Source organism: Manis pentadactyla, chromosome X (assembly GCF_030020395.1).
Source record: "Manis pentadactyla isolate mManPen7 chromosome X, mManPen7.hap1, whole genome shotgun sequence".
Lineage (NCBI taxonomy): Eukaryota > Metazoa > Chordata > Mammalia > Pholidota > Manidae > Manis > Manis pentadactyla.
Genome location: NC_080038.1, coordinates 96,086,336 through 96,153,091, shown reverse-complemented (window position 1 = coordinate 96,153,091; position 66,756 = coordinate 96,086,336). Strand labels below are relative to the sequence as shown.

At 38.9% G+C, this 66,756-nt stretch overlaps 2 protein-coding genes across 6 annotated transcripts; one reads left to right on the top strand and one right to left on the bottom strand.

Moving 5' to 3' along the window:
- The first annotated feature begins 7,983 nt into the window (after positions 1–7,983).
- NOX1 (NADPH oxidase 1) lies at positions 7,984–28,019 on the top strand. The gene is given in 13 exon segments (XM_057495580.1): positions 7,984–8,742; positions 11,928–12,035; positions 16,467–16,577; positions 16,818–16,896; positions 17,235–17,386; positions 17,490–17,671; positions 17,760–17,836; positions 17,839–17,891; positions 22,748–22,840; positions 23,414–23,649; positions 23,859–24,021; positions 24,801–24,922; positions 27,541–28,019. Coding segments are annotated over 13 exon segments (1,557 nt in total). The 5' UTR covers positions 7,984–8,688; the 3' UTR covers positions 27,668–28,019.
- Positions 28,020–30,690: 2,671 nt separating this feature from the next.
- On the bottom strand, positions 30,691–52,788 carry CSTF2 (cleavage stimulation factor subunit 2). Of its 5 annotated transcripts, none has more exons than XM_057495325.1 (16): positions 52,634–52,788; positions 51,484–51,562; positions 50,973–51,142; positions 50,160–50,296; positions 49,556–49,675; positions 49,314–49,451; positions 47,022–47,145; positions 42,466–42,528; positions 39,555–39,614; positions 39,274–39,375; positions 38,774–38,915; positions 37,970–38,145; positions 37,413–37,690; positions 34,056–34,166; positions 33,249–33,374; positions 30,691–30,902 (listed from the first exon to the last, which is right to left on the bottom strand). In XM_057495325.1, exons 1-15 carry the CDS (start codon positions 52,689–52,691, stop codon positions 33,252–33,254), a joined length of 1,881 nt encoding a protein of 626 aa, XP_057351308.1. In that variant the 5' UTR covers positions 52,692–52,788; the 3' UTR covers positions 30,691–30,902; positions 33,249–33,251. The 5 variants fall into 5 exon arrangements, with proteins under 5 accessions (XP_057351308.1, XP_036775537.2, XP_057351309.1 ...); XM_036919642.2 differs by having other exon boundaries at positions 39,289–39,375; XM_057495326.1 differs by lacking the exon at positions 52,634–52,788 and adding an exon at positions 52,420–52,612.
- Positions 52,789–66,756: the final 13,968 nt, after the last annotated feature.

The following is a 66,756-nucleotide window of genomic DNA, read 5'->3' as shown; positions in this document are numbered from 1 at the left end:
ACCTCAAATTTAATTACTGTCAATCTATAAACCTGGGAAATGCAAACATTAAGCCAGTCTATTGAAACAAAAAGGATGGGGAAGTATTATAATGTCTAAAGCCAAAGGAAAGAAAACAATTCTTGGAGAATTTACAAAAAAGGGAGGTTGATGATAAGAATTTTTTAGTGTGTCCAGTATTGCCTGAGGAAGAGGGGCTTCACATTTGGGGCATGAATATTTTGTTGGATTAGCTGGAGTATAGTCTTATTTTATTTTATTTTTTCCTTTGTATTTTCAGCACCCAATGCAGGGTAGGTCTCCCTCAAGGTTTATTTATTTACAGTTTTTACATTAAGGTATTATTGATATACACTCTTATGGAGGTTTCACATGAAAAAAAATGTGGTTACTACATTCACCCATATTATCGAGTCCTCCCCCCACCTCATTGCCATCACTGTCCATCAGGGTAGTAAGATGTCACAGAGTCACTACTTCTCTTCTCTGTGCTACACTGTTTTCCCCATGATCCCCCACACACACCATGTGGACTAATCGTAATATCTGTCAATCTCCTTCTCCCTCCCTCTCCACCCACCCTCCCCAACCGCTCCCCTTTGATAACTGCTAGTCCTGTCCTGGAGTTTGTGAGTCTGCTGCTATTTTGTTCCTTCACTTTTATTTCATTGTTATACTCCACAAATGAGGGAAATCATTTGGTACTTGTCTTTCTCTCCCTGGCTTATTTCACTGAGCATAATACCCTCCAGCTCCATCCATGTTGTTGCAAATGGTAGGATTTGCCCTTTTCTTATGGCTGAATAGTATTCCATTGTGTATATGTACCACCTCTTTTTTATTCATTCATCTACTGATGGACACCTCGGTTGCTTCCATATCATGGCTATTGTAAATAGTGCTGCAATAAACATAGGGGTGCATATGTCTTTTTGAATCTGAGAGGTTGTATTCTCTGGGTAAATTCCTAGGAGTGGAATTCCTGGGTCAAATGGTATTTCTATTTTTAGTTTTCTGAGGAACCTCCATATTGCTTTCCACAATGGTTGAACTAGTTTACATTCCCATCAGCAGTGTAGCAGAGTTCCCATTTCTCTGAATCCTCACCAGAATTTGTTGTTCTTAGTCTTTTCAATGCTGGCCATCCTAACTGGTGTGAGGTGATATCTCATTGTGGTTTTAATTTGAATTTCCCTGATAAGTAGCGATGTGGAGCATCTTTTCATGTGCCTGTTGGCCATCTGAATTTCTTCCTTGGAAAATTGTCTGTTCAGATCCTCTGCCGATTTTTTGATCAGATTATTTGCTTTTGGTTTTTGAGTTGTGTGTGTTTTTTATATATTTTGGGTGTTAACCCCTTATCAGATATGTTGTTTACAAATATATTCTCCCATACTGTAGTATGCCTTTTTGTTCTGCTGATGGTGTCCTTTGCTGTACAGAAGCTTTTTAGCATGATGTAGTCCCAATCGTTCATTTTTGCTTTTGTTTCCCTTGCCCGGGGAGGTATGTTCATGAAAAAGATGCTCATGTTTATGTTTAAGAGAGTTTTGCCTGTGTTTTCTTCTAAGAGTTTTATGGTTTCATGACTTACATTCAGGTCTTTGATCCATTTCGAGTTTACTTTTGTGTATAGGGCTAGACAATAATCCAGTTTCATTCTCTTGCATGTAGCTGTCCAGTTTTGCCAACACCAGTTGTTGAAGAGGCTGTCATTTCCCCACTGTGTGTCCATGGCTCCTTTATCATATATTAATTGACCATGCTTGGGTTTATATCTGGACTCTCTAGTCTGTTTCATTGGTCTATGGTTCTGTTCTTGTGCCAGTCCCAAATTGTCTTGATTACTGTGGCTTTGTAGTAGAGCTTGAAGTCAGGGAGCGTAATTCCGCCTGCTTTATTCTTCCTTCTCAGGATTGCTTTAGCTATTTGGGGTCTTTTGTGGTTCCATATGAATTTTAGAACTATTTGCTCTAGTTCATTGAAGAATCCTATTGGTATTTTGATAGGGATTGCACTGAATTTGTAGATTGCTTTAGGCAGGATGGCCATTTTGACAATATTAATTCTTCCTATCCATGAGCACAGGATGTATTTCCACTTATTGGTATCTTCTTTAATTTCTCTTATGAGTGTCTTGTAGTTTTCAGGGTGTAGGTCTTTCACCTCCTTGGTTAGGTTTATTCCTAGGTATTTTATTCTTTTTGATGCAATTGTGAATGGAATTGTTTTCCTGATTTCTCTTTCTGCTAGTTCATTGTTAGTGTATAGGAATGCCACAGATTTCTGTGTATTAATTTTGTATCCTGCAACTTTGCTGAATTCAGATACTATATCTAGTAGTTTTGGAGTGGATTCTTTAGGGTTTTTTATGTACAGTATCATGTCATCTGCAAAGAGTTACAGTTTAACCTCTTCTTTACCAATCTGGATGTCTTTTATTTCTTTGTGTTGTCTGATTGCCATGGCTAGGACCTCCAGTACTATGTTGAATAGAAGTGGGGAGAGTGGGCATCCTTGTCTTGTTCCCCATCTTAAAGGAAAATCTTTCAGCTTCTTGCTGTTAAGTATGATGTTGGCTTTGGGTTTGCCATATATGGCCTTTATTATGTTGTGGTACTTGCCTTCCATACCCATTTTGTTGAGAGTTTTTATCATGAATTGATGTTGAATTTTGTCGAATGCTTTTTTCAGCATCTATGGAGATGATCATGTGGTTTTTGTCCTTTTTGTTGATGTGGTGGATGATGTTGATGAAATTTTGCATGTTGTACCACTCTTGCATCCCTGGCATAAATCCTACTTGAACATGATGGATGATCTTTTTGATGTATTTTTGAATTCGGTTTGCTAATGTTATGTTGAGTATTTTTGCATCTATGTTCATCAGGGATATTGGTCTGTAATTTTCTTTTTTTGTGGGGTCTCTGCCTGGATTTGGTATTAGAGTGATGCTGGCCTCATAGAATGAGTTTGGAAGTATTCCTTTCTCTTTTACTTGTTGGAAAATTTTAAGGAGTATGGGTATTAGGTCTTCACTAAATGTTTGATAAAATTCAGTGGTAAAGCAGTCTGGTCCAGGAGTTTTGTTCTTAGGTAGTTTTTTGATTACCCATTCGATTTCATTGCTGGTAATTGGTCTGTTCAGATTTTCTGTTTCTTTCTGGGTCAGCCTTGAAAGGCTGTATTTTTCTAGAAAGTTGTCCATTTCTTCTAGTTTATCCAGTTTGTTAGCATATGATTTTTCATTGCATTCTCTAATAATTCTTTGTATTTCTGTGGTGTCTGTAGTGATTTTTCCTTTTTAAGTTCTGATTCTGTTTATGTGTGTAGACTCTCTTTTTTTCTTGATAAGTCTGGCTATGGGTTTATCTATTTTGTTTATTTTCTCAAAGAACCAGCTCTTGCTTTCATTGACTCTTTCTATTGTTTTATTATTCTCAATTTTATTTATTTGTACTCTAGTCTTTATTATGTCCCTCCTTCTACTGACTTTGGTTCTCATTTGTTCTTCTTTTTCTTGTTTCATTAATTGTGAGTTTAGACTGTTCATATGGGTTTGTTTTTCTTTCCTGGGGCAGGCCTGTATTGCAATATACTTCCCTCTTTTCACGGCTTTCACTGCATCCCACAGATTTTGCAGTGTTGAATCATTGTTGTCATTTGTCTCCATATATTGCTTGATCTCTGTTTTTATTTGGTCATTGATCCATTGGTTATTTAGGAGCACGTTGTGAAGACTCCATGTGTTTCTGGGCTTTTTCGTTTTCTTTGAGTAATTTATTTCTAGTTTCATACTTTTGTGGTCTTAGAAGCTGGTTGGTACAGTTTCAATCTTTTTTAATTTACTGAGGCTCTTTTTGTGGCCTAGTTTATGATCTCTTCTTGAAAATGTTCCATGTGCACTTGAGAAGAATGTGTATCCTGATGCTTTTGGGTAGAGTGTTCTGTAGATGTCTGTTAGGTCCATCTGTTCTAATGTGTTGTTCAGTGCCTCTCTGTCCTTACTTATTTTCTGTCTAGTTGATCTGTCCTTTGGAGTGAGTGGAGTGTTGAAGTCTCCTAAAATGAATGCATTGCATTCTATTTCCCCCTTTAGTTCTGTTAGTATGTGTTTCACATATTAGGTTCTCCTGTGTTGGCTGCATAGTTATTTATAATAGTTATCCTCTTGTTGGACTGATCCCTTTATTATGTAATGTCCTTCTTTGTCTCTTGTGACTTTCTTTGTTTTGAAGTCTATTTTGTCTGATACATGTACTGCAACCCTTGCTTTTTTCTCACTATTAGTTGCATTAAATATGTTTTTCCATCCCTTCACTTTCATTCTGTGTATGTTTTTGGGTTTGAAGTGAGTCTCTTGTAGGCAGTATATAGACATGTCTTGTGTTTTTATCCATTCAGTGACTCTGTGTCTTTTGATTGGTGCATTCAGACCATTTACATTTAGGGTGATTATTGATAGGTATGTACTTATTGCCATTGCAGGCTTTAGATTCGTGGTTACCAAAGGTTCAAGGGTAACTTACTAATTAATAGTCTAACTTAACTCAGTATGCTATTACAAACACAATATAAAGGTTCTTTTTTTTCTCTTCTTTTTCTTCCTCCTCCATTCTTTATATATTAGGTATCATATTCTGTACTCTGTCTATGCCTTGACAGACTTTGGGGGTAGTTATTTAATTTTGCATCTGCTTAACAATTAATTGTTCTACTTTCTTTACTGTGGTTTTATTTCCTCTGGTGTGATATAGTCTTATTTTAACAGGGCCCAACTAATCCTGAAGTTGCAGCTTAATAATAATATTCCATTAAGTTCATCTATCTTTGCTCAGCTTCTATGCTCACCAACTTATCAATTGACTTCCTAGTGCTCTGATATTGGGAATGTGGGCCCCTACCCACAGACACTAGGCTCCATTCAGTGGAGCATATACATAGACTTCCAGATAATACATAAATTGTCATCGAGATTATAAATCATTCTCTTACAAATCACAAGATCTCAAGGTTAGAGTATACTTCAAAGACACTCAATTAGCCATCCACCTGGTGCTGAAATTTCCCCTATAAAGCAGTTGGCAAGGCTCATTTTTCTCAAGTAACAGGAAACTCATTATCTGTTCACTTCTTTGAACACCTGTGTTAGATAATTCTGGTTTATATTGGACAAAAATGTGTTACTTTAGAGCCTCCAGTCCTAAATTGAATCCTTGGATCCAAATACAAAACAAACTAAACCGTCTTCAAGAAAAAATGAAACATATACAAGCTTATGTCCCTGACAAACTTCTTTTCCTGGCCAAATTCCCTACATTCTTTCACCTCCTAATACAGAATGGGCTGAACCATTACATCGTTCTGGCCACCGGTCCACGAGCAGGCTTTAGTTTCACTTTTAAGATGCGGTCTTAGGCATGGTCAATGTTTTTGTAAAAGGTGCAAAAGCAAGATATGTTCATCACAAATGTTTAAGACGACTGTCTCCACTCTTCCTTCTCTGTGTCACACTTTCCTTTGTGTCAAGTGATGCTTGAATGGCTGTGAGCATTTCTGGAATAGAGCTAAGGGGAAATTTTGTTGGTGGCATGTTTAGTTTGGGTTTAGGAGAATATTATTATTATGTGGTTCAATTCCATGTACAGTTAACTGATTGCTAGCTATCTTAGTGTGGGAATGGCTTCCAGGAACACTCCTATCACCCACTGTGCTAATTTCATTCGGCAGTGTGATACTAAGTTGCAGGTGTGTTAGGGAGCTAATGAAAGTGTTATGTTATTTTTATGAGTTGTGTGATGTTGAAGAGATTTTTCAGCTTCTTAAAATATAGAATGTGCTATGCATTGAGCTGGATTTTATAGTATGTACTTTATACCTCAGTAAAGCTGTTTAAAATGTGTTGTAATTTCTCATTTTAAATAAATATTCATTTTGTGCCTAAAGTTAAATAAGAATATATAGCCAAGTATCTACAAAAAGCTATACCAAGCATCATACTTAAGAGTGAAATGGTGAAAGAATCCCCTTTGAGACTGGGAATTAGACAAGGGGATTGCTTTATTGTCTTCATTCAACTTTGTATTAGAAATTCTAGTGGATGCAGTAAGCCAAGAAAAAGAAACAGCAGATATAAGAGTCAGAAAGTAAGAAATAAAATTGTCATTATGCCAAAGAATATAACTGCATTCATAGAAAATCTAAAAGTCTAATACAGAAATATCATTAGAACTAATAAGTGAGTTTAGCAACATTGCTGGATAAAAAAATCAATATGTAAAAACCAGTTGTACTTTTATATAATAGTCACAAAATTAAAAATTAAAATTAAAATGATATAATTTACAATCCTATAAAAATACACTTATCAGTAAATGTAACAAAGGAGGTGAAAGAGGAAATCAAATCTAAAATTTACATGACAGTGCAAAAGTCCAAGAACAGCCAAGGCACTCTTGAAGAACAAGGAGGGGAAACTTGCCTTATCAAATTTCAAGACTTTTAAAAACCATAGGAATTAAGGTTGTGGCATAGAGAAAACAGAATAGAATTCAAGAATAAACCCACCCATGAATAGACATTTGATGTGTAATAGAACTGACATTTTAAATCATTGAAGAAAGTGTACTTTAAAAAATAGTGCTGGCACAATTAGTTTTCCATATGGAAAAACAGTAAATTGGACCCCTACCTCACACCATATATAAAAAAATAAAAATCAACTCCAGATGAATTCCAAACATAAATATGAAGGGCAAAAATATAAAGCTTTCAGAAGAAAATATAAGATAATATCTTAGTGATCTCTAGGTAGGGAAGGATTTCTAAAAGACAGAAAATGTATAAAGCACAAAAAAAAAGACTGGTAAATCAGAGTACATTAAAATTAAGAATTTCTATTCATTAGAAAACACTATTAAGAGAGTGAAAAGACAAGCCATAAATAAAACCAATCAAAGATTATAGATTATAATTACAGATTATAAAGAGAACTCTAAGAATCTCTAAGCTATAGAAAAACAGACCAATAGAAATACAGCTCAAAAAGTAGAACAGGCACTTCTCAAAAGAGAACTCAAATGGCTACTAGTTGAATTTTTAAAACATGCTCAACCTGATTAGTAATCAGGGAAATGAAACCACAGTAAAGAAATGTTTCACACTCACTAAAATCATTAAAATAATAAAGTCTGGAAAATGCTAAGTGTTGGTAAGCATGTGGAGAAAGGGAATGCTCACCCATGGATCATTGGAGTACACATTTATGTGAGCACTTTGGAAAAGGGTTTGGCATTATGTAGTAAAGTTAAACATGTGCAAATACTCAGGCATTTCTCTCTGGGGTAGATATCTTAGAGAAACTGTAGCTTGTGTACAATGTACAGTCATTCCACTAACATTGCTGCATCATCATATCCAACAATAATTGAATAAATAAATAAGCTATGGTATGTTCATGCAGTGGAACATTTTATAGCAGTGTAAATGAACTGAAACTACATGTACCAAAATGCATGTATTTCAAAAATACCATGTTGAGTGAAAGAAGCCAATCACAGGAGTACATATACATACAAACAGCTGGGTTCCATCTACTGAAAAATTCAAAACCAGGAAAAACTAAAGAATATATTGTTTAGGGATCCACTTAGTAAAATTATGAAGAAAAATGAGGCAATGAGTACCCCAAACTTCAGGACAGTAGTTACATCTGATGGCAGAGAGAGAGGGAAGAAGGGAGTTGTGATCAGGGAAGGCCACAGAGGGCTTTAAGATACTGGAAAAAAATATTCTATTTTTTTAAACCTGGGTAATGAGTACATATATATTCATTCCTTAAAATTATTCTTTAAATCACTTTTATGTATGTTTTGTATATTGTTATGTGTATGATATATTTCACCACTTTAGAAAAGGAAAAAAATCAGTGTCCAGAACTGAACACACAATAAAGTGGTGTGTTCTAGCTAATACATAATACTAGAAGAAAGTCACCTCCCTCAGTTTGAGTACCTGCCTCTGCCTAGCTGAACTGAGGTGTACATTTATACCTGCTAAATTTTCTCTTGGTCTAGTTGCCCATTCTTTCCACTTGTCCTCCCAGCCAGTCAAGCTCTCCCTGCGGCGAGATCATCCTCTGGGAGAACAGTAATCCTGAAGTTTCTGAGCTAGCTAGGCTGTGGTCCAAATTGCAGTGGGCCGATGCCCATCTCTTCTGAAAGCCAACCCTAAATCAGCTCCCTTAACATGCTGCTTCTTGTCCTGATTCTCTTAAGGTCATCTGTTCTGTCATAGCCCCAGCCTTTCCTTCGAGAAGCCTTAACAAACATCTTATCAAGGTAAGCACTGCCTCACATCAGGTAATATTGATAAGATGATGAGAGAGAATATTCTCACACGAGATGATTGCTGTTTCCTGAAGGGATAAAGCCTCACGAGGGAAGACTCCTGTGGTTCTCATAGGTAAGGGCTGGTCTCCCAAAGCTGTTAACATAGTTCCTTTCAGAGGAGGAAGACAGAATACCCTTACTTATTTCTGGGCGCTTTGTGGGCTGGTGTGCATCTTTCACATCTTAAAGACTCCCAGACCCTGAGCTGGGCGAAGTCCCAACCCTGAAGAACCTCTCCAGGATCAAGGTTGCTGATTTTTCCCTGTTGCCTAGACAGGCTCCAAACCACCTCTTGACAATGGGAAACTGGGTGATTAACCACTGGTTCTCAGTTTTGTTTCTGATAAGTGATGTTTCACTTCCTATTAATTACTCTTAACAGAGTAAGGATTATGTTTGCTAATATTTGTCAAGTTCTTTGAAAGGGAAGGACTCCATGCCAATATTGGGCTCATCAAGGCCAGTTACCAGTTAAAAAGCCCAACTCTAGGATTACATATATATGTTTTATATACTCTTGTGTGTGATAAGTGATATATTTCACTATTTTAGAAAAGGAAAAAAAATCCAACTCCAGAAATTGATTGATAGAGACAGATGGTGTAAACTATAAGTGTTTGAAATTTTAATCCATTTTCATTTTCCATCTTCTCTTTTGCTTTTCCATCTCCCTTCTAACTATTGTTATGGAACATTTCTCTCCATTCTTCTTATACTGCTCACATCAAGATCTCATAAAATAATCAAATGCTTAAGATAGAAGTGTCCACTAGAAATATAACATGAACCACATATGTAATTTTAAAATTTGGTAATACCTACATGGAAAAATGTAGAAAGAAATAGGTGAAATTAATGTCTAGTAATATATTTTGTTTAACCCAATATATCAAAAATGTTAACTTTTCAACATGTAGTCAATATTGAAAATATTAATGAGATAACTTACATTCTTTTATTTTTCACTAAGTCTTTGAAATCCAAAGTGTATTTTACACTTACAGCACGTTTCAATTAGGCCTTGCTACATTTCCAGTGCTCAGCAGCCACATGTGGGTAGGGGCCACAGCACTGCATAGTACAGATATAAACCAACTCCTTGATTCTGCAAGGGAAAGCAAGACCTACATGTCGCACAGTGAGTTGAGTGCAGTGCTACAACTCAAATTCAGCTCCACCGTGCTCAGGCCTGAACTCCTTTACCACATCACATATGTGCAATCCTTCTCTCCTAACACATGTCTATCCTACGCTCTTTCTTCCATTTCTGAGGCACCCCTGAGCCTGAAACTCCATGTTCTTTCTTACTTTCCTAGATCTTTGTGTCATTGCTCCTTCTGGGGTCCCTCTTTCCTCCCATTTTTCCTTTGGGTCCCATAGGACTGCCCAGGTGCTCCAGGGAAAAGCATATGGAGAACAATCATATTCCCCTGGAGGGCTGTTCATTTTGCATTTAACAAAAGGCTAAGTGCTTATTTTGGCAGGTTATCCTATGACTTATGTTTTCTATATTCAATGCCCTATATTTAATTCCTTTTCCACTAAATTAGGAGAGAGGGAACTTGAGAGTTAGTTTTAGTTCTGCTATTAACTGAATGACCTTGATAAAATTATTTATCCTCTTCTAGAGTTTGGGTCACCTGTGTGTGTGGGGGGGTAGGCATTAATGAAATAACTAGATTAGATACAAATATAAGTGTGCTTCTAGCTCTAAAATCCTCTGTGTTTTTTAATCCCTATCTTAGTTTTTGCTCAGAGTTCATTGCCCATGGTGGTGACTCACATGTAGCTATTTAGCTTTGAATTTCTACCCCCGACTAATCCGGCTGGCTGACTCAGACTTCTTGCTATCTCTGACATATATTTCTGTGCACTATTTTTTAATGAAAAATAAATTACTCAAAAAATATTTTTACTCCTCCTTCCTTCCAGATCTTCTACTTCATTTTCTTTTCCATTCATAGTGGAAGAAGTGGCAGTCAAAGAAATGGAATTCCTTACTCCCAGATGTCACTCTGTTCCATCATTCAGCTTGCCTAAATCAATGATGTGCTGACACAGAGTTCTTTGCGTCTGTGTCCCTCTCAGATTCTGAAATGTTTCTGCTCCCTCTAAATAAGCCCCTGAACTCTTTTGAGGTATTTATGGCTTTCACCTGCCTTTTTCCATCAGAGTCAAGGAAACTCTAGAAGAGACTCAACACTGGAAAGGGTGTCAAAGCAAAGCATGCAGGAAGAAATTGATTAGTGAAGCCAGTCTAGTAATGACACAACTCTGTAGCCAGCATTTATTGACTCCCTACTATGCACCAAGCATTGTATGACTCACTTCACATGCATTATTTCATGGAAGCCTCACAGTATTACCATGAGGTAGATATTATCTGCAGTTTATAGGTGAAAAAATGGAGGTTCAAAGAAGATAAATCACATCCTTGTCTAAGGTTATAGAGCTAGCAAGTGGTGGAGCTAGAATTTGAACCCAGGTAGTTTGACTCCAGCATCACACTTTAAATTACTATGCTATGCTGTTAGAGGTATGTGTATGTGCAGATCCAGGGAGGCTTAATGGGCCATGGCCTAGGCTAAAGGTCCTCTATCCATGGGGCTGAGATGTTTCTGATCCACCATGGGGCCCAAGATATTTATTAGAGGCATCCCAGTGCACAAGAGCCCTGCTTAATTACAGACTAGCACCTCCAGGCTTGGGCTAGAACCCAGTTGGTTGGTCTCCAAAGCAATGGGTAGTGGGCCAAGTTTGGGATAGACAAAAGCAGTCTTAAGAGCTCAAATGAGTCCAAAGCAGTGATAGGTTAATTTGAAAAGAGACTCACAGTCTAAAAACAGGAAAATGTATGTCAGGCTGTAATTAAAGAGGCAGGCCCATCTAGAATGGGTTAGTCCTTTTCAGATGGGTATTGTTATAGCTGTTAAATTTATTCTTTGTTTCTGTAGAAATCCATCTATGCACTTATTGCCATCTTTTAGGTGCAATAGTTTGAACGTGCTAGTTCAGAAGTTAGCAAATGTTTTCTGTAAAGGGCTAGGTAGTATATATTTTGGGCTTTATAAGCCACATTGTCTCTGTTATAACTACTTAAGGCTTCCATTGAATCACAAAAGCACCCATGAACAATACAGAAATAAGTAGGTGCGGCTAAGTTCTAATACCTCTTTATTTATGGACCCTGAATTCAAATTCCAGGTCATTGCACATGTCATAAAGTATCATTCTTCTTTTGATTTTTTCCCAGCCATTTAAAAATGTGAAAACAAAAATATGTAATAACCATTCTTAGCTTGTAGGCTGTATAAAACAGATGGTGAGCTAGATTTAGCCCATGGGCCTTGATTTGCTGACCCTGGTCACTAACATGTAATGCATGTCACTCTGAAAGTAGGTTAGATACTAGAGGGATTGTACCCATGTAAAAGGAAAACAGATACAAAATAACCAAAACAATGACAGTATTTCTTATCGACTCCTTCGCATACCCAAATTTCCCTGTGTTTTTTGCTTGTTTTTTTCCTCCTCTAGGCTACTTGGTTGGGGCTGAATGTTTTCTTGTTTGTACATGCCTTTCTGTCCTATGAGAGGGCTGACCAGTACTACCACACAAGAGAAATCTTGGGAATGAGTATCACAGTTGTGATATGGGAATCCCTTCTTTATTCTTATCTCTGAGTCTTGCTCCTTTGAAACCCAATGCCCTCCAGGGATACTGTTGTCAGAAAAAAAACAGGATGCCACCCAATGCTCTCCAGGGATATGGTTGTCAGAAAAAAAACAGGATGCCCAGTTAAATTTGACTTCCAGAAAATGAACAAATCATTTTTTGGGTATAAGTATATTCCAGATATTGCATGGGACATTGGTATACTAAAAAAGTATTAATTTTTTAAAAATCTGAAGTTCAAATTGAGTTGGGTGTGCTGTGTTTTTGTTCACAAAATCTGACAGCCCTATCTCGGGCACACTCCCCAGGTGTAACAATGAAAATAGCCAGTAAACTATTAAGCAGTGGTTTTCAAACTGGCTCCACAGAAACTCAGATGCTCCTTCAGGGTGTGAGGGGAAGGCGGTGCTCCTGTCCTTCAACCGAAGCAGCCTTTATCTGCCTATGCATTCCTGCTTATGATTTTAAGAAAGAGTCTGGTTAAAAACAACCAACCAACTTGAAAACGATTGCTGTAGACCAATCTCATAGAAAAACACCTCCCTATCAAATGAGAGGGATACTTAGGGGGGTCTGGGCTGTAGGTGGTAAAGCAGAACACAAAGCCTGCAGAAAGGCAAGGTCAGGTCAGAGAATAGGATGGAGAAGGCTGGGCAAGTGGCAGATCAAGTATAGAATAGGAAGAATAGGGGGTAGATAGGGCACAATGGTGTGGAAGTGACCAGGAGGAAGCATGGAGGTGCGAATGATTCTCTCCCAGGCTCATCAATCCAGCCACTATCTGGTTAGAAAAGCAAATTTGACTGCTGATTCTGGTCAGTTATTCAGTAACAGGTAAGGTATTTGTTTAAATCACTTTCATCTTGACAGTGCCTTTTTATTGTTAGCTTTTCACAAAGGCGTATCCAATGTACAAGTTTAAAGACAGCTTGTCCTTTAAAAAAATCCTTTTCTCTCCATAATCAAAAGTTCCATGTTGACAGCGCAACTAATTTGAATGTTCTATTCATGTTCTAAATAGTCCTGATGTTTTACATCATAAATGTTGGTCCTTGATCCTTTTTTGGAAACTATAACTCCAGAGGAAGTGTTAATTTGTTTTAAAAATAGCTTATTATTAAGAGAATGTTGCAATAAATGTGAGTAGTTATTAGGAGCTGAAATGTTTTATGACCAAAAAGTCAGCAGCAGAAAAATGAGTCATGCTGATATCCTGTGGACAGTTTTTAAAAAAAAATCCTCTCCATTAAAAAAATTAACTATGAATAATGTTGGTTTCAATGAGATCAAAAGATATGAAAGTGTATAAGTAACATCTGAAAACTGCCCTCTTATCCCATTCCCCACATATAACCACTGTTAATAGTTTGCTTTGTGTGTTTAGACAGACATGCTGACATATGCTCACAATGTAGGAGATGTATAGATTCTGTTTTTGTTTCTGAGGTAGGTACGTACTATTCTTATTCACTTTTTAATTTCCTGTATATGGTAAGATTTGCACTCTCTCGGTAAACCATTCTATGAGCTTTCATAAACACATTCATTAAGACACAGGTTTTTGCTTGAATCAAAAAAGGAATCACACTGTAGATACTGGCTGGAAATTGCTTCTTACCCTTAATGGATCTCAGATATCTTTCTATGTGAGTATGTAAGCAGTGATGTGCTAGAGCCAGCATATACCAGCTTTCAATCAATAACCAGCTGCGTGTTATCTCTTCCCAACCCCACATTCAGTGGTGTTCAATGACATTAAATTGCTATCTTGAAATCTGTCATGTGGGAGTATTTGCATCATGTAAATTGGCAAATGCTGGAAATCAAGACTACCACATCTCCTGAAAGCTGGTTGTTAAACATTTACCACCCCTCCACCACTGCATATAGTTCTCATCCTTCTAAGATCATAACAGTCCATGGCTCTGATGTGCCATAACTTTTTAAATCATTCCGTAGGTTATTTATTAAGTTCCTGCTTCCTCTAGGAAAACATGGTTATTTGATTCACTTTGAATCAGAACAAATAAGTAGCAGAGAAAGAGGAAGGGGTTTAAATCTATGGTCCATGAAGCCTTAATGATAACAACAGCTGAATTAGAACATCCGTTAGCATTGATGTTGGAAAGTGAACATAAATTGGGGTATTTCAATGTGCTGCAAAGGGGAAAAAAGATTTGCTCTATAAAGAATTCATCCCATGCAGATAGCCCACACTGAATAGGGCATTGTGAAATTATAGTCCTATATTTTCAAACCTCTTGCTGATTTTAGCTTTAAGACATATCTGTGACTCAAAGAAACAAGCTGTGGGACCAATGTGGAAATGCACGATCTTAGAGTTAAGTAGAGAAAATTTACTCAGAAATGGAACAGGCTGTTTCTACAGAAAACAATCAGAGTGTGACTCAGCAGAGGGAGAAAACACAGGTCATGTAGAAAAGTCAGAAATGAAAAACAGTAGGGCAGCTCTTGTTCACTGCACCGCTTGACATTGTAAGCCATTATCGACACTAGGGAGATCTTCACCTGGCTGATTAAACTGAGGTCACATTGTCCTGGGCTTAGGTGTATGGAAAAATAGTGTTTGTGCCAAAACGATTATTAGAAAAAGACCAATAAATTGTTAATTCTGACCCATATTCTTCCTTTTAGCAAGTCACCGACAGGCACACATGTAAGGCTGGCCAGTCAGCTAAAGCGCAATAAAAATTGCCTGGCTGCCCCTACCACCTCCACTGCTTGCAGTCTCAAGTGCATGGAGCTGACTCAGACACCCATGGTACAGAGTGAGAAGCCAGACTTAGGTACCATGGAGTTGAGCAGAGTCTGTCTGGCCTATACCTAATTAGGCCTGTTTCTGGGCTCAATACTTCTTTGAATTACTAATTCAATATCTTGTCTCCTTTTCTAGCAGCTTCTGTTGCTGTATCAGATCGACATTGATGTACGCTGGCCACCCAAGGAAATCAGTTTGAAATTGTGTTCTCAGATGTTCTCCCTTCTCATATCTCTACCTAACTTTCAAATGTTTGGTCTGAGGGGTTCACTAAGTGTGTCTAGACTTTATTCAATAATCAAAGACATCTTAAATAAAATGGTTATTTTTTTATTGTTTTTATTATATGATTATTACACACTTCTAACTGTAACAGAAGATAGAAGGGAAAAAAGAGTCACCATCTATAATTATACTTCTAAATATATAAGCTTTATTTAAAATGCAAATAATGGGAATGCTAACTAGTTCAACCATTGTGGAAAGCAGTATGGAGGTTCCTCAAAAAACTACAACACCATTTGACCCAGGAATTCCACTCCTAGGAATTTACCCTAAGAATGTAGGATCCCAGTTTGAAAAAGACATATGCACCTCTATGTTTATCGCAGCACTATTTACAATAGCCAAGAAATGGAAGCAACCTAAGTGTCCATCAGTAGATGAATGGATAAAGAAGATGTGGTACACATACACAATGGAATATTATTCAGCCATAAGAAGAAAATAAATCCTACCATTTGCAGCAACATGGATGGAGCTAGAGGGTATTATGCTCAGTGAAATAAGCCAGGTGGAGAAAGACAAGTATTAAATGATTTCAGTTATCTGTGGAGTATAAGAACAAAGAAAACCTGAAGGACAAAACAGCAGCAGACTCACAGAACCCAAGAATGGACTAACAGTTACCAAAGGGAAAGGGACTGGGGAGGATGGGTGGGAAGGGAGGGATAAGGGGGATAAAGGGGCATTACAATTAGCATGTATAATGTAGTGAGAGGGACACAGAGAAGACAAGCAGTGATTCTATATAGCATCTTACTACACTGATGGACAGTGACTGTAATGGGGTATGTAGTGCAAACTTGATAATAGGGTGAGTCTAGTAACCATAATGTTGTTCATGTAATTGTACATTAATGATAGCAAAAAAGAAAATAAACTTATATAAATAAATAACTAAATAAATACACAGCAATGTTAAAATAAATAAATAAATGCAAATAAAAATATATATGATCCTCAAGATTGCTTAGAAATGACAAATAAAACATAATTGAGTGCATTAAGCAAAAATACTTGTTGCAAAGTATTATACCCATAGAATGTTATTTGTATTTGAAATCCAGACAGTCAAATCCTGTTCTCTTTCATATTCATAAATATATAGTCAAACATTTCCAAGCCACTGTCATGGGAATTTCTCAATTCAATATTAAGTTCAGCAAATTTTCTGTTATTTGCAAACAGAGCTTAGACTGACAGCTCTAGCTACTGAGAAAGAGGGGAGGCAGCTGCAGCCCTGTCCATACCTTCCTTTCAGATGAGAGGACTGAGCCTATGCTCACCTGTTGGATGGTGATACAAAGCACCTGAAGGACTCTTCTCTCCTTTGCTCCAGTTGGCACTGGCCTGGGTCTGAGCCTCTGCTCGCTGCCTGAATTTTAACAGCCTGCTGATCCTGCTTCCTGTGTGTTGAAATCTGTTGCCCTCCCTGAGGGGCACCTTCCCAGTGAGTTCCAACCACTCGTAGGTCAACTTGCACATTAAAGACAAGAGACCCTGGACTCCTCAGTAGGACACCCCAACACCAAGCCCCTGGGCATGGAAGCCAGAGGTCTCCTTTGGTAGCCAAGGGGGTGAGCAAGGGCGGGTGGTGTTGGCATACCCTGTGTGGCCATGTTGGTTATGGCCTAATGAATTTCCTAAAGCTCCCTGGAGACGCCTGACCTTGATCACTTTAAATTGGTAGTTTTTCAGGCACACCCTGAGGAAGCAACTGGATCAAAGCCTCACCTTCCACAAGCTTGTGGCATATATGTTACAAACAGGTAACAGAGGCAAACCACAAAACTGCAGGCTCCTGGGCGTTCACAGTCTAGTTTCATTCATCCATGCGTGTAGACATTCAAAAAATATTTATTGAACACCCAGCAGTATTTGCCAGGTACTGTTCTCGGCCTATTTTGATGGAACTTACATTCTCTTCCTTTGGGAACACAGTGAGTATAAAAAATCTCTTGGTTTCTCTGCAGTCAGGGTTTGTTGGGCCCCTTCTGTAGACTCAGCATTCTGCTAGACACTATATAGCATTCTCCTTTTCTAGTGGGATATGCCTGCCATTATGTTCCTGGGTACCTCTCACATTCCTTTCCATCTTTCCATTTAGCTATCCACATCAGTGCACACCTGTTCAACTTTGAATGATACAGCAGAAGCCGGCAGACCACTGATGGATCCCTTGCATCTATTCTCTCCAGCCTATCTTATCAAGAGAAAGAAGGGGATTCTTGGTTAAATCCTATCCAGTCCCTGCACATGGTAAGTTGACTCAATGGCAAAGCATCTGGGATCTGGTCATGAGCAGGAAGGGCATGACATCCTTGGTGGACATTGTGCCAGGCTGAACTTTCTCCTTTCATAGACAGTGGAATACGTGGCATTCACCGGCATTGCTGGTCTCACTGGAGTGATAATCATAATAGCTCTGGTTCTTATAGTGACTTCAGCTACGGAGTTTATCTAGAGGAGTTATTTTGAGGTCTTCTGGTATACACACCATATTTGTATCATCTATGTCATTGGTTTAGGGATTCATGGCATTGGGTAAGGTCCTGGAACCCCCATTCTCATGTACTAGTTCCAGTCCTTGCACAGTTCTTTGCCCCAAACTGTCTTTCTTTGTCTGTCTCAGTGGAATTGTCCGGGGTCAGATGGAAGACAGCGTGAATGAGAGTCACCCTTACAGGTGTGAGGAGTCTTTCATGAACTGGATGATCATGACTCCTGCTGCAAGCATCCCCAGTTTGAAGGGCTCCCTGCTGAGGTGAGAATCCTGTGAACAAGGAGAGACTCTCTTTAGGAGCTGTTATAGTTATTGCTGCTGCTAATGCTCTCATTGTTATTACCATTATTAGCTCAGCCCTGTGCTGGGTCCTGTAGAAGATATATTCACAATGTTGCTACCATCAGGGAACCCTAATATCACTGGTAATAGGCTAGGGAGCTGTCATCAGCAGGGCATCCTGAATAAGAAGGACAAATAGTTACTGCGTATTGTGAGACCCTCTCCAAAGGTCATGGTGATAGTGCATGTTATTAATAGTGTTTACCATGTGCCCAGTTTGCTGTGAAAAATGGGTCATGGCAGCTATACATAGCAATAACCTATGAGGTAGTACTTTTTGGTCTCAGTTTTTAGATAAAAGGACTAAGATTGAGAGAAATTAAGCAAACTGTCAGCTCTCACATTGAGTAACTAACGGAACTGGAGGTCTAGCCCAGGCCTCTTAGATTCCAAAGACTGCGCTCTTGACCATTGTACTGTCCCCAAACTTAGCTCTAAAATCCTGGCCAGTCAGAGGAAGGGAGCATTCTTTTGCTTCCAGCTTTATTGAAGGATAATAGACAAATGAAATTGTATATATTTAAAGTGTACAATGCAATGAATGATGGATATATACTTTGTAAATGATTACCACAATGAGGTTAATTAACACATCCATCCCCTTACATAGTTACTGTGTGTGTGCGTGTGTGTGTGTGTGTGTGTGTGTGTGTGTGTGGTGAGAATGCTTAAGATCTACTCACTTCGTGAATTTCAGTGTACTATACAGTATTATTGATTATAGTCACCATACTGTACATTAGGTCCCCAGAACTTAGTCATCTTATGACTGGAGGCTTGTACCCTTTGACCAGGTAATTAACATGCCCCCTGGTTAACCACCTTCCTACCCTCTGTTTCTGTGAGTTTAACTTTCAAAACAAAAATTCTTGAAGTCAGCTTTCTTTAGTGGTGTAAGAACATGCTTGGGAATGATTGTTAGCTGGTGGGCAACTAAGAAACTGGGTTTCAGGCAACTTAAGATGTGCCTCAGGGTAATTATCTTGGATATCATGGCGTATCCTTGCTTGCTCATAAAATGTGTTAGCTTGAGGAGTAAATGAAATGGAACGTTTGACTGTGGTGCCTCAAAGTGCTCAGAGGATGAGTAAAGTCTTTAAATCAGATGCAAAATTAAGAGCAATAGCTCAGTCCTCATCTCAAGAGGGAAAAATAGCTCTAAAAAAAGTCCCCTAAAGTTGGCATTTAAAATCAGTGGGAAAAAAATACAAAAATGAAAAAAATCAGTGGGAAAAAAAAGATTATTCAATATTTTTTTGTATAATTGGATAGCCATCTAGGAAAACAAGCTGTATATTTGTTTAATACTTTACATTAAAATATGGATCAAGGATGCATAGATTAAGGATTTAAATGTTTTAAAAAAAGAGAAAGAAGTCATAAAAGCACCCTAAGACCACATGGGAAATTTTTTTCTACTATTGGAGTGTTAGTATAAGTACTCTCAAATAAGATTAAAAGAACTTCATAGTTCCCTTTCCCCCAGAAAAGGAATATAAATATATTCCTATAAAAGTAAATAAATAGTTTCATGGCAAAAAAACCCACCATAAATAAAGACAGGTGACAAATGACTAAGTATGGTAAGTATTTACAGCTCACAGAACATGTACTCATTTACCAATATATAACTAACTCCTATAAATCAGTGAGATAAAGCCTAACAACCTGATAAAAAAAGATGCAGAAGATATGAACAGAATCATCACAGAACTTGAAATATGTTAATCTTAACAATACGAAATGATGCTTAATATTATTCATAATGGAAAAACTGCAAAATAAAATTACCTTAAGATTTTTTTTTAACCCAGCAGATTAGCAAAGATTAAAAAGTTTGCTCACAGGCTGTGTAGGCAGTGCTCTCATGCATTGCTGGTGAGAGTGGAAACCTGTACAATTGCTTGTAAAGGTGATTCGGCAGTATTTACCAAACTTTAAAATTCTACATCCAGGAGTTTATTCTAAAAGTATACTTGCTTATGTGTTAAGTTACATGTGTTAGGTTATTCATTATAGCATTGCTTGATAGAACAAAAGATTGGAAATAAGTGCCATCAGTAAGGGACTAGTTAAATTATAGGACTTGCAATGGAATTCTCAGCAGCCATTAAAAAGAAAGAGGCAGATCTGTAGGTACTAGTATGGACTGGTCACTGAGACGCTGAATGAAGACAAAGGAAGATCAGTGTGTATAGCCTGCTACCATTTGCACTTAATGCAATGTTATCACTTGAATGCATATTCTCCTGAAGGATTCACAAAATAGTAACATTGATTGCCTCTGGGGAGCTGGGGGACAGGGATGGAAGGGAGATTTAGTTTTGATTGTATACCTTTTCGTACTTCTGAATTTTGTGCCATGTGCATGTATTACCTATTTTAAAAATAATTTTAAAAGGACATACCTGGCATATGTTAACAGCACATTTCATTTCTAAAGTCAGAGGGACTTATAAACTATAACCAGAGACTTTCTGTATTATTCGACCAGTAGACAAGAGGCCCTTAAATACAGGAAGATATAAAGTTTGATGAGCCCCTTACTAGCTAAGGCAGTTAATCCCATCTTACCTTTTATATCAGCTCCATCTTTTCCCCAACAATTATTTGAGATAAAGTGTATTTGGCTTCTTTGGAGGTATACTTGAAACTCAGGCATTACTTTGATTGGTCACATAATATCCCAAGGGAGAGAATACTAGTTTTTGCCATCTGTTTGAATTTATTGGTGTGTTTCTTTCATAAACATTAAAAAAAATTCTCTCAACATTCTCCCTAAAAATAAAATTACATGTATTTTTTGTAGAAAGTTTGGAAAACACAGAAAAACATTTAGAAGAAAATTAAAATCTCACAGTTCTATCACCTAGAGGTAATAATTTTTTTTCTCATAATCTGTATCATGGATGCTTTCCTCTGTTGTCAAACATTTTTCTGAAACATTTGTTTTTAAAAGGCTGTATGCTATACTGTTTTGTCATTTTTTTTCTACATGGTCATTTTTAATGACTTTAAAGGCATTATGCTAAGTGAAATAAGTCAGATAGAGGAAGATAAATACTGCATGATTTCACTTATGTATGGAATCTAGTAAAAAATCCCAATAAGTTCATAGATGCAAACATATGAAAAAGTTCATAGATTGGTGGTTACCAGAGGTGGGGTGTGGGTGGGTGAAATGAGTGAAGGGGGTCAAAAGGTACAAACTTCCGGTTATAAAATAAATAAGTCATGGGGATGTGATGTTTAGTATGGCAACTATAGTTAATACTGTATTGCATATTTGAAAGTTGCTAAGAGAATAGATCTTAAAAGTTCTCATCAGAAGAAAAAATTGTTACTATGTATGGTGACAGATGTTAACTAGACATTGTGGTGTTCATTTTGCAGCATATACAAATTTCAAATCCTTATGTTGTACACCTGAAACTGATATAATGTTTTATGCCAATTATATCTCAATGCAAAAAAAATTAAAAATTTAAGAAGACAGTTTGGTATTGGTTAAAAAAAGTTTGTGTGGCTTACCATTCGTGCCAATTTTTTCTTAGTCAATAATGTGGCCATTACTGTACTCATATGCCTTGTGTGCACCTTAATTGTTTCTTTATGCTCCATTTCCTAGAAGTGAAATTTCTGGGTCAAAGAGAAGGAATGCTTTCAAGGCTGTTGAGAAATTGCTCTCTGGGAAGATGCTAATTTGCACTTCCACCAACTGCACACATAATGTGCCCATTTCCCTGCATCCCAGTTAATGGTGTGCATTAATGTTTAAACTTGTTTTCCAACTTGAGAGGCTAAAATTCTATTTTATTTTAATATTCATTTCTCTGATTACTTCTGAGGTCAAAACTGTTTTCCACGTTGTTATTAGCTATTTCTAAAATACGTATTTTTTCATGTCTGCTAAATTCAGCTTGGGATTTTCACAAAAAGGAGCAGCATCAAATTGTAAAATGCACACTCTCAGGTTCCCTAGCCCCATCTCTGCCTCTTTCCTCCCGAGAGATACCCAAGGAAATTAATTACCTGCCTTAATCAGCATATGAAACCTCATTCCACACAGTTTTGATGTATCACGCTTGAGCAATCATGCGACAGAAGACAGGACTCAGCACTGCTGGAAAATACATTTTTAGTAGCTCCTGCGCATATGGGAGCAACCTGCTACCTTTGAGAACATCTCAGGGAGGGAAAGGGTGCTTTAAAAAAATATAGACAAGACAAAAAGTATATTACTATGTAAGGTGTTTCTAATACCTGAGAAAAGAAGTGATGCATAAATACCAAGTTTTATATATCGTTGCTATCAATAATGCCAGCCAAATTCTTTCCCTGTTTTGTTAGTTTTTTAATCATCTGCTTCTATTTCACATCTACCTTCTCTTTTGGTTTTCACATTGGACAAGTGATCCTGGAAGACAGTCTTAAAATCTTAAAATCCAGTTTTACCTTTACATATAATTTAAGAATATACATATATTACATATAATTACCACTTATTTTATTTTTGTGCTTTTCTTTTGCTTCCTGATAAGACCTGTAAAACTTCAGGAAATTATCTGCTTTATGAGAAACAGGTCAGCAAATAAAACCATTGTAATTTATTCCTTTCCATCTCTGTCCTCAAGAACTGGTGAAATTAGAGGCTTAATAATGATACACATCAGATAGCTCAATAAATTTTTATTGAATGAAGGAATGAACTGCTACACAAATAAATCCTAAATGAGAGATTAATGTGTAACCTCCATTATTCTGTCCCTGCACAGTCTTGGAAGTGGATCCTTACACCAGGCATTCTTTGTATCTTTGAAAGGATCCTCTGATTTTATCACTTCCAACAGAAGTTTGTGATTACCAAGGTAAAGGATGTGCACTTTCCTATTGCTGTGACAACAGTTCTGGTCTTCCTCATTATAGAAATGAACTGCCATGGTGTCACCCAGAAGGAAATAAAAAAAGAACATGCGGACAACATACTCCAGTTTCTCCAGTGCTACACAGAACTATGGGAAAGAGGGACTTGGCCCATCTCATCAGCATGTTTGATTGCTGCAAGCAGGTGGCCTGCACCAGGACTAGCCCACAGACATATTTTGTTTGGCCTACATGATGATTGTTTTGAAAGTCAAATTGGTTGCTAATATTTAAAAATCTGAACAGAGGGTTTCACATTTAAAAATGGCGTTTCTACCTTCTCTGGAGGAATCAGGCCCCCTGATAACACTGAGTCAGAGTTCTGTAGTACAACCACTGTCTAAGTAACTGGACTAAGCAACTAACTAAGGGGACTAGGTAACTGCTGCCTCCTTCAGAAAGGACTTGTGCTCAAGGCTCACCACCATCACTAGACTCCAGCTTCACTCCGTTATTTCATCTGCCAGCCCCTGTCACCATTTTAATTTACCTCCTTTGGCCTCTGTGCTCATTTGTAGGTTGTCATACACCTATCCAAAGTTTTGGAATTGCAGATGAAGAAGCATGGCTTCAGCATGAAAGTGGGACAGAATATTTTTGTTAATTGCTGCTCAATCTCTTCCCTGGAGTGGCATCCCTTTACTCTGACCTCTGCTCCAGTGGAAAACTTCTTCTCCATTCATATCTGAGCAGTGGGAGACTGGACAGAAAATCTCATAAGGGCTTTTGAACAACAGCAGTCACCAATTCCCAGGTAAGTTCTTGAGAGCAGCAGAGCCCCCGAGCAGGCAGAAAAGAAAAACAATGAGAAAAGCAATTCCTTGTTGAACCTTAAGTCTGGTACTATGAGTAAAATAAACAGGCAGAAATCAGCCGTGGGAACGGCTATGGCTCTGGGAGAATGTTTGAGGTTTGGGGTGGATGTGAGACTTCACATGCCCATTGTCTTCTGTCTTCTGCCAGGATTGAGGTGGATGGCCCCTTTGGCCCTGTTAGTGAAGATGTTTTCCAGGATGAAGTGGCTGTGTTGATCAGAGCAGGAATTGGGGTCACCCCCTTTGCCTCCATCTTAAAGTCCATCTGGTACAAATTTCAGCATGGAGATTGCAACCTCAAAACACAAATGGTACACTCCTACATACTGCTTTTCATCTGGTCTCGGTCTGACAGGCCCACTGTTTTCATGGGCTAAGCTCTGTAACATTGATAAGAAAGTAACCTTTCCTGCAGTTAGGAGAGTGAGTGATCACTTCTCAGCCAAGGCAGCCACTTCTACAGATTCACCATAAGAACAGGGTCTTCATTTTCAATTTGGAGTTTAAAATCACCTTGAACCAAAGATGACGTTGGACGTCTCTGTCCATAAGGGAAGTTGTCCGAACTCTGGACATTCATGCTGCCTAAGGTCTGCTGTTCTGTAGAGGTGATTTTTCAGGTCAACCTCAGACTTGATCAACAAATAGGGAGATTGTATACATAATCATGTCACCACAATGCACATCCTAAAGGCACTTAATCAGGCTGTGTTCTCTCTTGCTGATTCCAGATCTATTTCTACTGGATCTGCCTTTTCTACTGGATCTACTGGAGAGGTGCCTTTTCCTGGTTCAATGACCTAATGGCTTCTCTGGAATGGGAGATGGAAAAATTAGGCAAAGTGGGTTTTCTAAACTACCATCTCTTCCTCACTGGATGGAACAGCAGCATTGTGAGTTTAAATAGCATACTAATTCCCACTGAGATGTAAGATGAATGTCAGACAAGAGTAGTGCATGCTGATTGGAAATAATTATTCTTTTTGATTTCTTTCCTGCCCTCACCCTCACACCAAAGTTTTAAAGTGGCTGAAGGAAAAGGTAGCTATCAGGACATGCTTTTTCCATCTTGTTATCTCTCTGACTCCAGGCCAGTCATGCAGCATTAAACTTTGGCAAGGCTGCTGACATCCTGATAGGTCTGAAACAGAAAACCTCCTTTGGGAGATGTATGTGGGACAAGTTTTCTACAATAGATACCATCCACCCCAAGTAAGTGTATTCTCCTCCAGTTAGTTGAATTTGCAGACTCAGGGTTTAAGAAAAGTATTACAGCATGTTGAACACTTTTGGGAAAAGATCTCTGGGGCAGAAACTATTTGAACCATTCTTAGATTCTTGCTTAAAACTGAGGAAATTTCATCTGAGGTTTTAGCCAAGTAAGAGTCATGTTCTTGTAGTTATGAGAAGATGTTTGTTACCTCCACAAGCCCCCATTGAACAGGGAGGCAAGGAGACTCAGTTCTGGTCTGTATTACCAAACAAAATAGAGAACTGGAACCATTCAAATGCCTTGTTCTGGGCCTTAATGATCTGGACTTAAGTAACAAGGGTCTGGAGTGTATTACCTAGTTAACTGATGTACTGACCCAGCTCTTTCTGAGGGGAGGGCGTGTTGAGACATACTAGAGTCTATAGGAAAACCTGATGTCATGAAGTCAGCCTTTCCTTAGGCTGATCATGTTACAGAAATTTCCAGAACAAGTTGGCAGGTGAAGATCAGTTCAATCCCATTAACACTGTTACATTCTATAAGCTCAGCACTCGCTATTCTAGAATCTTTGGATATTGAAGGAGAAACAGGATATGGTTCTTGACCTCAAGGAGAATACATTTTAATAAAAGATGCATACAACCAACTGAAAGCAGAATGATGCACTCCATGAAACAGGTACATGCACAAAGAGGGAAGGAAAGTCTGTGCCCACACAGGGTAATCAGGAAAGGCTTCAAGAAAGCAGTGGAGAGAACATTTGGTGACTGGGACGCAGATGATTCTGATCCTAATGGTAGTTCTGACACTTTCCGCTTCTGGGACCTTGAGCTTCAAAATGCTCTGATCTTCAGATTCCTCATCTGTAAAATGGGTGTTATATTAGTAAGTGTTTGCTCTTCTCCCTTGCAGGATGGTCGTGGATATTAAGTGAGACAATATATGAAAAAATGCTCTGTAAACTGTAAAGCAACATATAAGCAAAAGAGATTATGTTAATTATTGTGTTGAGTGCAGTTGAAGTTGTGAGAATAGATGAAATAGCTGGGTGAGAGAGAGTGGCAGAGTGCAGAGTATGAAGGAATGCTTATGTTATGTGGGGAGGGGGGGAAATGATGAGAGTGTGGAGACACGGTGTCAGAGAACCCAAGAGAGGAAATAGTAGTGGGCTCTGTCAGCAGTGCTTGGGGAGTGGCAGGTCCCAGGAAATGCTTGTTTAGTTTAGGGATGAGCTAAGCATATTTGTAGACAGAACAGGAGTCAGTAGACAGGAATAAAATAAATGTACAAAAGCGGGGAGAGGACTAGGATGGCCATAATAAAAGAGGGGCGATAACAAAAGCTGGTGAGGAAGTGGCGAAGTTGTCAGAGGGTCCCTCCTACAGTGCTTGTGGGAATGTGAAACAGTACAGTGCTTGGCGAACACTGGCATTTCCTCAAAAGGTTCAATGTAGAGTTACCTACCACATGACCCAGCAATATCACTCCTAAGTATATACCCAAGAGAAATGAAAACATACGTCCACACAAAAACTTGTACATGAATGTAAGCAGAATAGCCCAAAACTGGAAACAACCCACACGTCCATCCACAGATGATGGGATAAACAAAATGTGGTAAACTCACACAATGGAGTATTATTCAGAAATAAGAAGGAATAAAAATGCTCATACATGCTGCAACAACATGGGTGAAACTTGAAAAAATAGTATGTCAAGTGGAGGAAACCGGACACAAAAGGCCAGATATTGTATGATTCTATTTACATGAAATGGGCAGAAGGGGCAAATCTAGACAGAAAGTAGATTTGATTGCTAGGGCTGGGGGCAGAGGAGGTTGGGGAAATGGGAAGTGATTGCTAATGTGTATTGGGTTTCTTTTGGGGATGATGAAAATGTTCTCGGGTAGTGGTGACAGTTGCACAACTTTGTGGTTATGCTAAAAAGCACTTTTAAAAGGGTGAATGTTGTGACATGTGAATTATATCTCAAATAAAAGAGAGGAGAGGAAGGTATGAGAGAAGGGAGAGGGTGAGACCCAGAGCAAAGTTTGAAAGATTATCCTTGGTAAGAAGGGCCACCATCCCTTCAGTATCAGAAATTTCAAAATGGGAATAGGCACACCCTGGATGGCTTTAATGGCAGCTAACAGATAAGCACTTGCTATGTGGCAGGCATTTTTCTAATCACTTTACATATGATTTTCATTTAAACCTCAAAACAACCTTATGAGATGGGTACTATTTTTATCCTCATTTTATATGGGGGGAAACTGAGAGGTTAAAGGAACTTGCATGGAGTCATACAGCTGGGACAAGTGTCAGAGCTGGGGCTTGAACCCAGACAGCCTAGCTGCAAAGCCCAGCTCCCAACCACTATGGTGCATCCTGTCTCCTGGGGGTGTGTTCCCCAGGTGAACAGGCCCAGCTGAGGGCTGAGAGCACAGCTGGGGTGTGCAAGCAGAAAAGACAAAGAACCATGAAGGTGAGAGGGAGTCAACACCTGGCTTTTTATGCAGGGTTGCTGGGAGTAGCGGAGACCTTGCAGAGGCAGTTTCTCCATTCCCACCGTCAGCAGCCTTTGCTGCATCCCAGCCCATACTGTTCTCTTCCTGCAGGTCTAGGGTAGGAGGCTTCTTCTATGGGCTGCACACTTTGGCAAGGAGCCTGTGCAAATGCTCTCACCAGTACTCCAGTCTGGATCCTAGGAAGGTGCAATTCTACTTCAACAAAGAAAATTTCTGAATTAGAAGAATAAGGATGGTAATCTGTATTAGTCTCCCCCTAATTTCATCTTCAAAAACATGCTTGGTCTGATCAAGTGTGGGCAGCCACCTGAGAACAATCCCGTGCCTTGGCTCCTTGGAATTCTTTCTTGAGTGGATTCCACGTCATCATCACCAAGCTTCATGAACCTAAGAACTTCAGAAGTCACAATAATTGCAAAGCCCATGGATTCTGTCTTGGGAAAATAGCTGTAGATCCTTTCGGAATGCCCATGACCACCGCAAAGCCTGATAGTAAAGGTGGTGGACAGTTACACCATTTAACCCAGGATGATTCCAAGTGTTACCATCTCCTGGACTCGGGGTCATATTAACCCAGGATGATTCCAAGTGTTACCATCTCCTGGATTCTGAGTCATATTAACCCAGGATGATTCCAAGTGTTACCATCTCCTGGACTCAGGGTCATATTCTCCCCTCCCTCACACCCTCAAAGATGATTTCTAAGTAGGGTGATTTTTTTTAAATAAAAATTTATTGAAGAATAAATGACAAAACATAATAATAAACTTAAATAATAAAACAACATAAAATTACCAAGACCCCATCCCTATATAACACTATATACATTCTTATTGTTACTTTATAACATGGTCTTATCCAGTGTGAACAGCAATTTATGCTTTACTTATTTTTGTTTGCCAAAAAATGAAGGATTTTCTTCTTTGCTTAATGCTTAATGAATGAATCTTTTATTACTGTATCTAGGCTTTCTATTTGGGAAAGAAAACCTTGAAAGTATGCTATTGTAATTGAAATTGTATTACAACTGAAAGTCAACTATATTGGCATCAGTTTGCATTGTTGCAAGTAATTGCAAAAACCTTGAACTCCATCTTAGGATGACTGATTTAGTTAACAGGGGCTCCTTATCACCATTTTTATTAAGGGGGTTATTAATTAATGTCTGGTTGTAAAAAAGATAACAGAATTTTAACATCTCTTGGGCTCATATCTATTTATTCACTAAGGAATCATTCACCTAATGACATAAACAAAATGCTTTTTCTATCAAAACTCTTTTTAATTCTCCCACCCACCTGGCTCTGGGACGTTAATAGTCATAGTGAATCAGAAGATTAGAAGGAAATACCTTTTAACGGAAGGAAAAAGCCCACACACATCATTGTGCCCAAAGACAATTCATCAGACCTGAAGTGTTGCTACAGAATTAGCATTATAGCAACTATTTCTCTACCACTAAAGGACCAAAAATTAATAAAAGGTTGTTTCTTATTATCCAGAAACCTCTATGACTTGAAGGATTAATAAGAGCAATTTTTTGTCACTTGTCTGAACAAGATAAAGGTAGATCATGAAGTCATGGTAGCTAATTGTGTTCCACTTATTAATTGGACATCAGAAGAAAATACTAATGGATGTTTCCAAAGGAATTGATTGGGATACCCCTGGCTGTTGCTTATTTCCCAATTTCAGCTATCTAAGTTAAATTGAGTAAGGCTCTAGGAAAATGCACAATGGAACCTTGATGATAGGGTTCCTATTAGACAACTGCTGACCAAATGATAATTTGACTTTCAATGACTTTGGTTTGGGATCTTAGGGTTCCTTGAAACTTTGAGTCCCTAATGAGAAAGAGGCTTCACCCTTGGTCTCAATGTCTTAAACATACTGACACTTCAACATGCTGCTAAAATCAAACTAGATACAAGGCCTAGAATATTCAAGTTAGTAGGCAGAAAATGTAGTAATATATCCTCTGCATAATCAACATCCAAGCCTGAATTGGGATGAGCAGGATACCAAATAAATCTTCTCAGCTGTTTTGAGCAAGTTTTTCATCCTAGGTTGTAATATGAAGTATCTTATTTAGCAAATTTCTGTTATAGTGAATATTTATATATCAGAGTGGAAAATCCCTCAATTTCAATTTCTCTCATAAAGTTGATTATCTTTGCATTCTTTTGCTTGACATGTAAGCAATATGCTATTACATTCTCTAAGCCCATGGTGGGCTTTTAATTCACTTGACCATAATCCTAACCCAGAGAGTAGGATTCTGAGAATATAGATAGGTTCAAGTGTAGTTCCAGGGAAACTTTACTCATCAATTAAGGCACCTCTTAACCTCTTGAGGTTGGCCTGATGGAGGGAAATCATATTCCTCCATAAAGCTACTATGAGAGAGAATTCTAGGCAAGAGAGCCATAGAGAGGATAGAGCTAGTGGCACTAATTGTGATCATACTTAGCTGCAGTGGGCAACTTGACTGCTTGTGCTCTGTACTTGGTCCTCTTAAAATAAATGAGAATAATGTAAAAGTTTTATAGTTTCCTATGTTTGAATTTCCCAGAATAAATTTGGGTTAGGTTGCAGGTTAGTGATTATCCAGAAGGCAGGCTGAATGTATTCTGTTCGCTTGACTTCTGTTGTTTTTATTTCATCTTGAGCATGTGAAAATTAGTGATTTTAAAACTTTTAAGGTTGACTACCTGAATTGAAGAGTTTTACAACAGAGAAGTAAATGTCAACAGTCTCTTGTGTTGCTGACACACACGAATCAGTGCTAATACAGAATCTTTGTCTTAACTCTGAACTCTACATGTAAATAGATCTGCTATTGACAAAAAAGTGCATTTTGATATTTGGATTTTTCTAAACTAAATATACTGCTCTGCTAGACTCTTTGTTTTGCTGGCTGTCTGACCATTTCCCATCTCTAAGTATGTGCTGTTTTCTCCCAGAAGACTCAAAAGTTCTAACAAGTTCTCAAAGGACAAATCTTACTATTCTTGCTAGAAGCAAACTGAACAAAAACTAACTTCCAGAAAACATTACTTCTGAGAAATTTTCAAACATCACCAAGAATAAACGGTTAAAAGGAGAAATAGAACTAAGGCAATAAAACATCAAAGTATTAATACTGCGATAAGGGTAGAAAACACATCTAAGGTTTCACCCTTGGTATTCAGCTTTTTAAAAGCAAATAGGTAGTGTATATTAATTTGCAGTATACTATAATTGTGTTCAAAATTTATTTCAAGTCACAGAAAATATACAAACTAAGACAACAGAATGAATTGACTTTGTTCTGAGAGAAGGTGATGGGAGTCCTCCACCTGGCACCACTTTGAGTCATTCAAGAGTTAGGATGCAGAAGTCATCTTTTTTTGCAACATTTCAACAAAGTTATGGGATTAGTTTCCAGATTGTTGCCAGGTATTTTTGAAAACCTGTAAGGAAAAGTTGGGAGAAAGCCATTAGAAGTGAAGATGAAGTTCTCTTCCCTAAAAACCAGGAAAAAACTTTAAAAGGTAGGGGAAGGGAGGCTACGCCTAAGAGCAAATAATCAGGGATGGATCCTAATGTGTCTGTCTCCTGCCTCCCCAAGATAATCATCCTTTATTTACAGCAAGGTTTCTCAACAGCACTACTGACATCTGAGGCCAGATAACTATGTTAAGGGGGGGCTGTCCTGTGCCTTATAGGTGTTTAGCAGCATCTCTTGTCTCCAACCACTGAATGCCAGTAGAACACCATACCCCCTAAAGTTGTGACAATTAAAAATGTCTCCAAACATTTCTATATGTCCTGTAGGGGGCATTGCCTCTGGTTGAGAACCACTGATCTAATGGTAATGGTAATGGTATATGAACAAGTCAGTGACAGCAGAGATGGATCACAACTAGCAAGGTATAGGATGGAGAGAGAGCCAACATTTCAGCTACAGTATGAACAAATGTCAGGAAACACACATGAAAACTTTGCCTGCATAAAATCATATGCAACTACATGCACACCACACACACACACACACACACACACACACACTAATGTAGGTTTTAAAAAATGGGGAAAACTGAGTAAGGCCTATAGTCTAGTTAACAGTAGTGTTCCAATGTCAATTTCTTGGTTTTGCACTATAAACCAAAAAGATATTTTTGTACAACAGCTTCTCAAGATGTTATCATTGGGGGAAGCTGGTGGTAGGGTACATGAGGCTCTTTGTATTATTTTTCCAACTTCCTGTGAATTTATATTTCAAAGTAAAAGGTAAAATAAAAAAAAACTTGCCCTGTGGTATATGTGCAAGGCTTTGAAATGAGACATCTTACAAGCAAGAATACAAAATGAAAGAACTTTCAGAAGCATTTCTACCTCGACTATCCAAAAATGATACTCTTGAATGACACAGATTCGAGCTGTGTAGGTCCACTTACATGGATTTTTTTCAATAAATATATTGAAAGGTATTTTGGAGATCTGTGACAATTTGAAAAAACACTTTCTTTTCTCTAGCTTACTTTGTTGTAAGAATATACGTTATATAATACATACAAAGTATGTGTTAATCGACTATGTTATCAGTAAGGCTTTTGGTCAATAGTAGGCTACTAGTAGGTAAGTTTTTGGAGAATCAAAATTATATGCAGACTTTAAGTTTTGTACAGTCAAAATAAATAAATTAGAAAAAGTAAAAGAGAGGAATAGTTTTTTACCTACTCCTCTAAATACGCAATTTATACCTTACTGAAGAAAACACAATGCTTCAAGTATCTGCTGTAAGAAGTTCAAGTACTGGTCATACCAAAAGCCTAGCCACCCATCCTTCTATGACAGCTTCCCATTATAGTTCAGTCATTTAAATTCTAACGTCTAAACACAGATATGATTCATATTCCATTTTGGTTGTTTTAATGACATTAAAAATATGGACTAAAATACAATACTGCTAATTAGTATAAATGAGTTCACTATTATAAGATAGTATATGAATGGGAATTATAATACAGATGGAGCAAAAACAGAAATTCAAAATGTGATATTCCAGCTGATGTGATAATGTGGATTTTAAACTGTTTTCAGAAAACTGTATTGTTTATGAAATACAAAATGTTGGGGAAAACAATTTTAAAAAGAAACACCAATACATATAATCAAGATACATCACATGATTATGATCTTTTTTACCTGACTGATGAGAAACAAAAATAAGGGCAGCAGTATACAGCAACCTCTGAAATGTATAGGGACTGATGGTGATGGCAGACATTCACTACCTTAAATTACATGCTATAATAGTTAACCTAAAAAATTTAGTATGAAATGAATACTGAAAACTAAAATATTTATATATTTTCTTGAAATGCTTTGTGTTTTCTCCATTTTGATTGGTGAGCTTGGAATTAAATGGCACAACTGACTCTGGAAGGATACACAGCAAACTATATTTTGAGGGATTATGTCTGGGAAATGAGACTGAGAAGCAGAGCTTTTGACCCTGAACCTTTTACATTTCTGTATTTGAGTAGTTTTGTTAAATTGATCATAGGTTACTTTTGCCATTAGGAAAGAAAGGTTAAAAAAAGAATACAACCAATAATTCAGAAACTGAACAAATGCCTAGCCTTCCCCTATCCCAATAGGGGCTGACCTACTGAAGGATGAAAAGTCTAGCCACGAGGAGTGCAGAGCTCAGAGCATCTTGAGATCAGGAAAGTCTTGTTGGTTAAAGTTGAAAGCATATACCCCAAATGCACAGGGAGCTTGTCTGGCCAAGGCATGGTAAATCTGCTCACCTTTCAAGGCGCTCCAGTGGATTTCTGTATTTGTTCCTTTAAGATCAGGATACTCTGCCTCTGCTCAGGAGGCAGCATGGCAATCTGGTCTGCAGTCAGCTGAAGAACCTGCATGATCAAAGCAGCCTGTGCAGAGAGAAAAAAGGTAGTGAGTTTTAAGGGTGGCAGCTAAAAAAAAAAACCAGCTTCTGCCCAAAAGGAAGGATATCTCAAACACAGAAAACAGCAGGCCAAAAATATCCCCAAACCAAACCAAACCAAAAACCAAAACCAGCTGGTGAGAAAAGGCACAATGAAAAGCACAAGTACAATGACACCTAAGACTAGAAGACTTGAAACAGACACCTTCATGAACCCAAAATTCTTGCAAACTAAGATGGTATCTGGGAGCCCTGGGATGTCTTTAATTTTTACTCTTTTGAAAGTCTTTCCTTATCACAAGGTTTTAGCCTTTCTGTCAGACATGATCTCCCCATTATTGGTCAAATACAGAAAGATTTACTCAGGGAAATCTGCCATTGTTTTTACAAATAATGTAGAAAAGGATTTTCACATCAATATGGCCTACACAAAAAAACTGCTATTGGCGAATCAGTTGGAAATGTGAAATAAGATGCCATTTACAGACATCCACTGGAGAATTTTAGGACTAGGCCCACAAGTTTTCAGGTAACAAGATCATAAAGAGTTCTAAGAATAAGTATCACTTCCAAAGGGACTCTGAAGACCCAGGACCTCCACACGGTAACTGAAAAGAGAAATCCAAATGACTTGTGCACACGGGAGCAGTCAGCCAGCACTGCTTACCTTCTCGTGGTCCTGTGGAGTGACTTGGCTCTGGCCAGGACTAAAGCCACCAGCCTGTCCTCCACCCTGAATGCTTGCTCCTTGCATGCCTGCTCCCTGCATGACTGAGACCTGTGTGTACAAGGAGAAATGAGGAGAGATTTTTGGAACTTCTCATACAGGCAAACAGAATCCAGTCATAGCTATGTGAAAAAACGTGATTCAATTATGATATGAGTGAAAAGAGCAAATTAGTGACTCTGGAGGTCATTTTCTACTGTTAGAAATGGCAGAAGGCAGGGTTTAGTCAGAGATCAATTAGCAAGTTAGACACATTTGCTTACAACAGCTCTAGCATCATCAATGAATATCACACAGCACAATGGGATACCATCAAATCAAGCAAAATTCATCCATGTAAGCAAAGAGAAAACTGAGAGTATCCTGGAAACTAGTGCTCAGTGGAAACAGCAATGAAAGCTGACAGTTTCTAGAGATAATATATGCTGGTCCACCGGGGAAGCTACATTCACAGGAATACTGCCTATCTCTAGTTCAATCAGATATAGGTAGTTTGTCCCAAAGGGCCCTGTCCCATGGGTAAGGCAGAGACAATCATCATGGCAGACGCAGAAAGGTGATGGGAGGGCCTCTGGGGAAAAGCCTGCTATTAGCCCAACATTTGCTTTTTACAACTTACTAGAGAAAACACACAGCAGATGGCTTTCTGCTTAATACAGACCAAGAAATATGACTGATCAGAGTTAAAAGAACAAAGTGCAATTATATCATACTTTTTGGTATTTAAGATCTTTGCTGAGTTCAGTCTTTGAAAAGACTAACAAAAGCCAAGGAAAAGGCCTCAGAGCACCCAGTCTGTTAGAAGGTCCCTATGCTGGAGTTATGTTCACATTCAGGCATTCACCCAGAGCTTTAAGGTATTCTTATTAAACATAAATTGTTAACAAACTTGTTACCTGCTTCCCCAGCAGATTAGAAGCAGCAAAGCATGAAAAGACCATTAGGAGTAGATACCATGACAGCAATGTGAAGAGCCAGGTGACAGCCTGACGGTGAAGGAGACCAGAAACCGAAACAGGAGATAACTATGCTTTCTATTATAACATATACAAAGTGGGTACATTTAATGATGACCTTGAGTAATCAAAAACAATTAAAATAATTTTTTGTACCCTATTTAAGTAGGAAAGGAAGCATAATACACTTTATTATCACTTTCTGTTCTTTATCAATACTGAATCCAGAGACCTGTCTGAACCTCAGTGTTCTATTATGGATCTGGAATTTCTATGAGAGCAAGTTTTCTAAAGCTTCAGTCAGTACTCATTTGAGGTACTATAATGTGATCTAACTATTCAACAGTGGCCATTTAAAGCTTCCAGCAGTACTTGTTCTAGGCAGACAAGTAATCATACAGGTGACCACACATCCAGATTTGCCTAAGACTGTCCTGCTTTATGCTTTTGCCCCAAAGTAATTACTGGCAGCACTCTCTCTTCAACGTACTGTTTGGGTGATGAGTCATTTAACCACCCTAGGAATAATAAGCCTCTTACCAACAAGTTTCCAACTAGGTGGACTGGAGTTCATTTTAAAATCTGACTTAAAATTATGAATTAAGGATAAGTTCGAAAAACACGGCACAGAACAGTGAAAGGAGGGAAGACAATGTATGTATATTCATATTTGAAAAAGTATATTTATTTGCTAGAAAAATACATTTAAAAATCTAATACATGTGATTATCCATAGGGGAGTTATAAGGGAGATGGGTATAGGGGAGGGAGTGAGGTTCTCAGTGTATATATCTTCTCTATATGAGTGAATATATTTTATATATTTACTTATAAGTGAACATATTAATTTAAACAATTTATAAAAGGTTTGAAGATTCATTTTTTATTTTCTCCACCTCAGATCTAATTGGCTTTATAGAATGTACAAATGAAAACTATATAAACCTAGTATTAGAATAATGAGTTCAAGACCTAGCAGAGATAAAGCAAGACATTATCCAAAATGGTCTTCCAACCATTATTTTTGACCTCCTCCACAGCGTTATTGACAGAATTACATGAGCATATAATGTGGTTATTGCCACCTGTCTCCCCAACTAGAATGCAAGCCCTATGGAGGGCACAGACTTTGGTTCCCACTGCTGTATCCCCAATATTTAGAGCTCTGTCTGATACACAGTAGGTGCTCAATAAGTATTTGTTGAATGACTGAATGAATGCATAAAAATCATTTTTATTATAAGGCTATTGACCATAGAGGACACAAAAAACATCAAGTCCCATGAACACATTTTTTCAAAAGTACAACTTGAAAAACAACAGAACAGTTTTCTTCTACACATACCAGAAAACAACATACTCATGTTTTATATTAAAGAGGGGGGAGGCAGACACATATACACAACGTGCAGAAAACAGGACAGAGTGGTACAGTGGGAAAAAACAGGGGGCTCTATCCCTTGTCCTGCCACTTTTTAATTGTGTGAATTTGGACAAGTCACTTAATTCTTGGGTCTCAGTTTACAAACCTATAAAATGAGAGAATTGGATGACTGACATGTTCCATTCTAGCTGACAATCTCTCTCTCTTTCTCTCTCTCTCTCTCTCTCACACACACACACACACACAGGGAAGGAAGAAACATAGACATATGGAAGAAACACAGAGGATGGAGGAAGACACATACAGGAGAAAGGAAGGTGGAGGGGCTGCAGGGAGATGAAAGGACCAGTGTATAAAAACTCAGGATACACACACACTACCTCACCACAATCAACTGGGGCAGAAGAGGGAGAAGATGACAACAATCACAGATCACCATATAAATATAGCTGGAGAGAGCCAAATAAAGAGAAAGAAGAGATAAGAACTCAGTTCCAAAGGTTTAAGGTGAGCACTGCCAATTATCTTTCATACTCCACTGTTCACTTAGGCTATGTGATGAAAGTAAATTAAAATAGGCTTCTGTAAACCAAAGATTGTCTAAATGGCCATTAACAGCTTTCATATGCTCTAATGCAGTGGTACGTAGGGTTCTTTTAAAAATTATCCATGCTTAGATTCTACTGATATACTATCTCCTAAATTTTTAGGGGCTCTGCTCTGAATGGAAGAGCTCCTGAAATTGTGGGACAAGGTTGCTCTTTTGGACTATAATTCTGACGGCCAAAAAAATCACCACTTTAAAGGACAGAGAAACTAAAGGAAGGGAGATTCTAACCTTCCTTTTCTAACAAGCTGAGAAATGGCTCCAATCAGAACAGTAAATAATCGGGCTCAATAATCAATTCCTGGGTAGATCAAGATTTCACACAGAAGCTAGAAGTGAATTACACATACCTGTCTGGATCCCTGGGGGCCAACTGTCCCCATGTTAATTGGACTGGGACCCTGGATTCCACTAGGTATAGGGCCTCTAGGGCCAGGGACTGGGCCTCTTGTGTCCATGCTTCTGGCCTCCATCCCCCTGACTTCCATCGCACGGGCCTCCATCACACGGGCCTCCATTGCTCGGGCTTCCATTGCACGTGCTTCCAATCCTCTGGCATCTAATCCTCTTGCCTCCATGGCTCGTGCCTCCATCCCTCGTGAATCCATGCCTCGGGGATCTCTTCCGCCTATAAAGGAAGTTGCAAGAAAATCACTGTGTAGCGGCTCACCTTTACTGCAGTAAGAACCAACTAAGAAAGAAAGATGGAAATCTATTCCTCCAGTCGCATCTCCTCCCAAGTACATAAAATGGCTTTTTCCTCCCCAATTTTTGAGTTGCAGAAACACCTTAAAAATGCTTGCCAACCCTATTGCCCAGCCTTCTTTATTCCAGACTAGAGCCCAAGAACCTGGCTTATCATCAGCCCACAGCTACCAGGCAGCCTTGTGAGGTAGTCTCCCCTTACCTCTGCCATCCAAGGGTGGACCCCTCTGATCTAGCATGGGTCCTCTTGGCTCAGCCATGAGAGGCCTGGGCTCAGCTAATGGCCCTCCCCTCATATCATGTGGGGGTGGGCCACGGCTGTCATGGCCAGGGACGTGGTGCATGGGTGGACCCTGGTGAGGGGGTCCTAGGTAACCTCTAGAGATAGAGAAAAATGTTACATTTTAAAACAGAACAAAACAATAACCAAAAAGTGTCAACTAGAATATCATTAAGTAAAAATCAGACAAAGAACTGAAAGAAAGAAACATCAGCCTATGAATGCTAAGACAGTAACACCAAACAGGTCAAAGGAAAGCTATGGAGATAAAAATTATGTATTCCAGAATTTCAGACATAGGCACTCAAAATTATAGGAGTGAATGGATATCCATTATATGAGTATGCAATATAGTGCTTGAGGACATGGGTTATTGTATGATTTAAATCTAGGCTCTATTACTTATCAGCTGTATGATCCTGGGCACATTTACTTAACTTCTCTATGCCTCGGTTTCTTCATCTATAAAATGTGACTGATATTAGTATCAATTCCACAGGGTTGTGTGGATTTAAAGAGATGACCCAATTATAGTACTCAGAGCAAAGCCAGAGGCATAATCTCTATTAATATCAATTATTATTATTTAATTATCATTGCTATTAATATTGCTACTACCAATAAATAATTTAAGCTTTTCCTGTTCAGGTATGTGTGCTAGAATTTCCAATTTCTGAAGATGAAGCAGCCATGGCTAGTTTCTTTCCCTTCTATGTTAGTGCTTACCTTGGCTCTACCTCTCCAGTTACAGAAAGTAAAGTGCCTCCACGGGGGTCATTTGGAGCATCTCCTAATAGGCCTCGAGGAGTTGGGACGTTGGCAGGCAAGGGCCCACGCTGCATAGCTGCTCTGGGGTCTTGCATCGGCACTGACAGGGAAACAGACAGGGAGTTACTGCTGGGAAGGTCTCATAAGGAAACAAGAAATGACTCTATATACCACTGACAACATAATTCAGACACCTTAGAGTGGGTGAAACCTCACCACAGCAGACTCCTCTTGCAGCTCAAGAACAGAAGCAGGGTGTAGGCAGAATCTGTACCATGTCAGAGGTATGGATGGAATTATATAAAGAGCAAACTGGGGAGCAACCTGCCAAGGACTAGCACTGCAACCTGAAGAGACTTATGCTCCTGGGTTTCTCACAATTTTAGTTCAAGGACCAGAGTCACAAAAGAGAGGTAGGGTCTTGGCATATGTGAATACTGCCATGGCTCTGCAAGAACCTGCTGTCTCCTTACAGACTGCTATTCCATCCAAGCCTCCTGACACCAGTAGGGAGGGAGTACAGCCTCGGACAGATGCCCATATCATCCATGTTCTCTGCCCTGTGTGAAGAGGTCAATCTTAGGCTTGTGGCCCCAACAGGAAAAAGTAAAAAAAAAAAACCCAAAACACTACCCTTTTGGGTTCCGAACGTGAGGATGAGTGCCAAGCAGCCCTTGTCCTCTCAACGTCCCACCCTCAACACCACAAGCAAAAGGAAACCCACAGATACAATGGGTACCTTGAACTCGCTCAATTGATGCAGGCCCGGCAGGTCCCACGGGTGAGTGCTGTAGAGCTCCTAGGTAAGCAGTGAGTTCAAAAGGAGAAAGAGCAGACACTTAAAACAGCTTGCACATACAGGCAGGAACACACAGACAGACATTGGAGATTTACACATATAAGCTAAAAAGCCAAGATTTTGTCGTCCCAGGCTATAAAATCTTCCCAAACCATATTAGCTTCTTTGCAATTCAAAACTGTTCTACTTTGATGCAATTGCTTCCTAAGGTGAAAAGTGTGGGCCACTGATTTTATCTGGACAGGAATAATCAGCCACTTGCAATTTCCACCTTTATTCCTATGATTTCCCCTTAAATCTCCCTATGATACCCCTAAAAAAGAAACAAAATATAAAAAGGATGGTTCTGAGTCTCTAGTTAGGAAAAGAACATAAACATATTTTCATAAGCAAAAAAACAGAAGAAACTATGTTGAATTTGGAAGGCGAGGTTTACTCTGGAGAGGCCTGTGACAGACGTGGGGCAAAACTATTTTTGCCATATTTTAAAGCACAGAAATTTCTGCTATCAAAAAGTTATCCAATGGGGAAATGCAGTGAATGAGCTTTAGCCAAGGAAAGAGAATACCACTGCTCAAGAAATGCTCTGCCACTACAAGCCTTCGAAAATAAGCAAGCATAATGACAAGTACAAACAAAGACTTATGAGGATGACAAGGGCACCAATAGTAAACAAAGGTGACAGAAAGCAAGAGGAAGTATTTTCTCCAGCATCTCATGATCTCCTTTCACCATTACAAAAGTGCAGAAGAAACATGGATTCTGAGAAGAGAGAGACAAACTGGGAAGAAAGGGAAAGATTCTTGCTTCCTCTGCTGGGTACTGAAGGAAAACTACAAAACAAAACTCATCTCACTTTGTCTTTTCATGAACACATCCTTGATATACCTTCAAGGCTTGAGTCATTTCCCTTTGTTAACTTTTGATTACAAAGATAAATCTAACTGCAGCAGGAAGGGGGATGTCTTGTGGAAGTATGGATTAAACAGCTAAAGCTTGCTTGGTTGGTGGGCTTGGGGAGAGGTAAAAGTATGACTAAATCCCCAATTCCTTCCCACTATCGCAAAAACACTTTGGGGTACATATACCTTCTTCTGATAGTGGCTCAGGGGGATGGGGGGCACAGCAGCACAGATGCATGGGCGTCTTAGATGAGGCATTTGGCTAAGAGCTTGTCTCCCTGTCAACTGTCTGACACATTAGTTTTGTCACATCAGCAACCAAACTCCAGTGTACACGTACACCTTGTTTTATTGCGCTTTGCTTTACTGTGCTTCAGAGATACTGTTTTTTTTTCTCATAAATTGAAGGTTTGTGGCAACCCTGTGTCAAGAAAGTCTATCACTGATATTTTTCCAAGAGCATTTGCTCATTTGGTGTCTCTGTGTCACATGTTAGTAATTCTCACAATATTTTAAACTTCTTCATTATTATATTTATGGTGATCTCTGATGGTTGACTACAATTCACTGAGCACTCAGATGATGGCTGGCATTTTAAAATTAAGGTATGCATCATTTTTTGAGCCATAATGCTATTACACACTTAAAGGGTAAAGTGTAATGTAACTTTCATATGCACTAGGAAACCAAAAATTCATCTGACTTGCTTTACTGAGCCATTTGCTTTATTGCAGTTATCTGGAATCAAACCCACAATATCTCTGAGGTGTGCCTGTACAAACTATAGAGAAGGCATATAGAACATAGGCCTCTATCTTAATACTTGCTTTGAAAAAAACGGGTTTCACTTACAGGCCATATGCTAAGAAAAAGTAATGTAAGCTTCTCTATGCTTGTCCAATGCAGCAGTTCTTTCTCATCACAAGGACACAGTGAATAAGATGACACTGAAGAGTATTTTGGGAAGTTAATGGAGGCAGTGTAGGTTCACAGGAAGAAGATAGGTTTTGAAGCCAGAGACTTCAGAATCTTAGCTGTGCCATTTAGCAGCTGGAAGGGAAAATGTGTGCACCAAGTCCAGTCTATGTTACTCAGATATCAGTATTTACTTACCATGTCCCCATGAGTAAATAACTTAGAACTCTGAGCTTCCATCTCAACACAAAAACTGAGGTTGCTGCCACATAACTCACAAGGCTGTTATGAAAACTAAAGTGCGCGGCCTGTAATATGCACTCAGTTTTATGGTTAGTTCCTTCTATTTTCTCACTCTCTCTTCCTAATGTTTTTAGCTGAACCACTGCATTTTCTTTTTCTTCAAAGTCCAGTAACAGAGAAATAATGTGGAGACTTTGGCCCAGCTTCTGTGACATCCAGTGTTACTGCCACAGTACAACATACACTTATCAAGTAGGCTTTACAGAGCTTTGATCCCCTCCTGGTTTTCTCTGGGGTTTATTCTTCTATATAGCCAGCCACACAGTACATGCTCATCATTAAAATTCCTTACTCAGTCAACAGACATCAATGTAGTGAGAAAGAACATCTCATTAGAATCACTAGACTGTCAGGAAAAGGAGCTATTTATCAAATAGAAACAAAGGATCCATTTGCTTCACCATCAATTCTTACAGAGTTGGGCTCTGAATCACTAGATGGAAGCTCTAGATTAGTGCTGTCCAATATAACTTTCTGCAATGATGGAAATGTTCTATATCTGAAATATCCAGGATGGTAACCACTAGCCATATGTGGCTATTCTGCATTTGGAATGTAACTAGTGTGACAAAGGCACTAATTTTAGATTTTATCTAATTTCAAAGTAATTTAATTTTAGTTAATTTAATATTCAAATAGCTACATATGGTTAGTGGCTGCCATATTCTTAGTGCAGATATAGAACACTTCCAAGTCTGTTCCATGTTAATCAATCATTAGTATTTATTTACCTTGTCCCCGCTCCATGGACACTGGTCCACTTCCTGGCATCCCAACCTGGGCCTGAATTCCTCCTGGAAGATAACAGGCAGGGAAGAAAAACACAAATTAGACCTTGTGAAAATGTTAACTCAGTGGCTGAGTTAACAAATTTTTCCTTTCTGTCCCACAAGCAGAAACCTATAAAGGAAGACTGTAACTGCCACTGAACAATGCAGTTATATAGAAGATGGAGTTTGTTAGTATACTTGAGGCTTCAGTGACAGAAAAGTGAGTTCAATAAAAATGCTTAGTCTCATTGGTAACCCAAACCTTGGCAGGACATTCTTCTGTAATATAGGAGAACAAGGGCACATACCCACAGAACTCCACTCACAGGAGGCAGTACTATGCCCAGAGTATTTTGTAAATGTGTGGGGATGTTTTTTGGTTGAGATAAAGATTTGTGGGGACACAGCTGGCATTTAATGAGAAGCCAACAGGGATACTAGATGTCCTGCAATGGATGGCAGAGTCCCTCAAAATCAAGAATTACCCTGTCTTGCTAAACTTTCAAATGTCTTGTTGAACATTCACACAAATGAAAACCTATTTATAGTTATCCGAACTCAGAATATAACTTTTATTTGTAAACAAGTTTTGCCCTATTTACACACACACACACACACATACACATATGTAAGGATACATATACTAAATCTTCCAGAAATGTAATTACTGAGTAAATCACAGGGACCATACTTTGTTAAGAACTTTACTGAGAGTTTTCACCACAACAAAAAATCACATCACCATGAATGGATAAAGAAGATGTGGTACATATACACAATGGAATACTATTCAGCCATAAGAAGAAAAAAAACCCTACCATTTGCAACAACATGGATGGAGCTAGAGGGTATTACGCTCAGTGAAATAAGCCAGGCGGAGAAAGACAAGTATCAAATGATTTCACTCATCTGTGGAGTATAAGAACAAAGAAAAAACTGAAGGAACAAAACAGCAGCAGACTCACAGAACTCAAGAATGGACTAACAGTTACCAAAGGGAAAGGGACTGGGGAGGATGAGTGGGAAGGGAGGGATAAGGGGGAAAAAGGAACATCAGGATTAGCATGTATAATGTAGTGGGGGAGACACGGGGAAAGCAGTATAACACAGAGAAGACAAGCAGTGATTCTTTAGCATCTTATTACACTGATGGACAGTGACTGTAATGGGGTATGTGGTGGGGACTTGATAATAAGGGGAGTCTAGTAACCATAATGTTGTTTATGTAATTGTACATTAATGATAGCAAAATAAAAAAAAATCACATCACCAATGTCAACAGTCTTTGTGGTATTTGAGTTGCCAAAACAACATACATGTACCTGTCTACATTTGTAGCTTTTACATTCATGGTATAGTGCAAACATCTGATTGGTAACTTTTGTTTTCTAGTGTAGTTGTGCCGGGATACTTGCATAATAAAAATATTTACATATTATAAATTAATTTCCTCTTACTTCTCTTTTATATTTTAGTTAGGGCATTATACTGATGTTTTTGGAAATCATGTTAAGTAGATTATATCATCTATGCATTTCAATTCAGGATACTAACCAGTTACTGCAAAATACCTGTTATGAAAAGGGGCCACTGGGTCTAACGGTTGAGAATCACTGGTCTACTCTAACCAGGTGAAGTATGATGAATGCTTTACAAAGAATGTTCATGTACCACAAGTCCTTGACTGGTCCTTTCCACGTAGCAATGATTCTCTTTTCTTCAAAGGAACAATATATGTTGTGAGAGGAGAGAAAAGACAAGCTAAACTGTTCGCAATGCATCAATATTCACCTAAAATACCAAGCACACCGTCACGTTCTCTTATTCCATTTTACATACCAGGACCAAAGAGCCATGGATTGAGAACCTGAACCCATGTTAGCCCTCTCCCTGCTACTAAATAATTGTGATTCTTAACAAATGATTTGTTATAATTAACATATTCCTTGGCTTCTAAATCGCAAATGAGTTGGTCTAAACAAGTGGTTCTTAGAATGTGGTCCCCAGACCTGTAGCACCAGCATCAGCAGGGACTTACTAGAACCGCAAATTCTCAGGACCCTACCTCAGACCTGCTGAATGAAAGTCTGGGGGTGGGGATAAGCAACCTGTGTCTTAATAAGCTAGTAAAATGATCCTAATGAACACTAAAGTTTGAGAACCACAGGTCTAAATAATTTCAAAGCTCTCTTCCAGCCATAACATTCCACGATTTATTCAGACCATTTTCCAAAACAACAGTACAAAGATTTAGGAATTATGGGCATAGTCTCTTATGTCATCCACTATCACATAATGGTACTTTTATTTGTATGGGTTAGCTTCCAGAAGTGGAATTGGTGGGTCAAAAGGTATGTGAATTTTCACAAACAGACTACTTTCTCTCTATGAAACTTTTGTTAGTCTGATGGGCTTAAGTAAAGTGCAGTCTCATTATCTGCAATCCCAACAATAAATCAATGTGCTTCTGTTGCCATTTGGATTTGCTCTCCTGTGAAGTGTCTACTCATTTTCTTTCTCTGCATTTCTACCAGGTTGTTCACCTTTCTCATCAGCTGTTAAAAGAGCTTTGTACAGGTATCTCAAAAATCTTTATAAGTTTTAAGTTTTAACAACTTCAGAAGTATAAATTCTATAAACTAAGAAAAAAAGTCACTTGAAAATTCAATTATCTAAGTTCCTTCTATACTTACTTTTAACTTTTATATTAATTCCCTCTTGGTATCTTTTCAGAAAAATTATTTTTCTAATTCTTTAAAATTAGTACTTAAGAGTTCCTTTATTCTTTAACAATATAGAAATTTATGACTATTCATTTTTCCTTTAAGTACTGCTTTCACTCTTTCCCATACTTTTTTGTATGAGATGCACTACTTTTTGTTGTCTTTTAGGTAATTTATAAATTTCTTTTTATTTCCTCTCTAATTCAAGGATTACCTAGAGCATGTTCCCTAATTTTCCTATAAAGGTTTTTTTTACCAGTCATCTTTTAATTATTTCTAATTTTATTGGCTTATAATCAGAAAATGGGGCCTATAAAATCTCTACATTCTTAAATTATTTTATGGCTAAATACATGGTCCTTTTTTTTTTTTTTACTGTTCCATGGTCATTTGGGGGAAAAAAGTACATTCTCTGGTCAAAAGATATAAAGCTCCCTCTATATATTAAATCAAACTGATTATTTTATTTTTCAGTGCCCTTGTTTTTTGTCTAAAAGCACAAAGCTACTCAAAGTGTGATCCAAAGATGATGCTGAACCACACACTGTAAGATAAAAGTTTGTGACAATGTTAAGTACAAAAATGGAGAACAGACACTTCCAAACTTATAGAACAACTTGACGCTGTTAGGACATCCAAGTGCACAGTCAGTACACTTGTCTCACGGAACAGGGTACAGACCAGTTTGGGTGTTTTTCAACTCATACAATGAGCTGCACATGTCAGTCATATGCATGTCATGTGCAGTAGGACCACATTACAACTTGTGATTATTTTAAGGTAAGGTAGACACCTATAACTCAAAAATGTATAAAATACAGAATCCATTTCTTTCATTGAAGGAAAACTTACTGTAGGTCTATAAGATAAATGAAAATCATAAGTCTGCTGAAATCTCTTTAAAAATCCCATCTTACAATCCTAATCAACTTAGATTTTTAGACTGGTTTCTCTATAAAATAGAATAATTTAGATTCAAATTATCCTCTATGAGTAGTGCTGTAGTCAATCTAACCCAGATTAGATAAATTAACAAGCAGATTTTTTGTATAAAAAACTTCAAATGTTGATGCATACATTGTTCTCTTATAGATGTTTCATATGGGGACTCACTATTTCATAACTTTTTTAGTTACAACTATTGAATGACAAAAAGCTGTTAAGTGTAATTGCAATACTCTGTTAATTCACACATATATATATTTTATATGTATGCTTCCAATGAACATATACAGCTTTAAAAATTTTTTCCTTTTGTTGTTTGCTCTGATTATATTTAATGAAATGCAATTTCATGTCCCTTAAACACAATAATAATGAATGTGACCATGTATTTTGTTCTGTTTTTATGTGCATTTTAACCTAACCTTACAGTCTCTGGCTTTTAATGAGAAAATTCGGTCCATTCACACTTAGTGGAATAATGACTATGTGAGATTTTATTCCTTCCTCCTTACTTCATGCTTATTATTACTTAATTCACACTGTTGTCCTTTTCTCTGTATTTGCTGTCTTGGTCTACTTTCCATTCATTCCATTTCCTGCCTTGTTAATTTGGAAGTTTTACTGTACTTTCCCACTTTACCATCTTTTTCCCTGCTCTCCAAATGAGACATACAGAATTTGTATGTATGAAACAACTGTTTCCTCTACTAGGATATATACTACCTAGCTGTATTATTAATTTTATACCAAGATCTCATTACTCCATAATAATATGGCTACACTATGCCATTTGGTGTAACAAAACTTAAGCAAAATACCAAAATAGTGAACACTCTAAATGAAACATACCTCCAGGAGCTAAGGAACCAGGGCCAGGTCCTGTTACAGAAGCTGGTAATTGCCCTGGTGCTGGAATTCCAGCCTGCATAGAAGCTTGCATCAGATGAGGGGTGCCATTGACGTGCATTCCACTCTGACCAAGAGAAAAATCAGAGTATGTACATGTCTCTGTGAAGACTCAACACACAAAGTCTATGACCTTAAAGAACTCTTCAAATTGACACACCCGAATAGTCTACCAAATATCCTTTTGTATACCATCAGATTTATAACAAGCTTTAAATAGAAGTTGCAATACATGCAATGAGCCTGGTTATATAGAACACAGTTAAGATCGACCATCTCTAAAAGTAGAGACTTACAAGTCTTATCTGTGTGACAAGGCCACACAGAACACCTATTATTGACTTCATGACTAGGGCCTAGAAAAAAGGGAGAAAAAAAAAAACTGCCTTCAACCCAGGAAGAAAAAGAGGAGATTGGGACTTTTTTTAAAGGACCTGACAGCAGTATGCATTTTTAAGATGAAATCTTTCTTTTTATTTAGCCAATCTTTTCTCATCCCTGTCTGGAATAGGAAGAGCTCAATAAAGAATAAAAGCTCAGTCATTAAATAAAAAATCACTTATACTTTCAGAGAACACAAGCAGAAGTAAAAGAGAAAAGAAGAAACTGTACAGTAAGGTGGTTAAGGGAAAACGGGCTAAGGTCAGAACCAGGTTCAGATCCTGGATTTACCACTCAAAATTATGTTAGTTTTGGACCAGCTAACCTCTCTGGGCCTTAGCTTTTTTTCCTTCTATTTCTGAGAAAATATTTACTGAATTAGAGCAGGGCTTGACAAACTATGGCTCATGGGCCAAATCTGGCTCACTGCCTGGTTTCACAAATAAAGTTTTACTAGAACATAATCAGGCATATTTGTTTATCAACTGTCTGTGGCTGGTATCACATGGCAAAGCCAGAGATCCCATATCCTGAAAAGGCAAAAATATTTACTATTAGGCAGCTTACAGATGTTTGCTGACCCCCACCCTGACCCTTTGTATGATCTATTCAAGCTGTGTATCTCTGCCAATCTGAAAGATGAAAAATGGTAGCTTACTATATGTTTATCTTATTTTGAGGTTGAGCACTTTTTCTTACATTAAATATATATATTTATATTCCCACTTTTGTGAGGTATATCCATTGCATTTTTCTCCTGGGTTACTTGTAATTTTCTTACTAATTTGTAGATTTATTTATTATGAAAAATTCCAGATACATAAATTGTATAGAGAATTAAATAACCACACAGCTTAGGAAATAAGTTATATACACAATTGAAATTTTCCTGTATGATCTTCCCCAACTGCATCCTGTGTCCCCTTCTTAGACAGTCAAAAAATAATTCTTACAGAAGTTTTGTTATTTTATGTAAATCATTAAATGCTGCACATATATTTCACAACTCACTCTCAACATGTTTTTGGGATATATGCAGACTCATATATCCCATATGTTGGGAATGCTTCTAGATTCAGTTATTTCACTTTTGTATGGTATTATATTTATGAGTTGTGTTGACATCCTGTATCCTAGTTCATATCAACTGTGGTATGGAATTATGTTTTGGGAAGTCATTTGTAGTGACATATGTAGTTTATTTAACTGTTGTAGGGTATTTCATTAGATAAATACACCACATTTTCTCCATTTTTCCATTGATACACACTTGGGATGCGTCCAATTTTTCACTATTATAATGTGGCAATAAACAATCTTGAACATGACTAAAGGCTCTTAAGTAATTAGCCTGTTGCCTATCGTGTGTGTGGTAAATACTCCTTCCCAATTTGTTATTTGGAGTTTATTTCCTTTTCTCCATATAGAATTTCCATTTTCAAATGTATCAATTTTTTATGGCTTCAGTGTTGTGTGTCATGTTCGCAAAATGAGCATACGTTTTTCATCTAAGTATTGAGATTTAAATAAGAGTGCCAACCTCATACAATTGCTTTAAGTACTAAATAAGACAATGTATATGGAATAAGAAAGTGCTAACCAGTGCCACACATGCACATACATATAAAAATTAGCTTATAATAAAGAGTATATAGGAAGAATCTCTTTGTTTTACCAACTTGGCACCAAATCTAGAGTCATTCAGATGTCTGTCATGTACTCTGCAACCTGAAAATTGTTTTATGCCTGGCAATTGAAATATCTCTGGCTCCTGACAATTCTTCTCTCAATATATCCTCCTAAAATGAAAATGATATTCTAAGACATAATAAAAAATAAGACATAAAGCCCTACCAAAGACTGGGCTTGAGGGGCCTGAGGATTCTGCTGGTTCACTGACACATTAGATCCTGAGCCAGGCCCAGCACCGTGCACTTGCTGAGGGTTGCCTGCAATCAGCGTTGGGATATTTGTCTGTCGATGCAGAATTTTCTATAAAGTGAAAAGAGCTATTTTAACAATGCAATCAGGTAGATAGTTCCTATCCCACTCAAGGCTTATCCTAGCATTTCCATGAAAGAACCAGAAGCACTCACCAAGGCAATCTCTGGATCCACAATTCTCATCACTACCTGTGCTTGCAGCAAAGCATAAGCCAGCTGAGGGTTCTGAAGTAACATGTTCCGTGCTTCCTGGGGACTATTCTGGACACAGAGCTGAGAAGATATACAAATTCATCATCAGGTTCAATACTTCTTAAAAACTAATAATGATTTAGAGCTATTCCTATCTGAGAAATTTAATATTCAAGAGACTTTTTAAGCTATTATCAGTTTCTGCATAACACACAACAAGATCTTGGTCATGGCAGTAAAGAGAAGGAAGAGACATTTTAAAAACCGTAACACCACCATTTAGGGGAAAAAACCACATTTTAATATCTACATCTGATATCTAAGGGTCATAAAATTCCAGCCAGATTGTGTAGGTGTGTTTCCATGTGTGTACAAACATGGAAAGCTGTTTGCATGAAATGTAAAATACACTGCACACATGTGGAACACTGAAGGTGTAAGAAATGGTGGTCAACAGGTACACCTTCTACTTGAGCTCAGGGAATCTTTTCTATTAACTTTATTAATTAACTCCTTGAAAATATGATGTGATTTGGTTTATTCATAACCTAATGCCTCCTCCCACCTTCATTTGTTTCATCAGCTCAAACATCTGCTCTGGTGGAAGACTAGCAACTGCTTTGCTAATGGACTCAGGGGCATCCTCAGGACTGATGGTCTCTCCATAAGGTGACTCAATGACAGGGGCACCAGTGCCAAGGCCTAATCAGGAAGAGAGTACAAGAAAGTTAAGGAGGCAAAATAAAAAGCTAAAATCATTTCAAGTATCTACTTTCCAGGGCTGCTGCAAGGACCCACTGATAATTTTAAATTCTCTGGAGCTGAGAAATAAGTGATTTGCAAGTCGCTTATTTCAGTGGAGGAAAGTGAGAGTGTATTTTCTGTTCTCAGAGGAAAGCTGGGACTGAGATCATGTAGGTGGACAATGTTAACCTAAATTAGGGACTAAGTACACCAATTTCCTTTGACAAGTTATTTCAGAAGCAAAAGGTTTAAATAGACAAAGATGCTAATTATAAAATGGAATTCCCAGATCTATTACCTCATGAAAAAAGCCATAAGAATGCCTTTGTACCCTATGAATTACAGACCTGGCAACAGAGTGGCAGACACTAATGACATAGCACAACTAATGACCTGGTGACCCTGAATTCATGTTCAATAGGCAATCAACTCCTTAGCATCTGAAGGACTTCTCAAGTCAACTTCACCTTGTTTCTCAAAGATACACACTTCCCTAATGTAGGCACCTCAGGTGGCTCAAGTAAAGAAGCTGTGTGACTAATCATGTCATCAGATGCTAAAACATATAAATGGAAAATCTTCATTGTTACAGCTTTACTAACTCATGCTGCACACAAACTGTGTTTATACTCACTTTTCAGCTCTTCTTTGTTCTTTTCACTGGCAGCATTGTCCACCCGAAGTGCTCTCCCACTGAATTCACGTCCATTCAAGTTTCGCATGGCACTAAGTGCTGTCTCTTGGTCTTGGTATTCACAGAAGCCATAACCCTTTGGCTTTCCTGTCTCCCTATCATATACCAACCTGGAGAGCAGAACCAAGTATCAGACACAAATGTTACATACATACAGGGTTCCTGCTAATATGGCTGTGTTCTAATTTGGTCTGCTGTTAAGACAAGTAACGTTATGACTGACTGCCTCCCTGAAGTATTTTTTAAACATTTTTTAAATGAAAAAAAAATGTATCTTTTAAGCAGAAATGAAGGGGAATTGTATGGTATATAAACTCTCAATAAGGCTGTCATAAGCAAATGAAAAGAAGAGTGCATATGAAAAATCATCAGTAAATACCTTGTCATTATTATGAAGGACCAGATTTGTAATTTTAAGAAACTCCCACCAAGTAGTAAAAGGGGATCTCACCTGAAACTAACAACAGGTCCAACCTCAGAAAAGATGTCTTTTAATTGCTCTTCAGTAGCCTCATATGGAATGTTCCCCACTAAGGAAGGAAACATAATATTAACACTCTGAGTTTGTAACCTAGATCTTCATTGAGAAAGTAAATAGTATTTACTTATATTACTGAAAATGCAACTGGCTCAAAATATAGTGTCCCTACAATCCCAGTTCCACAGCACTCCCTTAGACAAGATTTTAATCTTGTCTGCTGACTTTAAATAGTAGAGAAATAAATCACTGAGACTAAATACAAAAGGTGTAAACACTCATAAATAGCAGTTCTCAGATTGATCTGACAAATGTTAGACTTTAATTTGGTGAAAATAAAGACGTAGGTATTGGTATTTACCTGAAGGTCTGTTACGTCTTATCAATAACTACCAAACATATCAATAATTTTTAAAACTGACTCATTTCTATTTCCACACATGCACACACTCAAAGGAGAATGACCATGAATGTAGTGAATGTTTAAAAATTAACTGTTTTGTCAAGTCCTTTTTAAGGTGCTATAAAATCACCCCACGTACTTAAAAAAAATTAATTTTGACGGAAAAAATTACTCAGAATAAATTCTATCCCCGTTAAAATTTCTTCAACGATGTCTTAATGACACATTCATTCATTTACCTACAATCGACCTAAGACGCCAGATGGCCGCTACCTCTATCAACAAACTAAAGTGTTACGGGTAAAAAGCAAGGGATGAAAGTACTTATGAAAGCTTGGTTAGTGGACACACGGAAGTATACCCTCAGCACATGTGTGTTCTGGGACAGGGGTCTGTGAAGTAGCACGGGACAGTTGCCATGCGCCCTCGCTTCTAGATAATAACTGAAGCTGCTGAAAGGAGAAACGCAGAGAAGGTGAATGCTAGTTTAACTTCCTCAGCCACACCGTGGAAAGGCTGCGCGATCTCAGGGGAAGGGGAGCATCACTTTGCCTCCACGACTCCACCAGGCTGGCTGCCCCACAAGACAGGCAAGTAGAGCTGCAGGCCCGACCCATCATCGGCTCCCGCGGCGACTCGTGAGGTGCAGGGAGCATTCCTCGCCGCTCCCTGTATCTTTCTGTCCCTCCCCGATGCTTGGCGTCACCGAATTCCTCTCACCGAACACCGAGCGTAGAGAACGATCCACCGCAGGGTCTCTCACAGTCAAACCCGCCATCTCTCTCGTCTGGGGGCTTCCGGTACGTAAGAGCACTCTTACGTACGGCCCGTGGCTAAGCACCGAATACACTTCTGAATGGCGCGTGAGCCGGGAAGCCACTAGGCGGGGTGGACGCAAGATCCCGCCCATGACGCTAGACGTCATCAGCAGGCGCGCGATGCGTCCATGAGAGCAGTAACACCAAAACCGATAGGCTGCTAAAATTTACTCCTTTTTCAGAGTCGGATTAGTGCGGGCCGGGGCTAATTTGAAGTACCCTGTAGACTTCCTTATTATTCACTTTCTTTTAGGAAAACTCAGGAATCATTGATCAAAATAAAAATGGCGGTAGCGGCTTTACCATGGTAGGGGGGAAGTCATTTGCTAACAACTGTGGCACTTTGGTGTTACATCCGCCCTATTAGGGGCGGTAAATGCTTGGCCCCGCCCTGGCGGCGTACGTAGTATCATTTTTGCAAAACCTGTGAGTGTAACCAGTGGGATGAGGAAAGAAAGTCGCGGCAGCCTAGAAAATGAGAGAGGCTCTCAACGTCAAGGCGCCAACATAGTTGAGGAGATGGGGAGGTAAAGGGTGAACCAGACCCCTGTCAGCCCTCTTGTAGCCCACCGGGCTCGGTGTGCTTGGTGGTGGTGAGGGGGCGGGGCGTTGGAGACCGTTGACTAGCTGGGTATCAGAAAATGTCAGAGCAGAAAGCATCATTGGCCGATCTTAGACGACAAGCGGCTACAGCATGATTTGAACACAGGTTGCGGCTTCTCCCAGTACACGGAGAATATGGACGGCTCAATATATTTTTTTTAAAAATCCAGAATGCCAATTTAATAATTTGTAAAGAGAAATACATATGACAACAGCCAGAACCTTGACATAATGGCCCCTTACATGAGCCTGGCGCTGTTCCCCTTGAGTTTTTTTTTTTTCACATGAAAAACATTGTGGTTACTACATTCACCCATATTATCAAATCCGCCCCACACCCCATTGCAGCCACTGTTCATCAGTGTAGTAAGATGCCACAGAGTCACTACTTGTCTTCTCTGTGCTACACTGCCTTCCCCGTGACCCCACCACACCATGTGTGCCAATCGTAATACCCCTCAATCCCCTTCTCCCTCCCTCCCCACCTACTCTGCCCCACACCTCTCCACCCACTCTTCCCCATACCTCCCATTTGGTAACCGCTAGTTCCTTCTTGGAGTCTGTGAGTCAGCTCCTGTTTTGTTCCTTCAGTTTTGCTTCATTGTTATACTCCACAAATGAGGAAAATCATTTGGTACTTGTCTTTGTCCGCCTGGCTTATTTCATTGAGCTTAATACCCTCTAACTCCATCCATGTTGTTGCAAATGGTAGGATTTGTTTTCTTCTCGTGGCTGAATAATATTCCATTGCCTATATGTGCCACCTCTTCTTTATCCATTCATCTAGTGCTGGGATAAAAATAGGGGTGTATATGTCTTTTTGAATATGAGATCTTGTTTTCTTTGAGTAAATTCCTAGGAGTGGAATTCCTGGGTCAAGTGGTATTTCTATTTTTAGTTTTTTGAGGAACCTCCATATTGCTTTCCACAATGTTGAACTAATTTACATTCCCGTCAGCAGTGTAGGAGGGTTTCCCTTTCTCAGCATTCTTGCTAGCATTTGTTGTTCTTTTCTTTCGGATATTGGCCATCTTAACTGGTGTGAGGTGTTATCGCATCGTGGTTGTAATTTGCGTTTCCCTGATAATTAACGATGTAGAGCATCTTTTCTTGTGCCTCTTGGCCATCTGAATTTCTTCTTTGGAGAAATGTCTGTTCATATCCTCCGCCCATTTTTTAATCGAGTTATTTGCTTTTTAGGTGTTGAGACATGTGAGTTCTTAATATATTTTGGATGTTAACCCCTTGTTGGATATGTTGTTTACAAATATATTCTATCATACCATAGGATGCCTTTTTGGTCTACTGATGGTATCCTTTGCTGTACAGTAGCTTTTTAGTTTGATGTAGTCCCATTTGTTCATTTTTGCTTTTGTTTCCCTCCCCGAGAGGATTTGCTGAGGAAAAAGTTGCTCATGTTTATATTCATGAGATTTTTGCCTATGTTTTCTTCTAAGAGTTTTATGGTTTCATGACTTACATTCAGATCGTTGATCCATTTTGAGTTTACTTTTGTGTGTGTATTTAGACAGTAATCCAGTCTCATTCTCTAACATGTAGCTGTCCAGTTTTGCCAACACCAGTTGTTGAAGAGGCTGTCATTTCCCCATTGTATGTCCATGGCTCCTTTATCGTATATTAATTGACCATATATGCTTGGGTTTATGTCTGGGCTCTCTGTTCTGTTCCATTGATCCATAGTCTGTTCTTGTGCCAGTACCAAAGTGTCTTGATTGCTGTGGCTTTGTAGTAGAGCTTGAAGTCATGGAGCATAATCCCCCAGCTTTATTACTCCTTCTCACAATTGCTTTGGCTCTTCATGGTCTTTTGTGGTTCCATATGAATTTTAGAACTATTTGTTCTAGTTCCTTGAAGAATACTGTTGCTATTTTGATAGGGTTTGCATTGAATCTGTAGATTGCTTTAGGCAGGATGGCCATTTTGACAATATTAATTTTCCTGTCCATGAGCACAGGATGTATTTCCATTTATTGGTGTCTTCTTTAATTTCTCTCATGAGTGTCTCATAGTTTTCAGTGTACAGGTATTTCACCTCCTTGGTTAGGTTTATTCCTAGGTATTTTATTCTTTTTGATGCAATTGTAAATGGAATTGTTCTCCTGATTTCTCTCTCTGCTAGTTCATTGTTAGTGTTTAGGAATGCAACATATTTCTGTGTATTAATTTTGTATTCTGCAAGTTTGTTGAATTCAATCATTAGCTTTAGTAGTTTTGGAGTGGATTCTTTAGGGTTCTTTATGTACAGTATCATATCATCTGCAAACAGTGACAGTTTAACTGCTTCCTTACCAATGTGGATGCCTTTTATTTCTTTGTGTTGTCTGATTGCCATGGCTAGGACCTCCAGTACTATACTGAATAGGAATGGGGAGAGTGGGCATCCTTGTCTTGTTCCCAATCTTAAAAGAAATGCTTTCAGCTTTTCGCTGTTAAGTATGATGTTGGCTGTGGGTTTGTCATATATGGCCTTTATTATGTTGAGGTACGTGCCCTCTATACCCATTTTCTTGAGAGTTTTTATCATGAGTGGATGTTAAATTTTGTCAAATGCTTTTTTGGCATCTAGTGAGATGATCGTGTGATTTTTATCCTCCTTTTTATTAATGTGGTATATGATGTTGATGGATTTTTGAATATTATACCATCCTTGCATCCCTGGAATAAATCCCACCTGATCATGATGGATGATCTTTTTGATGTATTTTTGAATTTGGTTTGCTAATATTTTGTTGAGGATTTTAGCATCTGTGTTCGTCAGTGATATTGGTATGTAATTTTCTTTTTTGTGGTGTCTTTGTCTGGTTTTGGTATTAAAGTGATGCTGGCCTTGTACAATTAGTTTGGAAGTATTCCCTCCTCTTCTGCTTTTTGGAAAACTTTACAGAGGATGGGTATTAGGTCTTCTCTAAATGTTGGATAAAATTCAGCAGTGAAGCCATCTGGCCCGGGAGTTTTGTTCTTGGGTAGTTTTTTGATTACAGATTCAATTTCATTGCTGATAATTGTTCTGTTCAGATTTTCTATTTCTTCCTGGGTCAGTCTTAGAAGGTTGTATTTTTCTAGAAAGTTCTCCATTTCTTCTGTTATCTAATTTGTGAGCATATAATTTTTCATACTATTCTCTAGTAATTCTTTGTTTTCCCATGGTATATGTAGTGATTTTTCCTTTCTTGTTTCTGATTCTGTTTATGTGTTTACACTCTCTTTTTTTCTTGAAAGTCTGTCTAGGGGGTTATATATTTTGTTTATTTTCTAAAAGAACCAGCTCCTGGTTTCATTGATTCTTTCTATTGTTTTATTCTTCTCAAGTTTTATTCTTCTGCTCTGATCTTAATTATATCCCTCTTCTAATGACTTTGGGCCTCATGTGTTCTTCTTTTTTTACTTTCGTTAATTGTGAGTTTAGACTGTTCATTTGGGATTGTTCTTCTTTCTTGAGGTAACTCTGTACTGCAATATATTTTCATCTTAGAAATGCCTGCACTGCATGCCATGGGTTTTGGGTGTTGAATTATTGTTGTCATTTGTCTCCATAAATTGCTTGATCTCTGTTTTAATTTGGCCATTGATACATTGACTATTTAGGAGCATCTTGTTAAGCCTCCATGTGTTTGTGGGCTTTTTTGTTATCTTTGCATAATTTATTTCTAGTTTCATACCTTTATGGTCTGAGGAATTGGTGGGCAGAATTTCGATCTTTTTTTATTTACTGAGGCCCTTTTTGTGGCCTAGTATGTGATCTATTCTGGAAAACGTTCATGTATACTTGAGAAGAATGTGTATCTTGCTGATTTTGGTTGGAGTGTTCTTAGATGTCTGTTAGGTCCATTTGTTCTAAAGCTTTGTTCAGTGCCTCTGTCTCCTTACTTATTTTCTGTCTTGCTGATTTGTCTTTTGGTGTGAGTGGTGTGTTGAAGTCTCCTAAAAGGAATGCATTGCATTCTATTTCCTCCTTTAATTCTGTTCCTATTTGTCTCACATATTTCAGTGCTCCTGTATTGGGTGCATAGGTATTTATGATCATTATATCCTCTTGTTGGATTGACCCCTTTATCATTATGTAATCCTTATTTTTCTCTTGTTACTTTCTTTGTTTTGAAATCTATTTTGTCTAATACAAGTACTGCTACTCTTGCTTTTTTCTCTCTGTTGGTTGCATGAAATATCTTTTTCCATCCCTTTACTTTTAGTCTGTGTTATGTCTTTCAGTTTAAAGTGAGTCTCTTGTAGGCAGCATTTAGATGGTCTTGTTTTTTTTATCCAACCTGTAACTCCGTGTCTTCTGATTGTTGCAATCAGTCCATTTACATTTAGGATGATTATTAATACATATGTACTTATTGCCATTGTAGACTTTAGAATTGCTGTTACTAAGGGTTTAAGGGTAGCTTCCTTACTATCAAACAGTCTGTATTAACTTGTTATTACTTTATTCAAACACAATCTTAAGGTTTCTTTTTTTCCCCTTGTTCCTCCTCCACTCTTTATATATTATGTGTCATATTCTGTACTCTTCATGTATCCCTTGACTAATTTTGTGAGGAGTTGATTTAATTTTTCATTTGCTTAGTAATTAATTGGTCCACTTTTATATTTGTTATTATTTTATTATTTTTATTTTGATATTGTTAATGTACAGTTACTTGAACAACATTATGGTTACTAGACTCCCCCTATTATCAAGTCCCCCCCACATGCCACATTACAGCCACTGTTCATCAGTGTAGTAAGATGCTATAGAATCATTACTTGTATTCTCTGTATATACTGCCATTCCCATGTCCCCCACCACTACATTATACATGCTAATCGTGATGTTCCTTTTTCCCCCTTATCCCTCCCTTCCCACCCATCCTCCCCAGTCCCTTTCCCTTTGGTAACTGTTAGTCCATTCTTGGGTTCTGTGAGTCTACTGCTGTTTTGTTCCTTTAGTTTTTTCTTTGTTCTTATACTCCACAGATGAGTGAAATCATCTGATACTTGTCTTTCCCTGCCTGGCTTATTTCACTGAGCATAATGCCCTCTAGCTCCATCCATGTTGTTGCAAATGGTAGGATTTGTTTTCTTCTCATGGCTGAATAATATTCCATTGTGTATATGTACCACATCTTCTTTATCCATTCATCTACTGATGGACACTTAGGTTGCTTCCATTTCTTGGCTATTGTAAATAGTGCTGCAATAAACATAGGGGTGCATCTGTCTTTTACAAACTAGAGTGATGCATTCCTAGGGTAAATTCCTAGAAGTGGAATTCCTGGGTCAAATGGTATTTCTATTTTGAGCATTTTGAGGAACCTCCACACTGCTTTCCACAATGGTTGAACTAATTTACATTCCCACCAGCAGTGCAGGAGGGTTTCCCTTTCTCCACATCCTTGCCAACATTCGTTGTTGTTTGTCTTTTGGATGGTGGCCATCCTAACTGGTGTGAGGTGATATCTCACTGTGGTTTTAATGTGCATTTCTCTGATGATTAGGGATGTGGAGCATCTTTTCATGTGCCTGTTGGCCATCTGAATTTCTTCTTTGGAGAACTGTTCAGCTCCTCAGCCCATTTTTTAAGTGGCTTATTTGCTTTTTGTTTGTTGAGGTACATGAGCTCTTTGTATAATTTGGATGTCAACCCCTTACCAGATATGACATTTATGAATATATTCTCCTATACTGTAGGATGTCTTTTTGTTCTACTGATGGTGTCCTTTGCTGTACAGTAGCATTTTAGTTTGATATAGTCCCACTTGTTCATTTTTGCTTTTGTTCCCCTTGCCCGGGGAGATATGTTCATGAAGGAGTTGCTCATGTTTATGTCCAAGAGATTTTTGCCTATATTTTTTTCTAAGAGTTTCGTTTTATGCTTTCATGACTTACATTCAGGTCTTTGATGAATTTTGAGTTACTTCTGTGTATGGGGTTAGACAGTAATCCAGTTTCATTTTCTTACATGTAGCTGTCCAGTTTTGCCAACAACAGCTGTTGAAGAGGCTATCATTTCCCCATTGTATATCCATGGCTCCTTTTCATATATTAATTGACCATATATGCTTGAGTTTATATTGGGGCTCTCTAGTCTGTTCCATTGGTCTATGGTTCTGTTCTTGTGCCAGTCCCAAATTTTCTTGATTACTGTGGCTTTGTAGTAGAGCTTGAAGTCAGGGAGCATAATTCCGCCTGCTTTATTCTCCCTTCTCAGGATTGCTTTATCTATTCAGGGTCTTTTTTTGTTCCATATGACTTTTAGAACTATTTTCTCTAATTCATTGAAGAATGCTGTTGGTATTTTGATAGGGACTCATTAAATCTGTAGATTGCTTTAGGTAGGATGACCATTGTGACAATATTAATTCTTCCTAGTCAAGAGCATGGGATGAATTTCCACTTATTAGTGTTCTCTTTAATTTCTCATTAGAGTATCTTGTAGTTTTCAGGGTATAGGTCTTTCACTTCCTTGGTTAGGTTTATTCCTAGGTAGTTTATTCTTTTTGATGCAATTGTGAATGGAATTCTTTTCCTGATTTCTCTTTCTGCTAGTTCATCGTTAGTGTATAGGAATGCAACTGATTTCTGTGTATTAATTTTGTATCCTGCAACTTTGCTGAATTCAGATATTAGATCTAGTAGTTTTGGAGTGGATTCTTTAGCATTTTTTATGTACAATATCGTGTCATCTTCAAACAGGGACAGTTTGACTTCTTCCTTGCCAATATGGATGCCTTTTATTTCTTTGTGTTGTCTGATTGCCATGGGGAGGACCTACAGAGCTCTGTTGAATGAAAGTGGGGAGAGTGGGCATCCTTGTCTTGTTCCCAATCTTAGAGGAAAAGCTTTCAGCTTCTCACTGTTAGGTATGATGTTGGCTGTGGGTTTGTCATATATGGCCTTTATTATGTTGAGGTAATTGCCCTCTGTACCCATTTTGTTAAGAGTTTTATCATGAATGGATGTTGAATTTTGTCAAATGCTTTTTTAACGTCTATGGAGATGATCATGTGGTTTTTGTCTTTCTTTTTGTTGATGTGGTGGATGATTTTTATGGATTTTCGAATGTTGTACCATCCTTGCATCCCTGAGATGAATCCCACTTGATCATGGTGTATGATCCTCTTGATGTATTTTTTAATTCGGTTTGCTAGTATTTTTTTGAGTATTTTTGCATCTATGTTCATCAGGGATATTGGTCTGTAATTTTCTTTTATTGTGGTGTCTTTGCCTGGTTTTGGAGTTAGAGTGATGTTGTGCTCATAGAACGACTTTGGGAGTATTCCCTCCTCTTCTACTTTAAGGAGGATAGGTATTAGGTCTTCACTAAATGTTGGATAAAATTCAGCAGTGAAACCATCTGGCCAAGGGGTTTTGTTCTTAGGTAGTTTTTTGATTACCAATTCAATTTCTTTGCTTGTAATTGTTCTATTCAGATTTTCTGTTTCTTCCTGGGTTAGCCTTGGAAGGTTGAATTTTTCTAGAAATTTGTCCATTTCTTCGTGGTTATCCAGTTTGTTACCATATAATTTTTCACAGTATTCTCTCATAATTCTTTGTATTTCTGTGGGGACCATCGTGATTTTTCCTTTCTCATTTCTGATTCTGTTTATGTGTGTAGAGTTTCCTTTATTCTTTATAAGTGTGGCTAGGGGTTTATCTATTTAGTTTATTTTCTCAAGGAACCATCTCCTGCTTTCATTGATTCTTTCTAATGTCTTTTTCTTCTCTATTTTATTTATTTCTGCTTTAATCTTTATTATGTCCCTCCTTCTTCTGACTTTAGGACTCATTTGTTCTTCCTTTTCAAGTTTCACTTATTGTGAGTTGAGACTGTTCATTTGGGATTGTTCTTCCTTCCTGAGGTAGGCCTCTATTGCAGTGCATTTCCCTCTTAGCATGGCCTTCGCTGCATCCCACAGATTTTGTGGTTTTGAATTACTGTTGTCATTTGTCCCCATATATTGCTTAATCTCTTTTTATGTGGTCATTGATCCATTGATTATTTAGGAGCATGTTATTAAGCCTCCATGTGTTTGTGGGCTTTTTCATTTTCTTTGTGTAATTTATTTCTAGTTTCATACCTTCATGGTCTGACAAGCTGGTTGGTACAATTTCAATCTTTTTGAATTTACTGATGTTCTTTTTGTGGCCTAGTATATGATCTAGTCTTGAAAATGTTCCATGTGGACTTAAGATGAATGTGTATCCTGTTGCTTTTGTGTGGAGTGTTCTGTAGATGTCCGTTAGGTCCATCTGTTCTAATGTGTTGTTCAGTACCTCTGTCTCTTTACTTATTTTCTGTCTGGTTGATCTGTCCTTTGGAGTGAGTGGTGTGTTAAAATCTCCTAAAATGAATGCATTGCATTCTATTTCCCCCTTTAATTCTGTTAGTATTTTTTTCACATATGTAGGTGACCCTGTGTTGGGTGCATAGATATTTATAATAGTTATGTTCTCTTGTTGGAGTGACCCCTTTATCATTATTTAATGTCCCTCTTCATCTCTTGTTACTTTCTTTGTTTTGAAGTCTATTTTGTCTGATTCAAGTACTGCAACACCTGCTATTTTCTCCCTATTAGTTGCATGAAATATCTTTTTCCATCCCTTCACATCCCTACACAGTCCGTGTATGTCTTTGGGCTTGAAGTGAGTCTCTTGTAGGCAGTATATAGATGGCTCTTGTTTTTCTATCCATTCAGTGACTCTATGTCTTTTGATTGGCGCATTCAGACCATTTACATTTAGGGTGATTATCCATAGCTATGTACTTATTGCCATTGCAGGCTTTAGATTTGTGGTTACCAAAGGTTCAAGTGTAATTCCCATACTATCTAACAGTCTAATTTAACTCACTTCATATGCTATTATAAACACAACCTAAAGATTCTTTTTTTTCCTAGTTTTTCTTCCTCCTCCATTCTTTGTATGTTATGAATCATATTCTGTACTCTTTGTCTATCCCTTGGTGACATCTATTTAGCCATAGGAATACTTCCGTCTATAGAAGGAGACCTTCCAAAATGCACCATAGAGGTGGTTTGTGGGAGGTAAATTCTTTCCGCTTTTGCTTATCTGAAAATTGTTTAATCCCTCCTTTAAATTTAAATGATAACCTTGCCAGGTAGAGTATTCTTGGTTCCAGGCCCTTCTGCTTCATTGCATTCAATATATCATGCCACTCCCTTCTGGCCTGTAAGGTTTCTGTTGAGAAATCTGATTATAGCCTGATGGGTTTTCCTTTGTATGTGATCTTTTTTCTCTCTGTAGCTGCTTTTAAAAGTCTGTTTTTATCCTTGATCTTTGCCATTTTAATTATTATATGTCTTGATGTTGTCTTCCTTGGGTCCCTTGTGGTGGGAGATCTGTGCACCTCCATGGCCTGAGAGACTATCTCCTTCCCCAGATTGGGGAATTTTTCAGCAATTCCCTCCTCAATGACACTTTCTATCCCTTTTTCTCTCTCCTTCTTCTGGTACCCCTATAATGTGAATATTGTTCCATTTGGATTGGTCACATGGTTGTCTCAATATTCTTTCATTCTTAGAGATCCTTTTTTCTCTCTGTGCCTCAGCTTCTTTGTATTTCTCTTCTCTAATTTCTTTCCATTTATCATCTCTTCTTCTACATCTAGTCTGCTTTTAAATCCCTCCACTGTATGTTTCATTTCAGATATGGAATTTCTTAATGATTGAATCTCCATCTTAAATTTGTTCCTGAGTTCTTTTTTTGTTTGTTTTTCTGTACCTCCATGAGCATGTTTATGATTTTTATTTTGAACTCTCTTTCAGGAAGATTGGTAAGTTCAGTTTCATTTCGCCCTTTTTCTGGGGTTTGTGAGATTTTGGTGTGAAACATGTTCTCTTGACATTTCATATTTCTGTGTGGTGCCCACTAGTGCCCAGAAGCTCTAGTCTCTGGAGCTGCTCAGCCCCTAGAGTGAGGTTGGGGGCCATAGGGGAGTGGGGCTGGTGCCTGGGGGGAGGAAAGTTCTGCTTCCTGATTCCCGTCTATGGAGCCTATCTCCAGTGTCAGAGCCAGTGGGCCAAGCCCACAGGTGTAAGCCTCTGTGCTTTGCGTCTCTAGCTTTTGTAGACAGGGCCTCCTTCTGGCTGGCCTGATGCCAGCGCAGTGACTGCTGGTTTGCAAACCAGTCCTGGCAGGCTAGGAAGAAGGTGCAGCAGGTTGCGTGTCACAGTGGGGGGCCTTGGAGCTGAGTAGGCAGCCAGGGGGATGGAGAACCTGAAGCTCCTGAAAATTCCCAACCAGCTGGCAGAGTGCACCCAGACAACCTTGTCCAGCTCTCCCTTCTCCCCTGCCGCATGCTCTGTGCAAACCCTGACCCTTTAGCAGCCCTCTCGCTGCCAGGAAGCCTCTCAGACCTCCCGCCTTTCCTTTGCCCCAGAGCAGCCAGATGTGGACCCCTGTCCTCCACAAATGGCCAGAATTTCAGTCTCCCAAGCACTCTGCCTGTCCCAGCTCCCCAACCCCACCAACCTCCAGAGCACCACACAGTGTAAGTTTGTGTTCCAAACCTGACCTCCAGGGATGGTTGTTCAGTTCTAGGCTTCCACCCCCTCCCCGCTGTTTCTCTTTCTCCTGCCAGTGAGCTGGGGTGGGGGAAGGGCTTGGATCCTGCAGAATCAAGGCTTTGGTACCTTACCTTGTTTCATGAGGTCTGCTCTGTTCATGAGGTCTGTATGCAGTCTGGGCTGCACCTGTTCTTTTAATGCGTGTCCAGTAAAGTGAGTGCCTTGATCGTTCTCAATCACCTGTGGCTGGCCATAGGCTGCAGAGACACTCTAGGCCACTCTTGGTGTTTTGCTGATGTGCACAATGTGCAGGAAAAGCAACCAACAGTCCAGTAGCTGTGTCCACACAGGTCATGTCATACTGATATCCTTCTGATATGGGAGGAGGCCCAATATCGTATATCTGCTACCTGACAAGGGGTATCAGCCCCCTTATTATTGTCCCATGTTGCTGCGGGACTCAATGTAAGTCCCTCTTAGAGCACACAAGGCATTCCTTCTGGGCTCTGCTGATTTCTTCAAATGTTGACGGCAAGCCCCACTGACGGGCTACAGCCCACATTCTCTTGCGCTGCGTGCAACAAACACTGATGTAACCATTGACCTACATCAGAGGCAGGCTTTCCTTCTAGCCAATGCACCTGGGCCAATGTGTCTGCTTCATCATTCCCTGGGATGCCAAAGGCAAATGGCCAGTCACATGTAACAGTGTTAGTCTGACCAGAGGCCCATAGGTCTTTGCCACAACACTTGCCCCCAAAGGGGCCAGTGTCAAACCATCCAGTAGGCATGGTACCATATTGGTAGCCACAGGGTGAAGCCTTGAAAGACGGCCCAGCTTTCAGTGCAGACAACTATGGGGGAGGGCTCCTGGGTGATCACAAGCCATACTGCCTGCAACTCAGCCCATTAGCTGCTCTTCCCCTCTCCATCCTCCATCCATATTGTTTCAGTCTTAGGATGGGAAGCCAATGCCCTCCACTTCGGGGGCTGCCCATGACTGGAGCTGTCTGTATCCCAAGCATCTTCAGGTATAGGGGCTTTTCCCCCTGATAAGGACTCTTGCCTACCAGTGACTCAAAAGCAGGTTCTTCCTGCTTTCCACTGGTATATGCCACTCACCCCAGTAAGCCTTGGAGTTCTCCACTTAACAGGCTAGTAGAAAGGCACTATGCTGCTGTAAATATGCGCCACATTTGGCCAGTGTAGGCGTCTGTGCCACACCACTCTGTGGCCTTTGGGTCCAGTCTTGCACGCACCCCGCAATGGGATAGGTGGCTATTACCTTCATTAGAGCTTTTCCAGCGATGGGCTCCGTAGCCAGCCAAGCGTGGTACAACAGCAGCTTGTTGCTTCTCTATCAAGGTGTACTAGGCGTCTGCTCCTTTCCATAGTTGTGACCAGAATCCAATTGGTTGGTGTGTCCGTTCAAGTTTCTGCCAAAGACCCCATCTGTAACCATCCTTGGTTACATGAACATATAGCTCACAGGGCCTTGATGAGTCCATTAAACTCAAGGCCTGTATGGTCTTGACTGATAGCTTAGCAGCAGTAAGAGCAGCTGCACATGTCTTATCCCAGTCCTACCTGATGCCCTTTCATACCAACTGGTATAAGGGCTTCAGAATTCATGCCATGTGCAGGATAATCACTCTCCAGTAGCCCAAAAGACCCCAAAACTCTTGTAATACTGCCAGTTGTAGGGGTAGGGAAAGCCTGGACTTTATCTATGCCTGCTTCTGGGATAACTTTAGTCTTACCCGACCAGACAACCCCCAAAAATTTGACAGACAAACCAGGTCCCTGAACCTTGGTGCTGTTCACAGCCCATCCCTTCTCCTGTAGATGGTGCAGCAGTCTAGGAACTGCCCCTTCTAAATTTGCAAGAGGATCAGATGTGAGCATAATTTCATCAATGTAATGATATGGCTGCACTGTTGGTGGTTTCTCCCATGCAGCCAAGTCCTGGGCTACAAGTCTGTGACAAATGGTGGGACTGTGGAGGTATCCCTGTGGAAGGACAGTGAATGTCCACTTCCAGCCTTCCCATGTGAAGGCCAACTGTTCCTGACTTTCCTGTGCTATGTCAGTAGTGAAGAAAGCATTAGACAGGTCCACAACATAATAATACGCCCCTAATTCATGACTTAGTGTCCGTAAGGGCTGCTATAGGGGGAACAGCAGCATGCACAGGGGATGCGATTTTATTCAGTTCTCTGTAATCCACAGTCATACGCCAGGAGCCATCTGGCTTTTCCACTGGCCACACTGGGGAATTAAAAGGACTATGAATGGGCTTTATGATGCCCATCTTCTCCAACTCCTGTAGAGTTTCTCCAATTTTCTTGTGCCCCCCCCCCCCCCCAGGCAATTTATATTGCTTGGTATTTGTCATCCACCGAGGTACAGTCAGAGCTACAGGCGGGTGCTTAGCATATCTCCTCAGAACAGCCTTTACCACATGCACCCTCAGTCTGAACTCACCTGCAGTGGTCTGTAACTGCAGGCCCTGTAGGATATCCACCCCCAAAATAAATTCAGGGATGGGAGAAATATACACAGTATACTCCTTTGGGGGTAAACACCCTATTCCCAGTGGGATTTGGGCTTTCTTCACTCTAATTGCGTTACCTCCATACCCACCTATCACAGCAGGGATCCCAGGAAACCACTCAGCGTTGCCATAAATCGGAGAACATTCAGCTCCTGTGTCCACCAGTGCCTGGACACATTGTACATTCACGGGCTACCAATGAATTGCTAATTCTGCATGTGGCCTCCATTCCCCACCAGTCCCACTGGGCCCCTTGGCCTCCCCCTCAGTCAAACCACAATGCCCAGTCGCCCTCCTGTGGGGGTGGTGGTCCAGTTGGGGTCTGAGTACTGTCCC

Bases quoted from the DNA above. Each gene is read 5' to 3' on its own strand.
- CSTF2 (XM_057495325.1), bottom strand. From the start codon at position 52,691: ATGGCGGGTTTGACTGTGAGAGACCCTGCGGTGGATCGTTCTCTACGC. The intron at 51,563-52,633 runs GTGAGAGGAATT...TTCCTTCCTTAG, and splicing joins TTCTCTACGCTCGGTGTTCG to TGGGGAACATTCCATATGAG. The intron at 37,691-37,969 runs GTAAGGGGAGAC...CTTCCTTTATAG, and splicing joins TCCACCCTTGGATGGCAGAG to GCGGAAGAGATCCCCGAGGC.